The sequence below is a fragment of the Parasteatoda tepidariorum genome, chromosome 4 (assembly GCF_982258835.1).
Source record: "Parasteatoda tepidariorum strain Cologne lab strain chromosome 4, Ptep-v5.0, whole genome shotgun sequence".
NCBI lineage: Eukaryota > Metazoa > Arthropoda > Arachnida > Araneae > Theridiidae > Parasteatoda > Parasteatoda tepidariorum.
Window position 1 is genome coordinate 68,450,214 of NC_141758.1, and position 71,770 is coordinate 68,521,983.

The 71,770-nt window shown below is 29.1% G+C and overlaps 3 protein-coding genes across 6 annotated transcripts; 1 reads left to right on the forward strand and 2 right to left on the reverse strand.

Annotated features, from left to right (window-relative positions):
- Window positions 1-8,365: 8,365 nt before the first annotated feature.
- On the reverse strand, window positions 8,366-24,376 carry LOC107438575 (cysteine-rich protein 1). Of its 4 annotated transcripts, none has more exons than XM_016050889.3 (4): window positions 19,785-19,901; window positions 15,907-16,001; window positions 12,330-12,384; window positions 8,366-8,537 (listed from the first exon to the last, which is right to left on the reverse strand). In XM_016050889.3, the coding sequence occupies exons 1-4, from the start codon at window positions 19,834-19,836 to the stop codon at window positions 8,512-8,514; spliced, it is 228 nt and encodes a 75-aa protein (XP_015906375.1). In that variant the 5' UTR covers window positions 19,837-19,901; the 3' UTR covers window positions 8,366-8,511. The 4 variants fall into 4 exon arrangements, 2 of the variants coding, with proteins under 2 accessions (XP_015906375.1, XP_015906374.1); XM_016050888.3 differs by having other exon boundaries at window positions 8,382-8,537; window positions 12,330-12,387; XR_006226125.3 differs by lacking the exon at window positions 19,785-19,901 and adding an exon at window positions 23,637-24,049 and having other exon boundaries at window positions 8,383-8,537; window positions 12,330-12,387.
- Window positions 24,377-24,509: 133 nt separating this feature from the next.
- LOC107438574 (DDB1- and CUL4-associated factor 17) lies at window positions 24,510-35,553 on the forward strand. Its single transcript, XM_016050887.4, has 2 exons — window positions 24,510-25,449; window positions 28,430-35,553. The coding sequence occupies exons 1-2, from the start codon at window positions 24,705-24,707 to the stop codon at window positions 29,224-29,226; spliced, it is 1,542 nt and encodes a 513-aa protein (XP_015906373.1). The 5' UTR covers window positions 24,510-24,704; the 3' UTR covers window positions 29,227-35,553.
- Window positions 35,554-36,691: 1,138 nt separating this feature from the next.
- Window positions 36,692-57,829, reverse strand: LOC107438573 (sequestosome-1). The gene is made up of 8 exons (XM_016050886.5): window positions 57,408-57,829; window positions 55,931-56,139; window positions 52,140-52,453; window positions 43,381-43,630; window positions 42,344-42,555; window positions 41,169-41,324; window positions 39,601-39,916; window positions 36,692-37,677 (listed from the first exon to the last, which is right to left on the reverse strand). The coding sequence occupies exons 2-8, from the start codon at window positions 56,094-56,096 to the stop codon at window positions 37,532-37,534; spliced, it is 1,560 nt and encodes a 519-aa protein (XP_015906372.1). The 5' UTR covers window positions 56,097-56,139; window positions 57,408-57,829; the 3' UTR covers window positions 36,692-37,531.
- Between the last annotated feature and the right edge of the window lie 13,941 nt (window positions 57,830-71,770).

Consider the following 71,770-nt stretch of genomic DNA (forward strand, 5'->3'; position numbering starts at 1 on the left):
GCCTTGTGCTCCATAATGTCGATGGCCATTCCGTGTTGATTGATTTAGCGGAAACTGAAAGCCAAATAATCCCTTTGGCTTTTTTTCTTGTCTCTTCTGATTCTCATTCTGCCAACTTGGCGACTGAGAATTAAAGCTGAGATTCCTACTCTCTGAGTCAATTATCGAACTACAATTAGAAAAGGAACAAAACTAATTTATCTTAAGAAATCAAAAAACAAAAGTTATTCTTTTTATCTTGACCTTTTAGTGGATTAAATCAACAGTTTTTATTATGCTCATCAAACGATTCAGAATCAAAATATCACTGAGATGTAGCTTTTTCACGTGATCGTGAATGTTTTTTTTTCAATGCCCACCAGTGTTAACATTTCGTCAGGCATTTACAGAGCAGATTTGTGGGCCACTGTTTCAGGGACACCATATTAGGTGGGCCAACGTTGCTTCCGCAGTAAAGACAGATAGTTCAGAGAATGAAAGAACACCCATACCTTGCCCGGGATTCGAACCTAGAACCTTTTTTGTGCAAGGCTAGTTCTCTGGCCCCTACACAGTCTGATCAGATTTATCGTGAATGTTATAAACTCTAATTTGAAATGCATTGCTCTAATATATCTCGTGTACATTAGAATAATGTGTAATCCAGTAACGAAAAAAATCGAGAATTGAACATTTTTAATATTTTCTCAGTTATCAAATATTACAATTTATGTATTCTTAAACAGAAAATTTTGAATTGATTAAAAGAGATTTATACAAGATGTACCACAATCCCTGCTATTAAAGTGCATGTATTTTGAACTCCTCTCCAAGCTAAAGAATAAAATGCTCATCAGAAGTCGCAAATTTTTATTTAAGCGAAGAAAAAAAGAAAAACGTTTCATGGAATTAAATATAAGAAAGATCGAAATTTGTTTGATTGTCGAGAACAAGAGTGAGTAACAAAATGCAATTATTAGAAATATTAGCCTTACGGTTTCGCTCTAACGCTATTTGAAAAACATTTCTCTGCAAATTGCTGTTTTACTAATGGGTAATAAATAAAGATATCGGTGCTATTAATGTTAAACAAACACTGGGCGAAACCTCCCTATTATTGGTTCTTAATCTTGCCAATCCTGATTGAAGGTCATACGATTTGAATAATTGTTTTTTTGTTATTACTTGCTTAAAAATTAATTTGAGGTTCCTAATATACAGACTTTATTTAATTTTTGGCAACAATTCTAAAACTTAAGGATGATGGTTTTCTTGCGCACTGCATTTATTAATTCTTTTTTTTCTTTATTTTCTGATACAAATTTAAATTTGTTCACATCTTTTTTATATTTATTTTCTGATACAAATTTAAATTTGTTTACATCTTATATAATTCCTATAATTCAGTATAAATCGAATTTAAAACAGATATATAAATAAATTCACTGACTCTGTCTTCTTTATCACTCAATCTATTAATTCCTTTAACGGTAAGCAATTACTTTCGCAAATAGTAATTTAGGAGGTCAATAAAGTATTAATGTGTGAATAGTCATTTCTGCAGTGTTGTAGAAATAAATGATTAAAATGCTCATACATTAGAAACAAAAATAATCATTCTGTATCAACACATGTTTGATGACTAATTTAAACCTATCCTTATTTCATAAAGCGTCAATGAAAAATAAACACTTCAATCAAAACTTTTATTTCATATTGTTAAAATATATTATTTTTAAATTATAGTAAAGGCCTTATAAATAGTTCATTAACGTGGAAAAGTACATAATCAATTATAATTCTACTTAATATCAGTATATTTTTTTAGTTTTGGGGCAAAATTCCGCAATTTACAATGTAAACTAGTTCTGACGGTGCTTTTTTTCTTTCTTTTTTTTTGTTCTACACAATTGCAATTTCTTTTGCAATTCTAAGAATCTTTTTAGCAACTTACCCTAGATTATTCCTCCTTCATTTCAATGGTTTGGGACATTTTCTAAAATCCTTCAAATCCTTCTCGAAGTCTTGAGGACCTCTTCTGACTGCATAGCATTGACGTGACTATTTCTTTCTTTATGTAAACTCGGAATACTCAATCACTCTAAAATTTAATTTTCGTGTCGTGTTTTCGCAAAAAAAAATTTGTTCTTCATATTTTAAAGTACCAGATTAAAATATGAAATGAAAGTACTTTGAAAATTATCCTATATTGACATACCATTACCTGATCGCTGAGAGGCGGTATTGCGCAATTTAGTTTGAAACTAGCAGAAATTCTTCTACCTGAGTTTTCTACCGGAAGTTGAAACAACCTATACAAATACTGTCCCCTATCGTGGAGAACATGAAACTCAGTTGGGAATAAGGTGTATAGTTAAATTTGAAACAATGGCTAACGCTTCACCAATTGGAAAATTTCATTTCGTTTAAGGATTGAGACAGATGTTTCCCCACCAACTTTAGACAAGTTACTTAGGTGCTGGATTGCACAGCGACTATCTAATAAAATGCAGATATCTGAGGATGGAGTTAAAGATTTAATAGTGTAATTGTTAGTTCTAAACCGAAGGAAAAACTCCATTTTTCAAACGACCCTCTTGAACGATCTAATTTAAATTTTGAACGAGTCTTTGAATTGGGGGCTAAAGTTTCCCCTTTCGCCCACTGTGCAAATTTCAGTACGTCAGCAAACCCGGTGCTGGAGTTATACAAGAGACACACGAAGACAATTTCTTTTTTATTATTGTTATAATAATGATAAAAAAAATGCAAGGGGGCTCTGGAAATTTTTTGACTCAAAGTGAGCGGTGATCCAAGAAAGTCTGGGAACCTATGAGTTAGATCATCCATCACCCGAATGTATAAATTAAAAATATTGTCTCATTCCTGTTACATAATTTTAAAAATTTTCCCACATAATTTATAAGTTACTAATCATAAGTGTAACATTACATAAAGTGTAACTGTGATACTTATAGTCCAAAAGTTACACTTTATATAATGTTACCATTACTCCTTTATTTAAATCTTTTCTTTTGATTTCTTAAACCTTTATTTAATCTTAATTTCGTAACAGTTTGAGTCTACTTTATGTCAAAATTTCGAACGATTTTTCTTAAATTAATCAATTTTCTTTATCGTTTTAAACGTGATTTAAATAAGAATATAAGTTGATTATTAAATAAAATGTTGTTCGACGAAAGGTTTCTTAATTTTACTTGAATTTTTCTCATCAGTATCTCTTGTATGCGGTGAGTACATGTCGTTGGTTTGAGGGTATATATTTGTTATTTAATTGAAAATATTATGCAAGGTGTTAAATGCTGCGATTGTGTTTGGATATGGCAGTTTATTGCCTTAATATCATAAATCTTTAATTTTTGATTATTTTTAGAATTCAACTTATTCCAAATTTGGTGATACTAATCTGTTTAATGTTAACCTCACATAGTGTAGCCATTGAGTCTATTTGTTTACAGCATTCCACTTATATTTTGCACTACCACTTTTCGTTGTCGATCATGTTTCACTTAATTTATTGTTTCCTTTTGAATATATTTTCGGCCTAAGAGAGAGTCGGCTGGTCATATGCCAGTGATGCTTAAACTGACCGTTTTATATGTACCTTTCCTCAGCATCTAAGTAAGATATTACTTCAGCTTCGCAGAATATTTACATATACATGTTTTACACTGTGATGACTGTTAATACATATCTTTGGCAGAAATCTTCTTAAAAAATTATAATCCTAGAATTTTTAATTTCTTAAAAAGTTTCATCCCTTTTGAGCTGAAATCTTTCATAACTCAAAAAGTATTCCTGTTGTTTAAGAGTAACAGTAAACAGTACGCATGCGTCGTCATTGCATGTGTTGGTATGGCAACCGCTGCTTTTAGAATTCTTTTTAAAATTCTCTTTTACTTTTTATTATGCATTGAGTTGGTGAGTTTCTTTTTTTCTTTTTTTGAGCTATGGGACCTGAGAGATCCTATAAAATACTTCTCGAGTACTAAGTAAAAGAGAATTTCACCATTTGAACGATGTTTTTGCCTTTCTTGCTCTAATTAAGAATCAAAAATTCTTAAATACAGTTCACCTGTCAGCACTAAAACATTATCACAACATACAACTGATATAATCTCAAATATCCCCGGAATATTTCAAAGTAATATTATAAGTAATTTCTTAGAAAAGGTACATCAAAAAACGCCAGCTTTAGCACTATTGATATATGCCCTACGGACTCGCCTGAATTTGTTTGTCTGTTATTTACATTGAAATGCATCCTTAAATAATTCCTTAACTCGAGACATTTTGGATTGCCGCCTCCAACTTGAATACCTAGCATCCCTTAAGAAAACCATAGTTCTCCAGTGGGTTCCTGCCCATTGCGGGGTTACGGGTAATGAAAATGCAGACTACTTAGTAAAAAAAGGGGGCCTTAATTATTCAGACTTCTGTGCACATTATACCCTTCTGTTCCATCAAGCAGCTTATTAAGAGGACCTTTAAGACCCGTGCTCATGAAGAACTAATCGACCGTACTTCTACTAAGTCTTGGAGGACCACCATCCTAAATTTGCGAAATGGCCCAAGACGAAGAGGGGTGGCTGAATTCCGCTTGACCACCGGCCATGACTGTTCGCGGAAACATCTGTCTAGATTTGGTATCGTTCCTTCCCCGGTATGCATTCTTTGCAGTTCTGGTGAGGACATGGACTCCACGCACCTTCTCCGCTGCTCTGCACTTTGCGGGAATTCTATTACTGAACGCTATTGGGAAGCTAGAGACATGTTGTGATTAATAGACTCTGTTGCAGCATCTTTTGTTTCTGTTCTTATTTTTAAATGTTTATGTATGCTGTTACTGTCTATAATCTGCCATTGGAAGTAAAATTAAAAAAAAAAAAAAAAACATTCAAATTGATAATTCTTTATGCTCTATTCTATGAATTACTATATCCAATGTCAAAATACAATCTAGTTCTATTTCAATATATTATTATTATTATTGTGAAGTGCCATTTACTACAATTCCGAAATCATCATTAAATCAATCATTCCATCCATTATTATACATAAAAATATTTAATTTGCAACAATACCTCATTATAATATTTTTTTTATTTATAATTTGTAACAATAAAGAAACTCTTCTTTGATATATTTGAGAGAAATAAGTTAAAATAAGCTTTCAAATTTTGCATAACTTGTAAACTATTCTTGAAAGAGTTAAGAGTCTGAAAATTATTTTACCATGCTTCATTTTTTTCTCAATAAAAGTTTTATACAAAGTGCTTTGTAAAAAAACCTCTTTGTAATGAGTTTTAGAATCCATGTCAAAAAGCAATTAATTATAATCTACTAAATGAATATTTGAACCAGAATTTAGGGTCAGGCTTATAAAAACTAATTATGAAAATTTAAACTTAATAAATTGAAAATAGTTTCTTTTTGTGTGTGTGTGTCTTTTTAATTATCCAACCCGATAAAAACTAGGGGGAATTCTTTTAAGTTTAGTCTAAAGAAAACTAGTTTTTATGACTTAATGCCCCCTTTTTCATAGCTTTTGACAAATATTTATCAATCTTTGGTACCGAATTTCTTTTTTACGTTAATATTTTTTGACACATTTTTTGTATAAATTCTAATGTTTTTATTTTTGATAAGCATTTAATATAAAAATATATATTAAAGAAAGTGATTATAATGCATATTAAAACAAAATCATTATAAAAATGCATTTTTGATCATTAACAAAATTTATAAAATATTATATAACCAATAATTTATTTATCATTTGCTATCAATTTATCTTACAACTAAAGTATTATTTATAAATTTATTTCTTCCGCAAAATATTTATTGTTATTTATACGTCTTCCCCTATGAATGTTTTTATCAAAGGAAATATTTGTCTTCTTACTGAAATGCTGAATTTCTAAAGCCATACAAAAGTTTTTGAAATAATAATAATATGTTGAATAAAACTGGAATCAAGACTAATACAGCAAATTCTTTCGAGAGCGGAAAAAAACGACAACAATAAAAAAAGTTTCGTGAAGTACCAACTGTTCTGTTGTTCGCTTTACAACAAAAACTCTTGAAATTTCAAAAATGCAGAATTATTATTTCGAAATAAGACCACCTGAGCCATTTGAAAAAATACCCTATTTTTAAAAGTTGAATGCATGACAAAAAAAAAACAGTTTGTCTGAGCATTGAGTTACTAATCAAAAAATTTAGAAATTGGAAGCCATTCAATAGTTAAAAAAAGATTAAATTACATCATTAGTATTTTATCTTTCAAAATTTTTCTATTCAAAATGCGCTTTGAAGAATTTTATTTAGAAAAAGTTCCATTCATTTGTATTTGACATCCTTAAACTATCATATAATATAAATATTCTAGACAAGCTCTGGGAAAAATAAAAATTATTGAGTAGTAATTTTACTGACAAGGGAAACTAAGGAAGTGTGACTCGCCAATTTTGAAATATACTAGTGGGATGTATGCCTTATGAGGAATAATTTTAGGGGGAAACATTCGTTTCGGCCCATAGAAGGTTCTGTGAGAGATAAAAAATAATTCAATATATAGAAAAATAGGTATTTTATTACTTTAATGCAGACTAATAGTTATTGTAATTGTCTCACACTCCAATTAATTTTGTGGTACATTCACGTACTATATAATGCATATTTATTGTCAAAATTGATTTCGAAAATTTTATATATCTGTAGTTTTTCAGAAAAACCTGCTAGGTTAATTTTAAAAAAAAAAAATTACTAATTTTTTTAATTTTTTTTCCAAAAAACTTTCCAAATTAATTGGAGTATGTAATTGCAAAACAACTAATTAATTAACAATTTATTAATAATTAATTAACGATTAATTAATTTTCTGATTAATTTATCAATTAGCAAATTAATTACAAATTAATTGGATTATGAGATAATTACAATAACTAATAGTCTGCATTGAAGTGATAAAATACCGATTTTTCTATATATTCAATTATTTTTTATCTCTCACAGGACCTTCTACGGGCCGAAACGAATGTTGCCCCCAAAAATTATTCCTCATAAGGCATACATCCCACTAATTTATTTAAAAATTGGCGAGTCACACTTCCCTAGTTTCCCTTGTGAGAGGAACATACAAACTAGTAAGTGCAAAATCTCGCTACTAATGATAAGTAGAATCTCCACATTCGCTCGTTTACACGTGCATTTTCTGTGTAAACTCTGTGGGAAACTGTGATAGTTCTGTTTCAGTCAGTTTCATCACATAGCATCTGCATGTTCAGAAACATGCGAATGGTATGTGAAAGTGTAAAATATTCCACATGCTATTGTGGCACAACGAAGTTTTACGTGCGTTGTAGCTAACTTATGCAGTCGTTAAAGAATTTTTTTGTGTGGAAGCAACATTTCTATGGTGATCATTTTGTTCTGAACATTGCTCAAAATGTGAATTGAAAAAAAAAATTAAATACCTCAAAGTGCGTGTTAAAAAATAAACATAACTCCAAATGCTTGCTGAAAAAAATGGACATATCTCAAAATGCATGTTGAAAACAAATGAACATGGCTCAAAATTTGTATTAAAAAATGAATATAACTCAAAATGATTGCTGGAAAAAAAACTGATCTCAAAATGTGTGTTGAAAAAAATGCGGGATGAAAAAAAAATGGGCATAGCAAAATGCGTGTTAAAAATGATAGTCACAGCTCAAAATGTGTGTTTAAATATATGGACACACTAATTGCGCTTTGCATCCAAATTTTAACCACTATATCAGGAATTTTGTTTACTTTTTAAACACTAATCATAATACCAACAATTTTTTTTCAACACTCTTTGGTTGTCAGATACTGTAGAAGATCCACACCCTCATGTTGATCTAAGTCAACAATATAGACTTAAATCAGTATTTGTTTGAGAAAAAAAACTTCATATTATGAAAAGAATGTGAATAAAATATAGTAAAAAACTAACTAATACAAACCTAAAACAAATATTTTTGTTAACGTCTTGAAAACTTATCTCAAAATAGAAAACTTAGAAACAAAATTTGCAAATCCAAAAGCCATTTAAAACTTTCATAATTATACAAAACAATATTTTTTAGCTTTTATATATATATTAGCATGTTTCAAAGGTTGGAAACGACATGTATAACTTTGTATTCGCCAGAGAGAGGCGCTTTCTCCAAAAAGGTTTTACCTCTACCGCTCTAAACTCCACTTAATCGCATGAACTGCAATAAGAACTCAAAACCTCCTAATTTTTATGCATAAATAAAAAATCTTAAAATCAACAACAAATTTATCAAAATTACGATTTTAATAATTTTTGCTGAAAATAATTGTCTTCGTACTTTCCACTAAAATATTTTTTAACAAAATATTTCGAAGCTGTGATTTTCTGGGGAAAAAATGTCTTATTAAATTTTTTGTGTAGAAATATATTTCAACATTTTTTAGAAAGCTTTTTAACTTTTTCATTCACATTCAAAGTCCCTCTTTTCAGTAGTATCTGACGCGTCTGTAACCTAAAAGAGAACCTTTATTTTAAAATTAAAATGCATTGGAAATTTCTTGTATTAAAATGTAATCTAGCACATCTTAAACATAAACAAACTTTAATGATTTCATTTCTTGATGAAAATTTATTTGTTCAATCTCTATATTACTGTTAAAGTGTAGAAATCAATTATTCCGCAGATTATTTAGACTGTAAAAGAAAAATTATTATCTCGATGCCGAAAATGGTGGCAACTATTTTACGCATAAGTGGTATTCTGAAATACCATACTTTACTCTTGGATCTACATGTTTTAATACACCAAAATCGATCTTGTATACTGCTCGGTGTAGAGTAGCCTCCACCATTTTTGTTATCTAGTGACATTGAAATTTATAATTACAGTAAGATATGAAATATATAAGAGTCAGTAAAGTTATTTTTACGATACAACATCGAATAGCAATCATTAATTTAAAATGTGTACCTATACAATGCTTCTTAAAATAAAAATGGTTTGTAATCAAACAGTATGCAACACAAAGCGAATATAAATATGAATTCTAACTAGGCTTAATAAAACCGAAACGGATAGAAAATAAGCATTATAAAGTTATTTAATACAATTAACAAATTTATGTAAGAATTCAGAATATGAATCTTAATGGTGGATTTCCTTTGTTTTTATTCAATATTTGCTCTATATACATTTTTTTTACTTTTATATAACGCATTAAACAATAAAATATTTCCTTTTTTTCAAAACAAAATCAAAATTCTTATTTCAAGCGATAATCTTCTAAAAGAAAAAGATGCATGCACGATAAGAAATATTATTTCATTAAGAAATATCTGTAAAAATACTCAAACAATTTCATAAATTTATTAAAAAAAGCAAAAATAGTTTTCAAAAATAGCTTAACTTCCATTGGTTTAAAGCTATTAATATCGCATAAATTAGGCGTAGCAACGCATACATATGGTTAATATATAGCTGTTTCGATGTTATTCTCATGGCTAAATATAGTTAATCTTCCTGTTGATTAAACAATCAACAGGAGTGTCTGCTGTCAACAACTGCAAAATGATGGAGACAGCCCAATGAAATGATTAACCCAATAATAACAATCTTTCTGATTTGGTTACATTCTTCATATTCATAAAAACTTAATCTGAATATTTAGACGAAAAACTATAGAATAAGTATAAGGCAATGAACATTGAAAAAGTTTTTGATTGTTTATTAAAAAAAAGGAAGTTTCTTAGATAAATGCAACATGTATTTAATTCTAATCATCTTTAAAAGAATATTAATTTACAACAAAAGATTATATGCATACGCCTCAATAAAAATATGATTAACTATATATTCGACTATTAAGAATATTAAAATTCTTAGGAATAATTTAACGCTTGGCACCCGCGATTCAAAATTCAATTATAAGAATTTTTTTTTTCATTTCTTTCATAATGTTTTTGACGCCTGCTTAACTCCTAAGCAAATTCAATTATAGATCAGATTCCACAATTAATTTAATGAATACCTGAAATAATTCGAATGAAATTGTAATACAGCAGTGACTAACTGATCGGCAATTTTACCATATAATCATCTGTTTAGGTAAAACTGCTGCTATTTATTGATGTATAAAAAATAATCTGCAATAGGCTACCCCCATGAAAATATCTAGAGCTTTAATTTAACTAAATTATAGTATTTATTTGAATAATGTATAAAATCTAACTTTCTATTCGCGATGAGTTTTAATTATTTTCTAAAATTGAAAGTAGATTCTCGTTGTTCTGTAATAAACCCCTAAATTTATTTACTTTTAAAATAATTCTCAAAAATGAAGTTAAAAAGTACACATATTTAGAATATTATTTCGATAACAAAAGATTTATCGAAATCTGACGGATCACTAGCGAGGAAGTCAGGACTGATAGCCCCTAATGGAGAAATCTATTTCAACAGAATAAGTATTTCATCTCTCTTATATATTTATTTTATTCTCTTAATGTTCATACTATTTTAACTTATTTTTTTATAAGAATTTTAAAAATATATCTTAAAGGCATTAATAATGAAACACCCTGTTTATGGAAACTGTTTGTTTCAATTTGGCTGTGAAAAAATAAGCCCTCAAACTTATGGTGGTTCGTGTGATTTAATGGCTGCCGGACAGTTTTTCAAAATATTATAATAGTCAAAAGATAAAGAACATGTGCAATAAAGCGGACATCTCTTGAAAATAGTTAAAATAAAAATAAAAATACTTCCGTGACGGTAAAGCAGGCAAGCAACAGCTCAAAGGGGAAAACATGTGATTAATATGTTGCTTAAAACTAATCAAGGTATTGGAATATGGGTTGAAGAATTAGAATATTTAAATAAAGTAGTGCTATGCATTCTACTTAGTTACCAGTAAAATTTGTATGTTGTACTCGATAATTTTAAAAAGTGGTTGCCAAAATCGCCCAGTTGTCCATTAAATTTTAAGCCTACAAAAGTGCTTTCGTTGGTTGCGAAAATATATTAGTGATATATTTTTAATGCAAAAACATAATTTTCTAACAAATATTATCATAACCCAGTCGAAATAAGCAAAACTTTAATTATACACCATAATTTTATATTGACAGTACTAAACAGATTTGGCTACTGACATTGGGTCGATTTCTTTCCTAATTATATGTAAATTTTCAGTTTTGTTATTATTGCCCACTTGCAAAATGGGTCTTGTTTTGGGTTTGATGGCATGCGCACCTTATTTGGACGTCATCACACTTTTCAACTGTGTTCAAGAGTATTAGTAAACAGTGCGCATGCGTCATCATTGAATGCGTTGGTATCGCGACAGCTGCTGTTTGATAATTTCTTTAGAATTTTTTTTTCTTTTTACCAGCAATTTTATGTCTTATTTATGATTAACTTATTCCTAATTACTGTCTTGGTAAAGATTTTAATATGAATATGAATACTGAAGAAGGAAACGAATTTTGTGACGTCTTAAGAGATATATATTTTACTGGAATTGAAAACTAATCCAGCATTTCGGACGGCAAGAGGACAAATTAAGCAGTTTTTTTGAACCCTTGACTTGAAATGTCGTCTGTCCAGGGGAAAAAAATTTGACAAATGGGTAACCTTGTGATTGCAATAATGCGATCACAATTTTTTTTAGCTATTGTTCTTAAAACAGGTTTTACATTACCTTTAAAATATGTCTTGTCTTAATATTTTTATAACATATTTTCATCTTGTTTAATTTTCCCATTAGAATTTTATAAGTTAAATAAACTAAGTCCCATTATCTCTATTGTTGATAATGATAATTGATGAATTTACTTATTACATAGCTCCCAATGAATTACGTAGCACAACATTTTTTGCATGAGATTTTTTTAATGAATCTTAGGTATTTCTAAATCTGCTATCTTTTTTTCTCTGTAAGCTACAGTTTTTATGCTATTCAATTCAGTGTCAAATAGCCACTTCAAAGCTCAGATGGCTGTGAAGTTGTTGAATTAGTTTGCTTACTTAAAAAAATAATAAAAAGAGAAGTCCAAAGATGTTAAATCATATGATCTAGATGTGTTGTTCCATAAATTATTGCATCATGACTTTATGATTAAATAAAATGTTCGATTTCAAATTATGAAGAACAACCATATTACATATATAAATTAAATTTTCTCCACCTGTTCGGATATCCTGTACTTTTAATATTACAGTAATACTGGCTCAAAAATTTGACTACGAAATATTTTTGTACTAATACCTTATAAAAAAATATAACACTAGAATCTAATACTTTACCTTTGGTAAAAAACAAGTTGTTATAGCATGGCACAGGACAATACACTTTCCCTTCCTTCTGAAAAAAGATAAACATAACCATCAAAAAAGCATTGTGGGTTAATATTTTATTGCAAAATAAACTGCAGATTATTATCGATTTAAATAAATTTGAGTGTGTTCGAAAAATCTTTAAGAAAAATGTTAGATGTAGACTCAGTTAAGCACATAGATGAACAATACTTCATGTAGAGGTTGATTTATCTGTCTATCAGAACTACGAAGCAGTTTTTCTGGCCCTGTCCAGTTACTAAACAATATCAAAGATGCTGATTTTGATTTTTTTCGAAAAATAACGGTTGTCATAACAACGGAAAATATTAAATGACACTTCTGCTGTTATCAGACACTTACAGAAGTTTTAGAGAAGGGAGTAAATGATTCGAGGTGGTTTAATCTCGATCGGTAGGCGGAGCTATTAAAATTTAAGGGAAAAGCCTAATAAGTCCAGATAATAGTCCAGATCCAGAATAAAGCCTAATAAGTCCTTATTTAAAACGTTTAAAGTATATTATTTATGAAAATTTTATTTTTCATACCTGTTTTATTACTGAGGTAAAACAGAAAAACATACTTTTTCAAGTTTTTTTTTTTTTCGATTTATAGACTTATCCAAGGCAAAGGCTAAATTGCTTCACTGAGTGAAATAAATCAATCATTAGTCATTTGCACCATTCATATTGGGAGATTCATATTCTTATCCCAATAAAAACGTATTCCTATAGCTTCCTGTCTATAACTGATTCATCATTGATGACCAGTGGACGAGTAAGTGAAGTGACATAAGTTTAGACATCTATATAAATAGATTTCAGAAAACTGTTACAAGGCATTAACCTTCCGTTAGACGCGCGCACCTCACAGGTGCATCTTTACTGCACTTCCACCTCCTTTGCCGTCAATAGATTTTTCCGGGGGACGAGCCTAATGTTATCTTCCTATCTTTGGATTACTCAAAGGTCCGTGTACTCCCGACCTTCAAACATGTCGATGGAGAGTTGCAGCGGCTCAAATCACCCCACAGGTGCAACGCGACCATTATTGACCCAAGTATTATGGATATAATATTTTTATGAATTAAATATCTATATTTTATCTTATTTTCTGCCCTACTCAACGTAGCAGGTATAAATGGTCAAGTTATATACGCAAAAAATGGTTACGAAGTGAAAAACCGCAGAACCTTCTTGCGTCAATTGGGTATACAACTTGTTATGGATGAAATGATCCGACGCAGGAGCAAGAAAAAGTTATCTTCAGTACTTCGCTTTCGATTAGCAGAAGCAAACTTCTCAAGCCTCAGAAAATTCACTGTCAGAAAATCAAGCCAAGAAAAGAAAATTGCGCGTGCCATGTCAAAAAAATAAACAACGAAAAAATACAAAGTATACTTGTGCTACTTGCGGAAAACACTTATATTTGAGTAATGTAACAACAATTTGTGAAGACCTCTTGCAAAAATTCTTGTTCACATGAAGGTAGTTCTGCATCAGACAGCCTCTAAGATAATATTTTTATACTAACATGTGATATTGAAATAAGTTGTTCCAATATGCAAGACTCTCAATGTTTTTTTACAATTTTACTTTTCTTTGTTTTTCTTTATGTTGTGCAATTATTTGTGATACAGTTTTTTCATATATTTTAGTAATTAAATAAGTTTTTTCATACTTTATCTATCTAAAGAATCTTAGATAGGTAACAATGAACTATTTAAACTAGAATAAATTTCACTTGACTTTAAAAAATCAAAAACACCTTATAGGTGCAACGCGACTAACCATGTCGGAAACAAGTGCGCGTCTAACGGAAAGTTAAAATTAAACCACCTCAAATACCCTCATTTATGAATAATATTTACTAACAGAAATCGCTTATTTCTAAGAGTATCAGAGTTATGCGTTTTCAATGTATAAATTGTAACAAAGCTGTAACATCTAAAATTTTCACAACTATAACTGGGAAAGGACTTAGCAAATTAAGCATTGGTCACAATATAATAAAAACGAATAGTAAAATACAAATAATCTTCATCAGTGAAAACTCAACATATGTTCAAATGAGCAACCACTATCATCAATATGGGAATCATGTGGGCGATAGATTAAATGTTGACACTTTTATGGAATTTAACTGACGTTTGCCGCTACAACGCTAATTATTCAGGTGACAATGCTCTCTGGGCATCTCATTGGCGATGTCTTCAGGGAAAAAATCTGACAGTATAGATAGTGCAGTTTTGGGTTAGAAGGTCAAGAGATAGAACTCCCACAACCATCAATCCCCCTTTTTTTTTCGAAAAAGCAATGTTCAGGTAGCTTCTTCAAGAAGCCACCCTTTCACGGCGTGTCCTTAACTTTCCGATCCCACAATGTGTAAAGAAAGTTTGGCAAGTTCTCTTACCCCTTTACAGTTTAAACCGTTAGTTTAGCTACACTCTGTATAAAATGTTTTTTAAGTTACAGTCATGGTAACATTTCTTAGCAAAATCTTTGTTTGTAACTTGTTTTTAGGTAAACTTTTCACCTACTAAGAAGATGCGTTCCAACAATTAAACAATAGTGATAGCAATAAATAAATTTTTATGACTCGGTCAAATTCTTACACAATAACCATCATGTAACGAACTAGTGGTTTGAATGTTAGATTTTAAACAAAATGTATGCTAAGAGAAGATAGGGTATACTTTGTGCAATGCAGAAAAAATCAAAAAGTATCCCTCCGTTTCCATTCCAATTTCCATTTCAATTTAATATGTTGCACTCTGGGGTTTCAAAAATTCTCCTTACACTCGTTTCTTATCTCCCCCTCGTTATTTCCTTGTTGAAACTTGTTCCTCGGCCCCTATCGGTTAACAATTTTTATGTTTGTCGCTTTACTTCTCTATCTTTTTTTTGACGTTTAAACACTGAGGAAGGTCCTAGTTTATAGAACTGAAACTATAGTATGCCCATTTATGTATGTTCATTTGTATTTTATTCCAGCTGTTTTTTATTTTAAAATGTATGCTGCTCAATAGTGCCTAAAACAAACGTTCACAGAGCTGCAAGTAGAGAAAATATTCATTTAAATATCACAAAATCCTTTTCAAGATATATAAATTTTTTATTTTATTTCTTTCTTTATTTATTTATGTATTGTAATCTGAAAAATATCTCTATGCGAATCTGACATTTTAAGGCAGAGGGGTGCGCTTCTTCTTGTTTTTAGTGACTCCATCTATGGCCAGGAATTCGTCTTCTCCCACACACATACCTCACAGCCCGTTTTACTGGGAGGACATATTCATACAACATCCATCCATCCTCAGATCGTAATTTTAACCTGAACCAGAGCCCGATTAATCCCCGATCCAGTACCCAAGAGGTATTGATTTGTTATGGGAACTTGGAGGACTTTGTGACTCAAACAGATTTAGAGTTCATCAATCACCGTTTTGTACTAGGGGAGTCTTCCGTTGGCGGGGATCGAACTTGGGACCTCTTGGACATGAGCCCAACGGCTTGAAAATCATAATAATACATTTTTGATTACTCACACAAATCAAGCGAGTAGGCTCCAATACCTTGTTACATTTTGTGCACCGCAAACAACTTCTATGCCACCAACGACCCATACAAAGTATTCGTTCAGCTGTAAACAAAACAAATCGATTTTATTAATTAACAAAGATTTCGGGGTGAAGAATTGCTTTCTAAATACTCTGGGTAGTTACAATTAAAATCACTCTATTTCGACCCACACAGAGTGAGGAGATAATAAAACTTGATATACACGTTATACTTACTGTCAGGAAACGTAATCTTTAACACTAATAATAAAACAAAATAGTTCTAATTTCGACCCCCAGGGGTAAATATGGTGCTCCTAAAGAATAAAACACAATTTGGGGGTGCATTATTTTATTGAACTAAACTCGTCGAAAAAAATTTGTAAAATCACCGAACATTATAGCAATAGCATGCATGGTAAAAATAAATAAATAAATAAAAAACGTAATTCTGGTAATAAGAATCAAAATATACGGTATCGAACATTACCACGCATGCATTTGGGTATTTTTTCGGTAACGGTTCATCGGAAATTCTAGATTATAGTTCTTATTATGACACATAGCGAAAAAAGAAATACGAAACTGAAAAGTAAATTTTACCGAAAAGATAGCTTTTGTACCATGCTCTAAGGTATTATTATAAAATGACGAAATTTTATCACACATTATAAAACCATATTTTATTGTTTATTTCACCAAAATCATTACCAAAGCTGTTTAGAAAAAAACTACAGAGCTTTTTGGTGTTCCCATTGAGCCAGAAACGCTGAAAATTTTACCATATTCCGATAGTTTTGATCATACCTTTTTTTCTCAGTGTATCATCTACACAATTTGCTGTAAGTTTTCCTCAAGTACGTGGAAATGGTATGGAGGGATAATATTATTACTGCACTCACAAGTGATCTTAAAAATTCGCTCCGAAACTGCATAAATCATTTCTTGCGTATGAAAAACGTTATTGATTGATTGATTTGAACTAATCTTTTATTGCGGATTTCATTGATTAAAGGTCTAATATATTTAGCGAATTAACTAAGTTTCATCGATCGTCGACCGTCAACCAGAACGGATTATTTATAGAACTAGACAGAGTAATTTTAACTACGTATATACAAAATTAATTAAAAATTTTAATTAAGTATACACCTAAGTACTAAAATAAAAAAACATATTGGAGAAGATATTAAACTTTAAAGAAGATATTAAAGTAAATCTCACTAACTAATCAGAAAGTTTTAGTTTATTTTTTTATTCTTTGTTTTTTTTTTTTTTTTTTTTTTTTTTTTTTTTTTTTTTGCCCGTTGTCAAAATGGTTTCCTTGATAACCAGTACATGGTAACCAGTACATGGTAACCAGTGATCATAATAAGGCGATCATAACTTTTTTTTCTTTTTTCAAACCTGTAGTGAATGACACTTGATGATAATACAGTTTTTTTGGATTTATTTATTTTTATTCATTACAGGTTTTGTTGATTGCGTAATTATTTGTTTTGTTTCTTCGTTTTGTTTAATTGTTTGTTTATTTTTACTCTTTCATTGTTTACCTCTAGGATATCTTCTATATCAACCATAGATTATATCTATAGACTTCTTCACTCAAACCGAAATGGCGAAAAAAAAATACTATCTTTTTTCTGAATAAAACTAAACACTGCGCAAAGCGCGCAAACTGCTCTTTTACTTTATTCAACTTTATTCGTATGCAGTACAAAGTTAAACATTTCCTGTTAAAAATTAATATAAATACGTATAAATGATTTGCATTAAAAATAACTTGAGAAACTAAAATGTTAACTAAACTAACTATAAATGTTAATTTTGCCTAAGATAAGTTTAAACAAAAATGATCAGATAAAGTTTATAATCTAATCCAAAAGATGTATAGTTAATACAAGTTTCTCCGAAATCACCATCCTAAATGTATATTTTAAGAATTCTCTCAAAAAAATTAAAAAAAAAAAAAGAAGAAGAATACATGTTAGGGAGCACATATTATAAGAAAAGAGAAGAAAAACAAAAATTCTATCAAAATCTTATAAACTACTGTTGAGGGTAGTGAGGCGAAAAGGCATCGAACCCTCGTACGATTGCCTGATTAAAATTGGGATGCTTTTAATAATAGCCTTTTCATTCCTCTCTATTTAATCTGGCAATTCTGTCCCGCCTTCTTCGATAGCAATTCGTTAGATTTTGATAACGTTTATTGTTTTTCTTCGCTTAAGTACTGAGTACATTTTTCGACCCCTGATGTGCATACTTTTTTACTTCCTTTTTAACAAATATTCTAATTTTCTTTTCTTTTTTTTTTTTTTTTGGATGGAGGGGGGGGGGATATGTCACTGTCGTACCATATCCGACGACTACCTATAAAGTGATGGTTTGCTGCTACCCGCTGGCATAAACAAATTTACAATCATTCAAAACTTTTTAAGTTTTTGTGGTATACATTTGCATATAACAGAGACTATTAGATGAAGTATTCAAATAAAAAATAATAATAATAACAAATAAAATAGCATTTACATTAATTTATTTAGCCTCAAACATTGAATCAACTAAAAAATGAACAACTCTTAATTTGTATGGTGAATAGAAATTAATAAAATTACCTTCTGATTTCTTCTAACTCAAAAAGTAGCATTTCATATTTTGGTTCAATGACAATAACCCACCGAGTTTTGCTATGAATTTCCTTTATCGTTTGCTCTATAGTGTGTTACCAGCGTTATGCAAGTCCCAGAGAATTTGTTTTAGAACACAATATTCCAAAAAAGTAGATTTAATTCGATGTACTGCTGAATGATTTATTTTAAATTAATTTCATTTGGCTTATAAAATGCTTATCTAAGCACGTTAACATTCGATGCAGTAAGCAACTGAGTATGATGAACAATGATAGATAACAAAATTTCCAACGAAAAAAGCTATTCGATTTTAAAGCAATGTTATTTGCATTGGCGAAATCTTTATTAATTCCAATAATAATTTCTCATTTTTTTTATTATGATTTTTAATTAATTTGGAATGTTAAAGTATGAAACGTTAAAAATTCAAAAATAAAGGTATTATTACAGTATAATATTTTTGGCAAATTCAACAGTATTCATGTAAATGTTTTGGCTCAGTTTCAAATGATACACCTATAATCGCATATAAATATGGAAATCCCATATAAATATCGTAACATACAGCAGTACAGTTATAAATTTCAAAATAAGATCATTGTAGGGGTGTTTAATACTTTCTTTAGCAAATTCAGACATTCAGTAGAAATTTTAATATAATTTTAAATATTACACCTAAATGAAAAGGAAAAACTGGGGGCAATTTTAACATTCACAATTACACTGCTACTATACAATATCTTTGGCGATTCAGACTCATTTCGATTATTTGAACTTAAGGTTATAACAATTAGGTATGTGATAAAAATTCCGGTTCCATAAAACCACAGCTTACGGTTATTTTACCGTTAGACAAGTTTTTATTATTTTATTATATTTATTTATTTATTTTATTTTTTATTGATCTATTTTTTTATTTGATCCTTTTTCCTTATATCACTTAAAATAATTTTTTTTTTACTTAATGAATTACGAAATAATAATAAAGCTATAAAAGTAAACATGTAAACATGCTTAATGAAAAGCAATTTTCTTAAAAACATTAATCTTTGCGAGTCAAGAAAAGCATTAATTATCATCAGCTTAAATTTGATTGACAGAGTTTTCATGTTATGTTTTTAATCATCAGAAAGTTAATTTTGATCGCTTCTTATTATGATTTTAATTTAATAGAATTTATTCAAACTTGTTATTAACGAAAATTACTGGCAGAAAATACCAAAAAAAATTCACCAAAATAGACAGGATTTTCACAATTTGGACAGTTTGTTTGTACAAAACTCATTTTCAATTAACAGATTAAAATTTTGAACAATAATTATTTTTCGAGATATTAAAATAAAGAATTTCATCATCTGCATATTTATTTCAAATGCTAACGAGAGATTAATTTCAACTTAGAGCTCACTTTATTCTTTATTTTAAAAAATGAATTCATTATATTTTGAAAAAGTTAAAAGGGTGACTACAGCGTGCCGCAAAAATAACCCGGACAAACAATTTTTAATACAACTTCATTAATAATAAATCAATAAACAAAATATAACAAACTGTAATAAAAGTATACTTTCACTAATAAATAAATTTAATTGGGTATAATATAGCCTACGTCACAGGTTGTGTTGTTCCTACTAAATTTAACCCATGAACGGCATTTTCTGCGAGCCTAACTTCAAGCCACAAATAAACAAACGAAGTGTTCGATCGTTTAAATAGCTGCTCGCCAGATTTCATTGCATTATAAAGAAAAGTTATTGAAACTAAATACAACTAAATAAACAACAACAACTAAAACAAATAACATCAACTACTAATAACAATAACTAAATAAACAACAACTAAATTCCATTCGTTTAGCATTGCGTCATATGTTGTTCCTACTAAATCGAAGTAGTTGTGTTTTTTTCATATTATACCCAATTGCTTTAAAAAATTATCTTTTTTTTACAGCGTTACAGAGACTCAAACGCTTTTTGATATTTTAAGCTATGGGGCGTAAGTCTTTTTATCCATCTCGTTCCCACATAAGTGATTTCTCAGAGAAGAGATAGCGAACCTCTTCCAATAGCGATGTCTTAGCTGATGTCACTTAACTTTCTTGTCTACTGGCAATCCGACAATAATCAATCAATCAATCAGATAACAACCAATAGAAATACATTTCTATAGGCAAGTATCGTCCAAAAGGAATAATGCAAACAGCTAGTTGTCATTCACAACCACAAAATTACAGTGATCGATGTATAGTTTGTATGTGTAAAGAACTTCCCTAGCCATTCGTCTGGAGCAGTGGCGGTGACTATGGTTACGAGGCTTAACTAGTTCAAGTATGGATGTTGAGTCACTATTTAAGACATGTTTTGGCTCAAGTCGGTGACAGAAAGGGAATCAGGGGAAAAAGAAAATCCCCTCTTTGAAATGCGCTATTTCTTGTTTCCTTAGCAGAAGACAGCTTTATTAGACTTTGTGGCGATGGAAGTTCTTTCTTTAGACAAACTCTATCTCACTCAATGATATAGTTTAGCCTCTGCCTAAGACATTTCTACTGGTATGCATGGTTTATTATTAACATATGGTTTGTTATTAAGTGTCCAGTGTGCTACTTGTCACATTTTCTTAAAATGTAAATCACCGCATTAAAAATTATAAAATCGCATTGTGTAACTATATTTGCTATTTAGTTTTTAACTTGCTTCGAATGGAAATCGAAAATATAGGAGTTTTTCAAATATTTCAGATTAATCTAAGGTTGGGTAAAGCAAACTAAAGTAGAAGCCTTAACTGTGAGAAGAAAAAAAAGTAGCTAATATTGGATGTTTTGGATCAACATTTTTGATCTGATCTCCTTCAGAGTAGACTCCCATAGGCACTATATAGTCATCCTCACAAAATGTAATAATGGTGCAAAAAATTGTACTCTAGGCTTCTGGAAGATATTTCGGGGAGATATGTTGTAACCTTACAGAGCATCTATTTTGATTATTTTTTATTTTATTTTATTAAAAATATTTTAATAAAAATATTTTAATAAATCTGTAATAATTTAATTTTTTTTTTTTAATAATATAACAACAACGTTGATTCGAGTAATAATCGCCAACTTTACGAGATTTCAAAAAGTCGCCAAGTGATGGCTATTCCAGGATTTTACCTTTTTTATTTAATTTTATACTCGATGTAAGTATATAAAAGTAGTTTAGTATGTATTTCTCAAGTGCCACCTACTGGCAAGCGTGCCATAATTTCCTACCTCGCCTTTAGAGTGTTTAAACTTCTGTCAGACCAAACGAGCGATTTCACACAATCGTTTTCTTTGATGAAACAACTCTAAAATAGCTGATGTTTCGCTTGACTTTGCAATAAGGCAAAAAACCATACCTAAACTAAGAGCTATATTATTAAATATTTTATAATTAAAGTGGTAGAGAATTGGACGCACAAATTAAAAAGAAATTATTTAACTTCAATTCAACAAGGCAATAACTTTATTCATTTTTTTTTCTTTTTTTCTTTTTTTTGCAGCTCCCAGTAAAATTAATTTGCGGGAACAACTTCTCGCAATAATCATTCGCATATTGAAAGAAAAATGACAAAACTGAATTTAAAAAAACTACAGATTGTCCAGAGAAGCTTTAATTACATACTTTAATATTTTAATTTAGTTATGATAAAAAAAGCATTTAAATTAGACAAATCTAATTTTCATTTAAAGTATTTGAAGTACTAAACTAAATCGTAATCGTCGACTACCACACGGATATTGTATTAAGAATTGTACGGTATTGCATTATTAAATTAAAATATAAATTGTTCTTTTTTTTTCATTTTATTTTGTTAAAGACTGCAACCTTTTTAATTACAAATGTCAGAAAGAATTTTAATGTTATTTTTCTTAGAGAAGTCTTTTTTCTTTCTTTCTTTTCATATCCTCTTGATTCGAGTTAATGTCAGCTGATTTTAAATAGAAAACGCCGTTTTTATTATAAAAATTGCGGTTATCATTGAATTGCGCTATTCACAGCAATTTCCTATATTTTACTAAATGTTTTCTACGGGCATTTCATTGATCCTACAAGCGCAATTGAGTTTATATATTATGAATTATTGGCATTAAAGTTGGTCATCGTAAACCCCAATAGGACAGAAAAAATGAGAAAGATGCGGACCCAGATCTACATACTCCGAGATTATACTGAAGAGTACCGATAAGTACTAATACAAGTGGAGATCACGCCTGCGTGATCTTAGACTGTTAGATTCAGAAAGGCTCATTTTATATATGGTCCCGCAGTGGACTGATAGTTAAGACACGGTTCCCAGCAGATCACCGAAGTCAAGCATTACTGGCTGCAGTCAGTGTGCGGGTGGATGGCCACTTGGATCAGTCTGCGTTGGGACCGAGGGTGTGCGGTATTGGTCCTCGTTAAACTGTTCTATCGTAAAGTGTTCGATTTCGTGTGCAGGTCGTCGGGCTACCGAAGCTGGAGTGCCATTCTCTCTACAGAGGATCAAAATTGTGATGGCATGTTTTCGGATCATCTTCAGCGATGTTTCCCAGACTGTCGCCAAATAGTCCATTGTGCAGCTCTAGAGCGACGTAAATGAGCTACAACAATAACATTTTATATATGATACCGTGGGCTGTAGAACTGTAATAAAACTCACGCTTATGACGATTTAGCAATCCTTGATCAGTATTTCGTTAATTTTGGGAATCAATTCGTCACGAAATAACGTGATTTGAAATGAAACGCGAACTCTTAAATGCATGGCGAAATTATTTTTTCAACTCGAAACCTCATCGCAGTGCATTGTGGGAGATTGTTAACTAGAATGACGAAACTAAAATGAAGACTGAACAATCGAAAATAAAGTCCCGACTAAAGCTGACCGCATGTATGATGGTCAAGAAGTTGATCTCGTATAAGGAAGATCCATAGTTCGAATACCGTGTAAGGTCTGGGTGTAATTTGTCTCTCTGTTTTATCTGTTCTTGAAATGTTGTGCAATAACAATGTTGTCTAAATAAAAAGTCAAATTGTCTAGCTGTCTAAATTAGGGAAATAATAGTGCTTTATTACATACTCGAATTTCTTTTAGTAGTTTCAGAAAATCATGAACACTCCCCTTGAAAAAATTCTGCGTACGCCACTGGAATGAACTTATAAATGCCGTTAATGCCTTGCAATTGAGAAAACAATGTGTTTCATTATGCTTTTCTTGAAAAATGGCTTCACAATTATTATTTTTTTTTTCTATACGTAGTTTATCATGCATAGATGCCAAATATATTAAACTTCGAATTTTTTCTTACTTACGTTGATTCTTCAATTGCACGGCAACATAAAAAATAGAATTATTTTCTCCTTATATATCTATTCGAAGAAAGTTTTTCTAGCTATTATAAAAGGAAAAAACAATTCTATATTTTTCACACCTAACACAAGAAGCTATAAAGAGGGAACGTTTTAACGTAATTATTCAAAAAGTGTTACGAACAACTTTTTTAATTTTATCTGTGAAAAAATAGAACTTTTTTTTAACACTTTTGAGAAACAGTGATCAATATAGATATATTTCGTTTGCGAAATTGATGGAAGCTTGAATTATCATCTGACACAAAACTTCGATGGTAATAAGATTATCTAGTCAGGGAATAGCCAAATTTTGATTAATTTAATGACAATTTACCTCGAATTTTTCAAAATTTTGAAAAACGATAATTTCCTAGAGGATAGGTGTTGTGTTAGGTGACTTGTGTTGTCACTAGAACAGAGAAAAATTCGATAGGGATAGTGAGGAATTAGGAAAGTACTAGAACTTCTACGGAGAGCACAAAAGTTTCTTGCTTGCACTTCTGATTTCGTATACGCAAATTTTTTTGCAGAGAATGGGTCCATGAATCTTCGTTTACTTGTTAAATATATCGTGTTATCGAAAATCTAGTAATTGTCTAGTCATTGACTGTTCTTGCAATTGCACAAAAATAGAAAGCTCAAAGCAAGTCATCAATCAAACAATATGATCAATGTAAATAAACAAAGAGTTTATTTCTTGTTGTCCGACGCTGTAGCGGTGATTAGCTATCCTCCGAAGCAATATGATTTCTAATTACGTCGATACTTAAGAAATTGGCTTATTTTTATTAACATAATGTCTAATAATCGCGGAGAAAAAAATGTTTTACTTTTATTGTTAAACCGGGAACGATATCCGAAGTCTAGTCCGTATCGAGCGAATAAAATCCTACGGAATCTTATTTTAGCAGAAAATAGGACTTATTATAATATGTGGTGGGAAAAATCATTGAAGCCAATAATATATGAAGGAGGGCATTTTTATTTCAACAATTATAATGTGTGTACTACACTTTACGGTAAAAATTGTAGGCCTTGTTTTTCTCATTCTTTCAAACAAACATCCGCTATGAGAAAAATTATTGATGCAATTACATACACTTCACCAGTTTATAAAACTATTAAACAATCTGTTGATAATCCTCTAGAAAATATACCTTTGTCAAGATATATTATATACATAACTAAAGATGATTGGCTTTGTCAGCACAAATGGGAGAATGGATCTTTAATGAATGAAATATATATTAAGCCGTATAACGAAAATATATCATTCTTGCATTGTGACTGGAATAGTTATTCTGAGCAATTTGTTCTCAACTCGGTGCTAAATCCTAAAGGGACAAAGAAATCAAATAATGTTGTAACTATTCTTGCAGTTTTTACAGTTTACCCTCTCGAATTTCATGCAATGTTTGAAATTAAGCGTAGTGCATTTGGAAGAAACTGCCAACACGTCAATGTATCTGATCAGATGATGATTTTAGGAATGGGACAGCATGGTGTACACATGTACAATTTCAAAGATGTGTTAAATGAAGGTATTCTTTAATGTACTAGATATATGTGAATTATATTCAAAATTAGGATTCATTTGTGCATGAATTATATTCAAAATTAGGCATAAATCATTACGTTTAAAATTATTGGTGATTCAGGGCAGTATTAACACGTTTTTAATCATGATTTAAATTACAATTTTAAAAATAATTTACTATTTAATCAATGTATTTCAATTATATAATTTAGTATGATATTTATTTAAATGCAAATATTTTTAAAACTTTTTAAATGTGTAGTTTGTGTACATAAATAATGAAAAAAGACTTGTTCTACCGTGAGTAATTTAGAATAACAGATTTTTTTTCTTTTGTTCCTTGATTTGACATCTAACTGACAAATAGGGTCTTTGTTTTTACATATTCGTGAAAGTATTGAACTTAAATAAAAACAACTGTCGTTTTTTTTTTAAAAGTATCTAATTTTTTGCCAACCTTAATACTCTTATTCTTGACCATTAAAGCATAACTTGAATCAAATAATAATTGACAAATAATTGTAAATAAATGTTAGTAGCCTATAGGCTCAGTGTTACCGGTTGAATGATCAAGCTTATGCATGTAGTAAAATGCTTATACTTTTTCTTAGCTACTTACATTTATAAGTATCTAAAACATCATATTCAGTAATTAAATCAGCAATAATTAATATTGTGGAATTATTTCTTTTTTAGTACCCGTTTGCATCTACTGCAATCATCAGTGCCATTGCCTAATACTTTTAATCAGTGCTCGAAAAACCGCCCGTCATCGGCGGTCAAAAATTCACCACGGAATGCGGATTTCTCGAATCTGACGTCCACGCGGAGGGTCATTTGCCCGTTAATGTTCGTGATACATTTTTAATTTTTGTTATCTTACAAGTGTCTAGCTCCTCACTTCTAAAATGATCCTCTAATCTAGAAATATAGCAGCATACTGCGTATGGTGGAATTGATGTTTTCTCTGTTTGGGAGTACTGGGACTGTTGAAAGGGTCTTTTCAGCAATGAACTTACAAAAAAACACATTACATTCTGATCTTAAACGAGAAGCGTTAAACGCAATGATGAACATCTACCTAAATGGAAAACCCCTTTCAGATTTCTGTGCAGAAACCTCTGTAAATCATTGGCCTGGTTGTGGAACTGGCAAACGTCATATTTGATTCATTTAAAAATCGCAGTACCATCAGATAAATTGTCATTCCGGATAACTTGACCTTTGTCATTTAAATGACTTCATAAAAGAAATACTAGGTTACTATTAGTAACCTAGTATTTCCTATATTACTGTATAATGTAATCCTAGTTACTACTAATTCATTGTGCAATTTATATAAATGTTTGTAATAAATAAGAGAAAATGATATTTTTATTTATTTAGAAGCTACGGGTTAGTTTCAAAGGAGGACTGGTACATTGTTGGACAAGCCGTCCTTGGGGACGGGTAAAATTTCTGAGTTATTTCGAGCCCTGCTTTTAATAAATTACTTATAATTTTATATGTTAAAATGGAAAGGGCATAACTGCTTTTTCACTGTTTACTTCCGTCTGTATATAATTATTTTTTAACATTTTTTTGTATCAGGTTATTAGAAAACTTGCTAAATATTTTGGCAGAGATGCAGTGAAACCTCCAAGATAGACCACCTCTGTGTAGCTACCTTCTCTATTTACAACCACTTTTAGGAGGCATAGAATTTTTTCCGTAGGCTTTGTTTTGAAGAAAAACTTCAAGAGAGACCATGAAAACCTCTCCCGGGTAAACCTCCGCACCAAATGAGGAAAAGTTCAAATAAGGAAACAAGAAAAAATATCAAAATAAGAAATATTAACAAAACAAATAAATAGATTCATGTGTATTATTTTTGTGAGTGGCTCTTATTTAGAGCTTTTTGACAATTGCTAAAAGAGATTGACAACCTCATGTTACAGTACCCTAAAGACGATATCGTCAATGATTTAGTTTTAGAGTTAAAAGTTAAATTAGAAAAAGTTATTTTGGAAAAAACTAAGTATCTCAAACAAACAAACCTCTTATTTTATAAAGTAAACTAATTTTTCTGATATGAAATAAAATACAAATTTAAACAAAAACATAATTGTTTGTTTATTTAAAATAGTTCTATCATTCATAATTGGTAAATTTGGTTTTACACTTAATTTTATCAGTAGGAATCATTTTAATTTATGCAAAATTTAATTCGTCAATACAGTTTTCATGAGACCAATGCAAGTGGCATTTCCGCGCCAATAAAATGACACTGAGTAAAATTGAAATCTCTTGCAAAAAATCATGTAACCTTGAATAAAATTTTGAAGTCGATAGAAGTAACCCCTAAGAGCGACCAACCTCCTTTAACCCTTTCGTGCCGACTGTCACATGTACATGCCAGTAAGAAACACACTCACTTCCAGGCCGACACGCCAGTGTGACAGCGTTTCCTCGTTCACCCCGGGCCTCGTTCACGGGCCATTTGTGCCAGTGTCCTGGAACGTTTTAAAAGATAAAATTACTGCCGGAAGATAGCATTGTATGTCCATATGTTTTCAGATACATGTAGATTTGACCTTCTACTCAAAATTAGGGTGGTATGACTCACATACACATGGTTTTTTTAAATTTTATCTTTTAAAATATTCTACTTAAAGATTTGAAAGAATGATTCAAAAAATAAATAATGCTTCTCTTTACCAAATTGAATTATTGAAAGAGTATGAAGCAATTGATAGCTTAACCAACCACAAGTGCTTCATACTCTATCAGTTTCATGAATAAAAACGTGATTTATTTTTTGAAAAATATTATTATTTTTTACACATTGAATTTGATAGCTGTGTTGGGTATCCAGAAGAAGAAAAAAAAGTTATGTGAATGTTGAATTTTCTTGTATTTTAATATATTTTCTGCAATTATCTTTCAGATATAATAAAATAATTATTTGTGTGCAATTAATATTTAATTGTTTTGTATTTTTGCAGGAAATTTACAACCGTACAGAATTGGTGAACAGTATGGTTCAGAAGGCAAAGTTGGTGTCTTTCCTACAGGACTCCCCTTTAATTTGATTGTTAATTCTGCACCACCTCTTTTATTTAATGTTCAATGTCATGACCAAATTGTTCATTTTGGTGGCTACCCTTTGCATTATATTTATCTGAAAAAAACTCGTGATGAAGCATTATTTACTGTTAAAAATGTTTCTCAAAGCAGAGAAGCAAAAAATGGTAGCATAATGAGTAGTGTATGGCTGTGTGACAATGGACATACAGTGACTTTTCACCCTGATGGTTCTGGTAGAATTTTACACACTACTACTCATAACATTCATTGCTATAAACTTTTCAATACATCTGGAGCATCAGAGTTGAAAGAACTCTATACAATGGGGTTTTCTGCTTTATCAACAAAAACAGACATTTTCAGTTCCTTTGGTAGGAAATATAGTAAAATCTATCCTGTTGCTTCAGTATCTGATCAATACATTCTAGCTGCAGATTATGAAGATGAATTAGAATTGTTTGCTATATTAGGAATTTCGCCTAAAAATTCTAAATCAGTCGGATTTGTCAAATTGTATGACAATTTAACGGGAGCAGAAGTGAAGTGTATTAATCTTAAAAAATATCTTTGTGATACAAACCACTATAGTCTTGATATTGATCTTGATTCAATAATTATCATTGAGAAAGATTTACAGAGAAATTTTTCTGTATTTTTGTATCAGTTGTATCCACTTAGTCCAATTGTATATCGGAGTATCACTGATTCAGATTAATTTGTATTAATTGATACTGAAAATATGTTTTACCCTTTTTATTAGTTTACATCAATGTAGATTCCAATTTAACGGATTTCTTTGAAAAAGAAAAAAAAAACAGCTTTGCAATTTCATTAAAAAAAGTGAAGAGTATAAATCTTTAAAAAAAAATTTGATACAAGCCATTAGTCTTCATATTGATCTTGATTCAATAATTATCACTGACAATAACATGAAATCATATTTTTTTATTAGCTCTGCTGTATTTTTATGATATTTTTTATAATTTGTATATCAATAGAAATAATTTGTCTTCATATTGATCTTGATTCAATTATTATCATTGACAATGGCATCAAAATTATCTGGTATGTTTTTATTAATTGCTGTATTTTTATTGTGTATATATATTTTAATTTTGTGTAAAACAAACAGTATATCTTTTATAGATGTTATTAGGTTTTCTCAAACCTAGATCTAAACTCTTGTTATTTTACTACAAAAATGTGAAGAATATAAATTTTTCACAAATATTTTTATTACAAACCATAAAGTCTACATATTGATATTAATTTAATGATTATCATTAGGAAAGAAGTCAATGAAATTATTATTATTATTTTTTATATTTGTTGTGTTATATCAAGTAATATGAAAAATAAATTTCATACTTATTATTAGATTCATTAAAATATAAATTCAGTATCATTTAGGTTTGTTTAATTTTAAAGAAGTTTCACAGGAATAAATAATGAAATGTTTAAGTTTGGAGAAAAATCTTTATGATACTGAAACTGAGAAAATCAATGTAATCTCAATATTAATCTTCATTCAATAATTAATATTGAGAAAGACTTAAGGAAAGTTCTTCTGTATTTTTTAAATCAGCTGCAGACCTGATACTTTATGAAACTATTGGTATCAATAAAGAAGAACTATTTTTTATCAATTGTTTTTCCAATGCATTCAATATATAAAACAAGAAATATTTATACATTGAAAAAATTCCCATACTGGTGATATTAGTATTAGTATAAGTGATCGCAACGCTCGAATACCCCATTCGAGGAGAAGACCGGTTCCACGTCTTTGGCCCTTCCCTCTCCTCTTTTAAGTAGTATAGGAATGTACTACAATATTTTTCCTTTTCTTAATATTTTTCGTTTTTAATTAATTAAAATAGTTTTTAAAATTTCCATGATGCTTTCTTTTAGAACTATGTTTAATGTAGCTTTCAGTTCCATATAGTTTCCCAGCTTGAAAGATTTTAATCTATATGAAAATCAATACAGAATCTAACGTACTTCCTTCTTCTATGACTCTCCATACGCTAATGGTGAAAGCATGCGAAATGTTTCCATAGAGAGTTCCGCTAATGATAGAGAGTTCCGCTCAGCTCCACCTGTAGCCCATTTCGATCGCCAATACACGTATCACTTCCACACATTTCAGTACAAAAATTCGCCTCCTGTGTGCCTCTGGCACGGTGCATAGCTTTTTAAAAAGTGCTTAAAGGTGCTTATTTTCGTTTTTTAAAAGCCTTTAAAGGTGCTTTTTTTATTGAGTATTTTTAAAAAGTGCTTAAATTTCCCTTTTCGCAAATGAGAGTTTTTCTTTACCATGTCAATTTTCGCCATGTATTATGCATAAGTGTGGTATTCACATTGTTCTATTCAACGTTTTCATAATCCATTTCGACATACTGCCGTTTCGTAGGGTATGACAGCGGCAATCATTTTACATGTTTGATGAAATACTTGGGGTCCACATGTGCGTATACTGAGCTGGGTTCAGTGAGATTCTTGCACTCTCATGTGCAACTCTGCTGCATTTTACAAGATATTCAAAAATTCAGGCTTCATTTTCCACCTTCTGAAATCGAACCAAAAAATCTCTCGATCTTTTTATGGTGGCTAATATAATCAAGAAAAATGTTCTTCGTCAGAAACTAGTTATTTTATCATGATCATGTTAAGTCTCTGAAATTTTTTTCATTTTCTTAATGTATACAGTGCTTAAAAATATTTTTTAAGTGCTTAAAAAGAACTTAAAAGGTGCTTATTTTTTGCTGAAAGATTTGGCTGCGCCCCCTGTCTGGCTTCCTATTGTTAACCTAAAAGAGTACTGTGATACTCTGGAGCAGTGTTCCACGGCCCGCTGGGAGGGGGGACGTTGATTTTTTAATTTAATTGTATTTAAAAATGCTTTCAAAATAAAATTCAGTTACACCAAAAAATAAATATAAAGTGATTTAACATTTTAACTTACTAGAACGCTAAATCAGTGAGTCATGATCGAGTTCTGATGAAGTTCTTCAGATCCGAGAAGACGAAGTTCTTCATTAGTTCCAATGTAAATTTCGCTCCTCGCTTTCGTGTTTTATTTATGATATTTACAGTTATGATGGATAGATTTTTTTTTTATTACGACTAATTGAAAGAGAAAATATTTGCATTGGTTTTCTTTTTTTTTTTTTTTTTTAAACATTTTGAAACATTCAAAAAATTTATGTGACTACCTTCGGGGGCCCCTTTTTTTTAAATAAATAAAATTTCAGTGGAACACAAATATTTTTAATTTGGGGTATAAACCCAGGAATTTAAATTTAGCTTCAATGAAATGGGCGTCCCGATACCATTTGATCCACCAACCGGGGGTTGGGGAACACTGCTCTAGAGTACCTCCTAGAGCAGGGGTGGCGAACCTTTATGCACCAACGTGCCATTTTTTCAAAATATTGTTTAATGAGGTCATAGACGTGCCGTCAAATAATTTTGACTTCGGATTATTGGGAAAATAATAATAATAAATACTATAAACTCAAAACTCTTTATTTACTGTGAAAAAAAAAAACATTTTGCAATGTGTCACTTATCAGAGTAATTCAACTTAAAGTAACATCAGTGTGACTTCTGTTGTTGCAGATTAGATGACAAATAACTTATATTAGGTTGTAAGATGTTAGTTTAAGCAGGACTGCTATTTTTTTTTTTTTCTGCCGGTTATTGTTAGTTTGGTTTTTATGGTCATAAATGTTTTTTGGCACTAATTGTTAATTTTTTTGTTAGCAATTTTTTATTTATTTTGTTTGTTTTTTGTGATTTTATATTAGTTGTTAATACGCTTCATAGTGAAGTCTGTGATCGGTGGCGTGCCTAGAATGGTGTGTCGGGTGCCATAAATGGCACGCGTGCCATTGGTTCGCCATCCCTCTCCTAGAGGAAACAAAGACTATTTTTTACAAAGTTTTTGATAGTCTTTTAAAAAATAAAATCTGAGACACTCGCTGTATATGAACTTGGGGTCAAGTACCTGTTTCTGATTTATGTTAAAAAAAGGTATATAACACAAATAGAAAACGATTCTGATAAAGAAAAAAACAGTGTGGTTAATTAGGAAAAGTTTTGCTCCAATACTGATTCAGCAATAATTCATTCTGCTGAGGAAAAGGGGAAGATAAAGATATGGTTCCGTTTTTAAAGCTAATTCCTTTTCATCTGGAAAATGTTTTGAATTACTAGTTTTGACATTGCAAAGTCTAATTTTTATTAATTCTTGTCCAGTGAAAGTAAGTTTTAAAAAATTCAAATGATTCTTTTAAAACCCTGTATTCATCCAAATTGTAAGTTCTGAGCAAACAAAAAAAAAATTTTGAATATCAAGACTAATAAACGCATAATTATTTTTACAAGGATTATCAGAACAACTATGGACTTGACAGTTGTTATGAGAAATATACATAGTACAAAATTTAATTTTGATGTATAAATGCTAGTGGCTGTATTAAGCCTTAATATTCTATTTGTGTCAATATATCATGAGTAGCTGGCTCCTTACATATATATCTCCAATAGAAAATAATTTTTTTGAACTTTCCATTTTTTAATTTTCCTATTGATTACAATAGTATTTGTAAAATGTACTATACTGAATAGGATTATTCAGAATTTAGGTGGAAAAGAAGTAAAATAAGAAAATCTAGTCTTAAAAGAGACTATTTCATAAAATAAAAAGAATATAATTTTGTTCTATTAATATATATCGTTTCTAAATCATTTACGTTGAATTCAAAATTGTAGTTTGTACTAACATTATACAACACCAAAAAAATTATAATTTTTATTCAAGTCAATTATTATAAAAATTGCTATATTTTATTAATTTATAAGTATTAAAATAGCATGATCTAAAAATAGATCATCTCTAATAATATATCTTATCCTTTATCTGGTATATTAAATCTTGAGCTCAAAAATTCTGTTGTCTCTAGTTCAGATTAAGTCTTGGATGGCGTTGGACAGTCGACCCAATTCTGAGTATACGGCCATCACTGTTTATCTTCGTAGCCTTGTAATTTTGATCACAATCTAGATGATAATAAAACTCCTGCAGATCACGCATTGGAACAAATATTTTGAGCTCAATAATTCTGTTATCTCTAGTTCAGATTAAATCTTGGATTATAGATCTTGCTGGCTTAATGCCCTAAAGTTATCTTGAGCTCTTCCCCAATGTATTTTATTTTATAACCGGTGTTGGACAGCCGACCCAATTCTGCGTTTACGGCCATCAATGTTTATCTTCATAGCCTTATAATTTTGATCTCAATCTTGAAGATAGGGAACTTATGAATCAAGCATTTGAACAAGCTAGCTTCTGTGGAGAACTTTTTTGGTGGAACTAAGCAGCATTTGCGTTACATGAAGAGAAAAACCTTCCACAGTTAGCCTGATGGCAAAGGCAGGGAGCGTAACCAAATTTTCAACAAAAATTAGCCACCTTTAAAGTACTCAAATATTTTTAAGCACTTTAAAAAACTTTTAGAATTAGGATGTGAGCCCTAATAAAAACATTTCCTTCGTACTGTTGAAAGCTCCTTATATATACATTAACAAAATGCAAAATAATTTTCAAACACTTTACATGATCATGATAAAACAACTAGTTTCTGAAACAGAACTCTTTTCTTGATTATATTAGCCGCCATAAAAACAATTTATACACAATTTCAAATTTATTCAATATTAAGTGGCTCGTTCTATTTTATTTAATTAATAATTACTTATGTAAGTGTGTTACTTACATATTTTTTAAACTAATATTTAATTTAGTTGAAAAATTTAATTCTAAATTATAATAAATTTTACTATTATTTAAAAAGGTTATTGAGTATTTTTTTAAATTTAAATAAAAGTTATTTATAAAAGCATATTCAACAAAACATTTAACAATATTATGTTTATATAATTTGTAATGTATAATTCGATCACACTGAATTTATAAAGATTTGTAAAGAATTAAGTAATCTAAGACTTGTATAAATTCATATTATAAATGTATAGCAGGGTGCGTAGCCAAATCTTTGAATCAAAAATAAGCACTTTTTAAAAACTTTTCAAGCACTTCACAAAAATTTTCAAGCACTCAAAAAATTCATATTCAATCAATGATATTATTGAAAAACAAAAACTTTTTATAAACAGTTTTAGCGTTAAAAAAAAAAAACCAAAAAGAAACGGGTGTAAATCGAAACAATCAGTACTTTCCCACATCACTGAGTGAATTCAACTTGACCCTGAACTCAGAACAAAAGTACCCTTACCCCCTACTTCAAAAAAAGTGTTAGAAGTAAAATAAAATAAACAAGAAAAAAATTAAAAAGAAAAACATTTCATAAGGATCTGATATTCTCTATCCGAATTGGAGCACTCGGGTTTCGGTTTCAAGTGTGCATGCGCAAGTCATAACGTGGGTACGACATGAAGTCCGCGTAAATGATTACGTAGCAAACTTCCCTTTTTTCGTGAAATGCATGGGATCCACCAGATATCACTGAAGGGAAAAACAATTACTCGAAAAAAAGCACTTTTTAAAAACGCCAGCTGAAAAAAGCACCTTTAAAAGCTTTTAAAAACGAAATCCCCAAAAAAGCACCTTTAAGCACTTTTTAAAAACGCTACGCACCCTATATAGTTAATGGCCCCTAATAATTTTTTATTTAAATATGTTACATGGATCAGTATGTCTTTAATGAAATGATTGTAAAAAAAAATTTTTAAATGTAAATAAATGAGTATTGAAGCTGAAAATTTTTATCAGAAGTAAATTATTATATGGTCCCTACACTTATAATATTTAACAAATCTGAGATAATGAAATTTTTTATTTCAATTTTTTTTAAAAATCATTAGATTTTTTAAAATGACAAATCTGAATAATATAAGATTTTGTGCTGCATTTAATCCTCTATGTCAATTATGCCCATTGCCACCGCAGATCCACCTCTAATGTATGTCACTGTTCTAGAGTACTTCTGAATAAAGAGTTGGAAAAAGTGTCAGAAAACTGCGTTATTTTTAATCCTATGCTGGTCCTCAATTATGATAGCTATCAGTCTATGACAGGCAACCTAATTCAGTTCATAAACACAATAAAGATACAATGAGTAAATAGCATTAAGCAGCTACAATGTTGCCATGTCCAACATGTCATTAGTCTCACAAAAAGGGTTATTTGTAGAATTTGCTAATCCAAATATGTTCAATTTTTGTTCTAAAGCTAGCAATACTGACAGATTGCAAAGAATGAGACTTTCCTTTAAGAAACACTAAATTCTCTTTAATGAGTCTTTTTTTTTCTTCTTGTATCAAAGATGAGATTGTGTGAGACCTGGACAATGACCCGTGGAGATGAAAATACGATAGCTAGATTCGAGAGAAAAATACTGCACGGCATTTTTGGTGACCTGGTAAAAACGGTACATGGTTTAGAAGATCAAACACGGAACTTTACAAAGCATATAAAGAACCTGATGTCATCAAAATTCAAAGGATTAAATGGGCAGGCCACATTGTGAGAATGGAGGATAGCAGGACAACCAAAAAAGTCTTCAGTGCCAGGCCAACAGGTACAAGAAAAAGAGAACAACCAAGCCTAAGATTTTTAGACTGCCTTGAAAAGGACCTTCAAGTTTTAAAGATACTAAACTGGAGAACCTTGGCTAAGGGAAGAATGTCTTGGCATAGGCTTGTTGAGAAGGCCAGGGCCCATCCTGGGATGTCGTGCCAATGAAAAGAAGAAAGATGAGATTGAAATCTTGCACCAATGATCCATTTAGCGTTGTGGTAATAAATACAGATACACATGATGAATTACTCATAAATGAAAATAAAGTTGCAACTATAAAAAATGCCAATATTAAAAAATAAACTTCTAAATATTTTTTTTTTTTTTAATGTTTCCTTCCATTATAATTTAAGTGATTTATTTTAAGGAAAGTGATACGTAAAAATAGATAATTGTCAGATTAGTTAAGAAAAATTGCAACTTTTTATTTTCTTACTTTTAAAAAAAATATGCAAAATTGTCTTGAAAAATTTTCCCATTTTATTATTTACAACCAAAGGTCAACATCTTCGAAGAACGGTAAAGACGGAGAGAGAGAAAAAGTATGAATGAAAATAAATGAATTCTAAACAGAAAGTTGTTTAAAGAGTATGTTTTATTAAAACTTAACTTACAACAAATATTTTTGATAATAATATCACATTTACAAAATTTTGCGTGAGTAAAATGTTCCAATTTTTTTCACAAGAATTTATTTTAAACACCCAAGAAAACAACATTTTGCACAAATGACAAAATATGTTACATATTTCTGTTTAACACAAATAAAAATGGCCCAGAAAGTAAAACTTGACAATAAAAAAAATAATATGTCTACTAAATCACAAGTAAAATAATCGTGATGCATTAGAATGGATATTTGATAAAGTGTATTTAAATGTGAGAATAGTAGTTTAATAAGGAAAAAAAAACAATTAGCCAATATTCATCTCTAATTTAACAAGTAGTTAGTTATATTCCATACGTATAAAACTAGTTGAATCCACACAGGAAAAAAAACATTAAAACAGTCTTTTACATGATTAAGAGTCAAATCTGTTATTTTCGAAGCAGCTTTACTTTGGTCATTGATAAAAAATGTCACTATATTTTACCCACCTTGCAATCTTTGATAAAAATAATAATTATTTTTTAAAAATATTATTTAGGGTTATCATGTATGAGAATAAAAATTAAATTTATATTTTTCTTCACATGATTTACATCTGTAAATTAAAAATAATTCATAAATGAGCCTAAAAAAATCTTTTTCCTAAACAATATTGAATATGTAGTATGAAAGACACAAAATATAAAGATCATAACATATGTGCATATATATTTACTGAAAAATAAACAGTTCTCACTACAAAATAAAACAGTACATGGAATACAAGAAGTAAAGATTAAAATAATAGCGAGTCTATCAAAGAAATATCTAACGGCGACGGGTATTGGGATATAAAGCATCAAGAGTTGCATTGATGTTTCCATCTTTTGTAATCAAAAGTCGCTCAAGCCACCCTCCTTCATTTGTAAATCCCATGGCTTGCATTTTGACCAAAGCATTCATTATTTCAGGATCTGTGAAAGGAATACAAAAATATTCTAACAATGAATTTATATAAACATAATAAATGTAGCTGTAGAATTATTACAAATTAATTAAATATAATAATGCATGGCAGAAACTTAATTCATATTTAATAATTATAACTACCACCATGGCCTACATTGCAATACATATTTAAAACAAAAATATTCTGTTCAATCAATTTCAATTGTAAACTGAAAGAAAAAGCCTAAGAAATGTTGTTCATTTTAATCTGTTTAAGGTAGAGTTTTGTTTTCAACAGCCACCACTTTTTATAGTTTAAGGCACACATGGGGGGACCTCTGAGTTATTCATTAAATTCAAAACTGAAAGTGAAGAATGGTAAATTGTTCATTTAATTTTAGTTAAAGAAAATAGTTCTAAAAATTAGTTTAATATAAATTTTTAAAAAATAATGTAAATTATGACTATAACGCATTTTTTAAAAAAAAAACTTAATTCTAAGATATTTTTAACAAATAAAGTTATTATAGAAACATACAGTTTTTTTTTTCTTAAAAACTTAGTCAACAAATTCCAAATGTTCATTTCTTCATTTTTAATTTCATCTTCGAGTCAATACAAACATAGTCCGGTAAAGTGAAGAAATGAGTAAATGCTCAGAGAGGCAAATAAACTTATTTAAATAAGCAACAAGCTGCAAATATATTAATAAAATTTTAATTCTTTCTTTACGTAAGTAATAATACTATAGTGAAAGCTTATTTTTTATTGAAATTTTTTTCTTCAGCATTTTAATGCCCTAAAACTTCATTAGTTAATTTGTTCAAACATTCTATTATATTCTGCACAAAATATTTTACATGCGATAAACATTTCTCAGCCAGTTAAAAGGTGCATTCTCAAGTGAACATAAAAATTGTAGATTTAGAGCTTAAGTAAATAAATGATAGTATCTTACTTTAATATATGAGAAAACTTTTTATTTTCATACTTTGTTCTAGTTATAATACATAAATACGCCTTGTCCCCATAATTAGAGAAGATAGGAAAAATATGCTTATAAGTCTCCAAATTTCATTCACTGTTGAACAACTATCATATAATTCATTTCTGTTTCTAACTCAATGAGTTGAAGTATATTCCATATTATTTTTATTTACATTTTTGCTGTTTGCAACAAAATAACTAACCATTACAATTTTTATTATAGTAAAATTTTAATATTGTTAAAATGTAATTTTAACTTAGTCACTGATAGGATCTCTTTTTCCGCTAGATGGTGTTGCCTCCCCTCTCTGATGCAAATAATTGAACATATATCACTTTCCCCCTCTGTTAAATATTCTATTCCTAACTATAGAAACTAATTTTTAGAAATATAGCCACATAGACACCGTACACAGTGTACATTACTATTCAAATGAGTTTCTTTCCGGCTTTTACATTTGCAGAACATTTTAAGACAATGTTTAAAAAAAAATTAAACTTTATGAATAAATGTTCTAAAACATTGATAAAAATAATAGCTAGAAAACTGTAACTGAATTACTACTTTGCTTAATAGGCTAAAAAAAACTTAAACTTTATGAATAAATATTCTAAAACATCTACCTTAATAATGACTAGAAAACTGTAACCAAATTGCTATTTAACTTAATATATTAAAAGACTTTGATTTTAGATAGTAGAACCAGATTGCAATTCAATAATTAAAGTTTTAAAATAATAAAAAGAAGAAAAAAAATCGAAGTACAGTATTATCTTTAGATGTTATAAATATAGTGTACAATTTAATAAAATTAAATTTGCCAAGTTTTAAAATAATAAAAAGAAAATTAAATTAAACCTCAACTAAACAAATCATAATTCCCTCAAAATAATTAATGCTTCAAGAAATGCATAAAAATTGTATGTTATATTTTATCACACTATCACTCAAAAATACTTACCGTAATTTATAGCCACATTTTCATTTTGATTCAGTTTGGCAAACTTGTCACTTTCATTTACTGCAGCAACAGCAGGCTTTGGTAAGATTTGAGCATCGGTCAGACTTGAGCCTGTCTGTACAGGGGGAATTTCTTTGACTTTTGTCTCAGCACAGACTTCACCAGCAGATTCAGAGCCTTCTGAGGATGGTACTTTTTCGAATATTGAAGGGTAGATACCGGAGTATTTTGGTTTGGCTCCATTGTCATTTGCAGATGCTGTGTCCTTTTTCTCCTCTTCTTGTTTATTCAAGATTGTCCAGCCATCAGAAGCTTCCTTTAAGAAGAGTATAAAATACAAATCAATAAAGTAAAAAATAATATAATTTTAACAAATAATTAGTTGTTTCTTTTAATGAAGATAAATTACAACAATAAAATTTTGTATATAGTTATAATAAATTAAGCAAATTTGATTTTAGTATGCAATCCTCAGATAAATGAAGTTAAAACAACATTAAAACCCAAATAATGTCAGATAAAATCATATATAATACCAGATTTTTTTTTTCTGCAGAATTATATTCTAAAGATACTTTACTTGTTCATCGGAAAGGGAAGAAATACTCCTAATTGGACAATGACTTGCTTGCTTCAGCAAGAATTTTAAATTAATAAAATTTAAAAAATGAATAATAAATAAACAAAAAAAAATTCTAAAATCACAGAAGTTTAAAAGATAACTCGCTCTAGAAATGATGTTCTTTCGTTTTTGAAAGAACACCATAATACTTAAAAAAAGATAAAAGCATTTTATACTTTAATAAAATATAACTGCGAAAGAGGATTTTGTTACAAATTGAGATCGGAATATCAGAACTCCATGAAATTGGGGAGTGTGGCGTAAATTCCATTTTAAAAATTAGATTTTTTAGCAACCTAAATCCATGACTTTCCATGATTTTTTTAAAAACATAGTTAAAATCATGACATTTTATGACAAATTTTGTTCAATACCAAAATCCATGATTTTTCATGACTTTCCAGATGCGTGGATACCCTTAAAATTAAATATTCCTCTCTTGAATTAGTATATAGGTCTTAAAATAGTCATTGACAGCAGCGACTTTGCTTGGCTGTTCTTTGGTACTAGCGCCAAATATATATAACTTATTACCCCCCCCCCTAATTTATAATCCAATCTTTTCAAAATTTTACTTGCCCTCCTACTCTGAGGGTCAAACATCCAAGTATGTAAAAAAAAAAAAAAAAAGATGTTTATTCAGAGAAGATGCATTTTTGTGTCTGATTTTGTAACTTAATTAATAGTTAGCACTAACAAATTAACATAATTGAAGTCACCCCCCAAAAACCATTAAGATTGACACTTAGTACATAAAGATCTGATCATTATAACAAAAGTTATTCAGGGTGATATCTCTTCTTTTTTTTCTTTTTTTTTTTTTTTGTAGACTGTACAAGGAACAATAAGTTTCCTGACAGTAGAATTACAAAATTAGTTTGGAAGCAGTAATAAAAAGATATCAGTTTTAAAAATTAAATTTCCAAATATGCACAATAATACTTACATTATCACCAAAAAGACCACAAGGTTTAGAAGAGTTTTCTCCCTGTCTTTTTTCTACTGAATCTCCAACAGCAGATGAGTCATTTTTCTCCAATGACTGCTTTTTTTCATCTAAATTTCTTTCCTCTGCAAGCTTATCAGATTTTCTTACAATGTCCTTAAAATTAACAAAAACTTAAGTATTACTCTTAAAACTTTTAAAAATAAGTAATCTATGATTCTCAACAATCTGTTATGATAATTATGTCATACATCACCATTTTAAAGCAATCTTATAAGAGCATATAGTTACAATATAGTATGGTCTCAAAAAAACTAGATTACTTTTCAAAAAATATTCTTATATAAACCAAAAAGTTATAAATATGCATAGTTTATAACCAGAAGCTTAAGAAAATAAAACTTTATTTATAAAAGTTTTAAAAAATAGTTCTATATTTGAACACTTAAGATTATTAATTATTTTAAACAATCCAGTTACTTTTGAGAAGTTTTATTACAGACTTCTGCTACAGAAACTATAAGATTTTTCAACTTATTTCTAGCATTATTGAACATGCACTGTGTTAGATTAATTCTAGTTGCTTTGAAAATGCTTTCTCTTTTCTATGATGCAGAAAAACACCAAATGAAATAATTTCAAAATGGGGCAGAAGTAACAAAAGCTGTTTCTTTAATTAGATTTTATTCCCCCCATCCCAAAAAAAACCATTGTTGTTATTTTCTGTATGTTTTAAATAGATATAATAATCACAGTTGGTCATTAAAATAATTGCATAATATTCCTAAAGTTTACTTTCCCAAAAAAAAGAAGAAAACACATTTCCTTTAAACTGCTAATATAGTTACAAATGCTTAGAAATATTTTTATTCTATTTAATAATGTTATTCAGATATCTCATGGACTTAGTAGCATTGTTCAAGCAAAATTGACCCTCGTACTACAAGAATAAGTTCAGAAAACGTATCTAAACAATGAGAAAGTAAATCTTAGAACGTTTTTAACATATAGCAGGGATCTCCAGAACTATCGATCTATTCCAATAACCAATTTTAAGAGGACTAGGCATTGTGTTCAAGAGACAAAATTTGAGTCGAACAGAATTTTGATTATTAGAAGACATTCTGGTATTTTTTTTTTAAAGTGCAATTTTTGTCTATCCAATAAATGCTTACTTCAGTAGGAAAGAGATTAGAAAAGCCTAAATCTTCTACTGCTTTAGTTATCTTTTGAAAATATTCTTCAGCTGGAAGAGCTGTAGAAGCAGTGGGTGTAGGTTCTACCTTAGAAGAGTCATTATTATTCTTCTCATCATTTTTATTATCTTGTTTTTCACTAGAGTTGCTAGGTTTAGGTGGATCCCTTTCAAGTTTTACATCCATATTTCCTAAAAGAATATAGTTTTAACAAAGAAAACAATACAGATTAATTTCTATGTTTTGTATAGAAATTATATTAGCTCAATCATATTCATTTAATAATGAAAAATATATCTAGTAGAAGAACAATTTATATATGAGCCTGTATTAGGGAATCTGACCTTTATTTTTGAATCTGGCCTTTATTTATTCTGAAAGTGGAATGAGTTCATTTGGAGTTAAAAAGTCGTTAATTTATTTATTTTTTTACAATTTTGATAATCTTTGCTGCAATTTGATGTTTCATCAAATTATACTGTTAAAAACATCACCTAAATTAATTAAACTTTGCCAATATTTTTAATTCCATTCAAATACTAATCCTTAAAAGGCTTTAAAAATAGAACAAATAAAAAATAGACTTATTTTACTTTCAAAAATATGGCATGTGGTTGAAAGAAAGTGAGAAAATTAGATAACTCTTAAGAGAAAATGTATCTTTGTTTGCACCAACCATTTACTGGTGATAAAATCAGAGTAACTTGAACATGAATTCGATGGATTTTAAAATGAGACCACAATGACACAACAAGGTTTTTTTATCTTGGCCAAATCACTTTAAATTTTGAAATTAAACTGTTGCTATGAAAAGAAGACCTTAGGAATGGCAGCATGTTGATATAATTGAGTTCAATCCACCTCAAAATTTGCTTCATTAATTGGATCCATTGATGGTACAAAGTTTCTAACATACAGTGATTGATTGATTGAATGTAGGGTTTAGTGACACAAAGGCCAAATGTGGACATGCTAACATACAGTGATACATGCCTGATAAATAAAGTATTACATACCTGAAACTGATTCCATGAAATTTAGAAAACCTCCTAGATTCTCTTTCATAAGTTTTTCTGCAGAAACACAGCCGCCTTTTAGAAGTTCATCAAGTATTCCATGCCAATGGTCTTTTCCAGAATCAGATTGTTTTGCACTTTTCTCATTTTGATTGGTGGAAGCAGAAGCTGTAAAATATGCAGCAGGGCAACGACCAAACATGGATCTCCAAAATTTACGAGCGCCATAGAAAACCCACTCCCGTGGAATCTAAAATCAGACAAAAACATAAACTACATTATTTATGAAAAAAATGGCAAGTAATAAACTATCTGCCTTACAATAACAATATTGTTATTATAACAAGCTTAATTAAAAAGTAAAGCATTCCCACGGAAGCCCACATTGGTCAGGGGTCAGCAACCCGCAATAGAGCCAGGGAGAAATTTAAGTTAAGGGTTCTTAATTTCATGATCAATGATAATGTGGTCAGACGCACATAGTCCATCCTAATTTCTCAGAAGGCTGCTACTTGTTTTATCTGAAGCTACGTGAGCTCCAAGCATCCATCAGGGTAAGAAGACCATCTCTTCCAATAAATGCTCAATGCCACAATGTTGTCACTCATATACACATACAGTCAAATCCCGTTTTTGCGAAATTCGAAATAGCGAAAATTTCAAAGTAACGAATATTTTCCGAATCCCCAAATGTATTTCCATGTGAACAATGTATAAAAAATACCGATATTACGAAATCAATTATCCACACGGGTAGCAGCAAAGTTTTTTAAAATTTTAGGGTAATTTTAGGAACTTTTTTCAAAAAATTTTAGGTAAATTTTAGGGGTAATATATGATTTTGCTAGGATAAAAACAGATCACACGGTAGTTTATTACATAACAGAAGATTATTCTTATTCATCCATACATATCATAAATAATTGCAAGTCATAAAATAAAGCTCTGAAATTTAATAAGTCAAGAATGAAATCTCTAAAGTGTAAAAATGAAATTTCAACTTTACATATTACTTAATAAAAATTAAGTGCATAATTCAGGAACAGGCAAAAGTGAGAATAAATCAAGAGTAAAAATAAATTAACACCAACTTGGAAAAATTAAATATACTTTATTAAATCCAAAACAATTCGTAAATTAAAATGCAACGCAAAACTTTACGAACTTAAAATTATTATAAGTGATATATATATTCAGACGTGCCAACCTAGCAAAATTAACATTCAGGAGTTTCCCTAACAAGAATTCAGGAGATTTCAGGAGGGGTAAAAAAAGGTGCATGGTATGCAACATTTGGCACTTCTAAGGAATTTTAAGTAAAAAATTTATTAAATATAAGAATGCAAGAAATTTTACACACTAATAGAGCAATAATTGTTTAAAAATATTAAATGGAAATAAAATAATTAAACACAGATTTAGCAACACAAAACTATATTAGGTAGATACTCTTTAAATAAATACCATTTCCTTAATAAAACATTATTCAAAAACCCGACACTGTAATAAAAATACACAAAAACTTTTAAAAAATAAACAAATTGAATAAGTATTTTATTTTAAAAAACCAATTCAATATTAATGTCTGTACAATAAAGAACCAATTATCCGGGATGCTCGTGACCATCGCTATCCCGGATGTCTTAATTTCCCGGTTTCCTGGATCGACAAAAAAGTGTCGTTAATCGATGTTTTATCAAACCCAAATTACAAGGAAAAAATGTAAACACATTTTAAAGTAAGAGAAAAAAGAAAAGCACTCCTAAATCTAAAAAGGAAAAAAATTGTAGAAAAATAAAATTTAAAAGAATAAAAAAATTTGCAAGTTTAGACAAGAAAAACAAGTTTAAAAAATAATTACGATTCCTAAATCAACTAATAAACAAAACCAATGATTAAATAACGCAATATATTTCATGAGGGGGGCGAAAATAAAAGGAAAACCTATTAATCTAAATAAAAACAACACTTGAAAATTATCGAACCGAAACGATAGTTAAAAAACGGCACTAGCATAAATATTAAAACCTAGAACAAGGCAAGATCAACGGACTTTAAAAAAAAAAAAAAAAAAAAAAAAACTAATGAAAAAATTTGGTAACACAAATAATTTTATTGAGTGCAAAATTTATCATGAAGAAAAAAAAAAAACGTAGTGGAATCAGAAAAACGAAACTGCAATCTGCTTCATAAAATAATTGTATGCTTAAATTAATAAACAATTCTTTTTTTTTATATAAAAACGCGATTTTTAATTAAAGCAGGTGTGATTCCACATCAAGAAAAACTTGCGAATGATACCGCACTTCCAAAGAATCAGAATTTATTCAAAAGAAAAACATTTTATTTTTATTAATCGATGTCAAATAGATAAATATATTTTTCTCTTTCATCTTCTGTTCACTGATATGCATGTGCAATGCATTTTCCCCACCCCCTCGTAAATCAAACTAGCAAACGAAATCATCATGCCACTCCTTTGAGTTTAACGACCTAAAAGAGAATAAAGATCTAAAATCTTCAAGGTCGCGGAAGAAATGACGTTTCTCTGGGTAAACGGGGAAAAAAATTCTTCCCTTCCTCACATTTTCCTCTACTCAACTTCAAGGATTAGTCCAGTTTCCGCTTTTTTTTTCATATCGTTTTAGTTCAAAATGGCGGGAGAACCGAGCAAATTTTTTTTCCGGATTATCTGGATACCAGATAAATGGTTCTCTACTGTATGCATGAAAAAAAAGAGTTGCAAACTTAGCTCTCCGCAATTAAGTCTTGCTAAAGTCATTGGTACATGATTTGTTGAAATTGATCCATACTTCCGTTTCGACTTAAGACATCCTTGAATTTTTTTTTTTTTAAATATACGAAGACTAAACGAATAATTGATATCACGTTGCTAGTTTACGAGCTTGTTGCCAACCGTGGAAAAATACGCATTAAAAACTATAAAAACAGCAAGATACAATATCAATTCCAACTATCGAGAGTACGAGTTTCCCCACTCCTGAACGGACGTCACTCGATAACGACATGTGACGTCATTGCATTCAACTCCACACGAAAGAAGAGGAAGATTTCACCCGCCCCCAGTGTAAGGGGGCGGGTGAAATAGGAATGTTTTTAGAGGTAACGTTGAAGAGGGGGGGAAATAAAGCATGTTCAGCTACGCTTCAGGCAGATGGTAGTTTGATAAGAGGGGATGGAATTCAAGCTGAAAGAAAAACTTACCTTCGCACTCGCGGAAAAATTAGGTAATTTTGAGTTTGGCCGTCGATCACAGTAAAATTCGGGAGTTTTTCAAATCAATTCCGGAGGGCGGGAGAATAACTCAAAATTCGGGAGACTCCCGCAAAATGCGGGAGAGTTGGCACGTCTGTATATTAAAAAAATTCACAATTTCATTTCTTTCCTATCCTCATCAGATTAAGTATACAGAAAATGATTTAATCATTTATGAAGTAAAAATTAACCATATAAAAACTGTATCAACTTAAATATTAACAAAAATAATACTGTCTTAAATTGTATATACTTTAAACAATTTAAATTATCACATCTCTGATACTTATATGTACTATTAAAGTACACATAAAAGTTTCCGAAATTTAATATCAGATAAAATTGAAGGAAATTATGACAAAAATATTACTAACTAAAGTTATATATACTGTAAATAATTCCCTTTCTCATCCTCTGTGATGTTTATATAAACAATAAAAGTATTAAAAAAAATAGTTCGAAAAATCAGAACAAATGATCTGCATACTTTTAATTAAAATTATTAGTACAGTAGAGAACCGATTATCCGGAACGATCGGGACCATCGCTATTCCGGATAACTGATTTTTCCGGTTTTCTGAATCGCTACAAAAAGCCGTTTTTTTTATTGTTAAACCCAACTTAAAAAAATTATATTTGGAAATAATCTTAAAAAGAAGAAAAAACGAAGTAATACACTAATGATTATTTCCAAAATGATAGTAAGGTAAACACATCTTTTCAAAAAGAAAGAAAAATCCTAAAATCTTATGAAGAAAAAAAAAAAAAATTTTAAAAAAATGGCGGAAAATTTATCGAATTTCGTTCCGGTTTTTTGGTTTTCCGGTTTTCTGATTTCCGGATAACGGGTTCTGTACTGTAAATTAAAATTTTTTTTCGATTCTATAGTAATTTTTAAAAAAAAGAACCTTCCTCTCTAAAATAGAATACGTTTTTATTTGATTTTTGTTTAATTTTTACCTTCTTAATCAAAACTTTATTATTACCCTTTAAATTACCTTATTAAGAAAAACTATTGTGTGATTTTATTAGATTTCAAATCAGCAATTTATATTAAAAGTTAGAGAAAAACAAATTAATTATGATCATTTTGCTAATATATTCTTGATATGATTTGTAAGATTCTTTTACTGCCCTCAATAGTGTTGTGGTGATCTTCACCACTCCTTCATAATTTCGAATGGTATCCTTGAAGAGACATAATAGTATTCTCATGGTGACTCACATTAAGCATTGCTTTATTTATCGAAAAACCTCTCTCAGGATCAGAATTCCCATGTGGCAAAATTAAAACAGTTTTAATTAATGTAGTTAAATTCTTATATTTTAGATTATTGCTGTTTTATTTATATTTAGCCTATAACTCTAATTTTTTAGGAACACCAACAAAATTTTATCAGATTTTTAGGAATTTTAGGGTTTGCACATAGTTTTAAGAATTTTATGAATTTTCGGGGGAATGCGACCCCTGTATCCGATTTAGCGAAGGCGAAAATGAACACCAGGTCTTATTTTCTTTGATGAACAAGACACATTTCTTCAAAAATGTTCTCAAAAATGAAATGTTTTATCACCCTTAAAATACTAATAAGTTTCAAATGTGAAAAACCTGTCAAAAAAAGAAGACTCACTGGAAAGAGACCACCCTGAGTTGACCCTTGCATTGATTCATTCATGTTTTAAAAAGTCAAAATACACATGCTTTTAAAACAGGGAATTCTATTCAATAGAAAGGGCTTGTCAAGAATGATAGATTAGAAGTGACCACCCTTAGCAGAACAATTCCTTCCCTGAATTACAACAGACTAAATAGGGAGGTAGAGCTGTTCTAAGAACTCAAGGTGTAAAAAAGGTGTAAACAAGTTTCAGAAAATTACCAGAGTGGTGTGCAACTTCAATAGAAGAAGGTTAGTTAAATCAGTTTCCCTGCTTTCAACGTTTGCAAGCATTTTGTTTTCCTTCTTAAGCATAATGAGTGGTCAAAAGCGTAAACAATTTTCCATTAAGGAAAAACTGGAAATTATTTCAGAAGTTGATCATGGGATACAAAAAGCTGACATTGCGACAAAGTATGGACTATCCCCATCTACTTTTTTAAAAAATCGAACAAAGTTGGAACAGCAAGTGCAATCAGCATTGATCGGATCACATAGAAAAAATATACGACTTTCAAAATTTCAAGATGTAGATGCAGCTGTTTTTACATGGTTCCAGGATATTCGGTCCCGAAACATTCCAATTTCCGGGCCGCTCATTCGTGAAAAGGATTTAGAATTTGCAAGAACTTTTGGAAACGAAAATTTTCAAGCAAGTGTTGGTTGGTTGAATCGATTCAAGGAACGTTATGGTATTGTTGCAAAGCAAATTTGTGGTGAAGCTAACTCTGTTGATTTAAAAGCTGTGAATGACTGGAAATCAGAAAAAATATCGGATGCAATTAGGTCTTATGATCCTTCTGATGTTTTCAATGCAGACGAAGCGGGAATTTTTTTCCAGTTGTTACCAAACAAAACCTTGGCGTTTAAAAAGGATAAATGCATTGGAGGCAAAAATTCAAAACTGCGTTTAGCTGCTTTGTTTTGCTGCAATATGTCAGGCACTGAAAAGAGAAAAGTTATGGTTATCGGCAAATCTGCCAAACCTAGGTGCCTAAAAAATGTAAATCAGGGTTCCCACTCAATTTCAGAAAAAAATTCCCTGACTTTTCCAGGTATATTTCAATGAAAATCCATACCATATTTTATCGATACTACAAAATTTTTCATCAGAAAATGCGGATTCCTTTATTTGTTATGCCAAGTATAAGATTTTTTGTGTAAAATAAATATCATTATATAAATTATATAAGAAAAGAAGCATTTCAGTTTGACTAAAATGTAAAATTTTTACAATAAATAATTGTAACAGGTTTCCCACTCAATTTCAGAAAAAAAAATTCCCTGACTTTTCCAGGTAAATTTCAATGAAAATCTATACCATATTTTATCTATACTACGAAATTTTTCATCAGAAAATTTGGATTCTTTTATTTGCTATGCCAAGTATTAGATTTTTTTGTGTAAAATAAATATCATAATATGAGGAAGGAAGCATTTCAGTATGTCTAAAATGTAAAATTTTTTCAACAAATAACTGTACTAGATGTTATAATTATTTAACTCGAATCTCAATAACTGAGTATTTTAAGACTGGTTTTTTCCAGGTATAATGAAGGAATTTTCCAGGTTTTTGTAAGAAAATTGCAACTTTCCCTGACTATTCCCTGATTTTTGGAGTTGAAATAAAATTCCCTGACAATTCCAGGTTTTCCCTGACCAGTGGGAACCCTGGTAAATTCACTACCTTGTGATTATAGATCTAGCCGCAAAGCGTGGATGACGACTGGAATATTTAATGAGTGGTTGGTTAAGTTTGATGAAGATATGAAACGTAAGAAAAGAAAAATTCTGCTTCTTATTGATAATTGTTCACCCCACAATGAGCCACCAAAATTGGAATGTATTCACATTGAATACTTTCCTCCTAATTGTACGTCAATTTTACAACCTCTTGACCAGTGTATAATTAAAGTGGTAAAGGGAAAGTATCGAACACAACTTCTGAGGCGTAAGCTTGTGCAAATCGGAAACAAAGAAGCAATTACGAAACCAGATGTAAAGCAAGCAATGGATATGAGTGCTGGTGGATGGAAAGACATTAGCCAAAAAGTCATCTGTAATGGATGGAAGAAAGCAAATTTAATTTCGGCAATTGACAATGAAACAGTCGATGAAATTAATGATGTTATCATCGATTTGCAGCCTTTATGGGAACATGTGACAAAAGAAACATCAGTGCCAAACGAAGTCAGTCTTGACGATTTTCTGACTGCAGATGATGATGCTAGAACATGCGAAGCATTGACAGACAATGATATTGTACGTATGATTCAAGAAAACAAACAAAAATCACTTTCGGACAGCAGCGATGATGAAGAATGTCCAGAAGAAAACAATTTAGCTACAGCTTCACAAGCCTTGGCCAATTTGGAAGCTGTAAAGAGATATTTATTGGCACAAAAAAACTTTTCAGATACTTTGTTTGAACATGTGCATAATTTGGAAAATTTTTTAATTTCTACTGGTTCTAAATCATTTGTTCAGAAAAAAATTACTGATTATGTATCTGCCTAATTAGTAAGTGTTAATAAATTCATTGTTTACATTAGTTTTGTGCGCTCTTTTAATATTACATTGATATTTTCCCAAATCTAGATTAAAAATATAATATCAAAACTGTAAATTGATTTTTCATACGAATAGTAATCCCAATGTAACGAAATAATATTTGTTAATGTAGAAAATTCGCAATATCGGTATAACGAATTTTCATTATAGCGTAGAAATAGCTTCGGTCCCATGGAATTCGCTAAAACGGGATCCGACTGTATTAGGTATAAATGTAATTACGAGCTGTAAAATCAAAAAATCCTAACTCTTTCCTCCTTTTTTGGTCTATATTGTTCTTACATTAACAGTGTTTTCACTACAGCGCGAGAACGCGAGAATCTCGCATATTTTTTTCTTTTCTCGCATTAAAAAATGATTACCGTGAGAAATTCGCGCATTCTATAAATCAATTTCAAAATTCGCGAATTTCTCGCATTTTGGAAAAAGCTTCGAATTACGCCAATTAGAATAAAATCCATTTCACTTTTCTTCCTGGATCTTTCATTATTTTCAACATTTGCCCCGTTATCTAGATTCCCTATTTACCAGTATTGTTCAGAACTTTTTCGAGCAACAGAACACAACCTCTCCGAACCACGGAACCCCTTTCAGAACACATTTCTCTGCAACCACGTGTTTACCGCAGGTAAGGTTTTTTCATGTAAGACGTTCAAATTTTTTATGCACTAATGTAAGATGGACAAATACCTAGTAAAGGCAAAATCTTCTATGATGATGCAGCAAGAATATTCAATGCTTTAAAAAAATAGAAGACGTTAAAAATGTATTATAATGAAAGAAATTTTTTTTTCAAGTCTATTTGTATTTTTTCAGTTTTTAGAAATCTCACTTAACTTTCTGAAATCTCACCCTGTTTTTGAGAAAGGGTGAGAAATTCTCACCCATTTTTATTCTATGATGAAAACACTGATTAAAAATATTACATTTTTTACATATTTAGCATTTCTTGATATTTATTTTTTAGTCCTTTATCTTTAATTTTGTTTACAATAAAAGCTGCTTAAAGTTTTTTTTTCCTTCTTTCTTTTTCAAAAATTACAAACTAGTCTGTTTTTGTTTTATTATAATTATTGTACGATAGGTTTTAAGTTTTGACATTGATCTTTATCTTCTTCTTAAATGTTTATTGAGAGGATAAAATAACTACATTAATAAAATAAACTGCAAACATAAACATTTTCCATTTATATTTTAAAATATTAATTTCATTTTACACTGTCTTCAAAATAAATATGCTATCTTAAATAAACTTACGTGAATAGGTTTTGAAAGTTTAATCATATCATGATGTTCATGCTTGTTTTCTGCATTGCATGAAGAGCAAAGATCAAAATTTTGACACTGAAGGCATTTATAACGATAGCCATAAACTGTCTTATCACATCCATCACAAATTATATTTGGGTGCATCTCATTATGATCGCTCTTTAAATTATGATTTGCTCTCTCTTCAGCCTGTTTATTACCAATAGAGTAAGCATAAATTCTCAATATATCATCATCAGCGCTAGCCAAAGCTTGGGCTAATTCTTCATCACTAGACATATGGATGACATCATTTTCTGAATCTGAAAAACACACAGATTACAAATAATCTTTGTTAAATATAAATTATGCTTAATGAAATTTAACTTAGAAATTGACACTGAAATACAAATTAAATGCTCTCAGCAAATGTTTCTTATAAAGTAACTTAAACTGCTATACTTAGTGCAATGCTAACTTTTAAGCATTCCAATGCTACATCAGCCAGTTTACATAAATTCTTATAGTTTTGCCAAATAACACTTTTTAAATACATAAATGGGTAACTTCAAATTAAAAATAATTTTTATTGCGCACATTTAATAAGAACATAACACTTTTACTGAATAATTGCTGAATATAAATAAATTATTTGCATTGTTCTAATAAACTACAGCAGCTCTATTTATATGTTTTATCGATAGATAATGAACATATTAATAAATAGCTTCAGAAAATAATCAATAATTAGAATCCACATTATAAACATTAATTATAAAATTAATTAGAATGTACTAATATAATTTAAAAGTTATCAGAAAAAACTTAAATAAAATAGACAACAAATAACTTTGAATAAAGTTTTAATATATAAGAAAGAAAATTATTCCTCAAGAACACAGTAATTCCACTAGACTTAAGAAAGTATGGGTCTTTGGAACCTAAGACTGTCCAACTTCTAGGTATTATTTTTAACAAAAAATAATATAAATATCTAGATTATACAAGTTATTCACAGGTCAAGAAATTTAAAAAAGAGCCAATGACATTAGACAGCTTTAGTTTGCTTTTAGATAAACAACAAATATAAATTCATTATGTTTCCATGAAAGAAAATATAAAATAATAAAAGTTTTAAGTAAGTCACAAACCATTAAGATATGCAAACTTATACACAAAAATTACATTAGTCATTTTCAAAACATTTCAGTTGCGATATTTAGGAAAAATTAAAGCCCTTTATTGACTTAATTTTTTTCCAGTGACAGCACTCCAAAGGGAAAACTTCTTTTTTTTAATTTGACCTTACATAAGGGGTGCATGCATTAGGATGTTCATACATTAGGGGTCCTGCAGTCAGAAAACCACATGCGGCCGGCCAGCCAACTGTTGATGTACGGCCTAAGGGAGCCTCTAATAGGAATAAATAAATGTCTAAAATTTTGAATTGCAGATTTGAGTCATATATTTTAAATGCACTAAATTTGCGCTGATTCTATTGTAAATCTATGTTGTTTTTCGATCACTTTTCCATTGGTTATTGCTACGAAATTCCATATTGCTTTAAAAGACCCAATATTTTAAATTCGATAATGCAAATTTCGAAATTGAGTAATTTTTGCAGATTTCATCATGCATCCAAGTAGTATTTCGATCGCTTATTGGCATTTATAATTACCAATTTCCACATGGCTTTTAAGATTACCCTTCTTCATGATTTGTGAGTTATAAATCACGCATCTAATTTATCACTTATGACGTTCTTTATTTGTACCGATTTCATCACAAATCTAAAGGATTTCTTTAAAGGCAGTTATTGCTACGCTTCACCACGCGATTTTGAAAATCCAGTATTTTACTATGATATTTTATTATGTTGTGACTTTCAATTCGCACATTTATATAATCACTTTTGGACTTGCTTCGCTCATATTATTATAAATCCAAGTGACGCTTAGATTGTTTTTCGGCATTTAAAACAACTAATTACCATGTGGTTTATAAATTCCAGATACATTTATTACGACTTGTGAGTTATAAATCGTGCATCTAATTTATCACTTTTTGATGTGCTCCATTCGTGCTAATTTCCTCTTTTTTCAAAGGATTAATTAGTACGATTTTCCACATGATTTCGAAAATCCCACAATTTTATTTTTTATTACAATATTATTATGACACACAAATTTCAAATTGCCCATTTAAACAATAAATTTTTGACTTGCTCTTTTTTTTTCTTCCAATTTTAGCATAAATCTAAGTGACAGTCAGATTGTATTTTAGCATTTATAACTACTACTAATTTCCACATGGTTTATAAATTTCGAATACATTTATTATAATATTACACCTCATGAATTATAACTTGCGCATCTAATTTATCACTTCTTGATGTGCTTTATTTGAGCTAATTTCATCTTTTTTCAAAGGATTAGTTTGTATGATTTTCCCCGTGATTTTGAAAATCCCACATTTTTTTACAATGTTATTACAACATGCAAATTTCAAGTTGCTTAATCTAAATAATAACCTTTTGACATGCTCTGTTTTTTCCAATTTCATCATAAATCCAAGTGATGTTGATGTTTTAATCGTTTTTTGATTGTCTACTAATTTCCAAGAGGTTTATAAATTCCCGATATATTTATTACGATATTATGACTTGTGAGTTAATCATCAAGCATTTATCATCTGCCATACTTAATTTATGCCAATTGCATTGTAAATCTAAGTTGTTTTTCAATGATTTTTTCAGCAGTTTCTGTGATGTTTTCTCACAGTTTTTAAAATTCTGATTTTTATTTCAACAAGCAAATTTTAAACCACACATTTAAATTATTACTTATTGGTGCACTTAATTCATGCTAATTTCGTGAGAAATTTAATCTTTTTTTTTTTTTTTGCAATTATTACGATGCTTTCATTGTGATTTTGATGATCCTGATACAATGTTACTAGACACACTAATTTTTAATTGGGAATTAAAATAATCACTATTTCATAAAATTTATTTCTGCATATTTCATCGTAAGTATAAGTTGTTTGTTCATTTCGGCAGTTAGCACCATGCATTTCTATGTTGTATTCAAAATCCAGATATTTTAATACAATGTTATTGCACCATGAAATATTTGAGAACCTGACGAAAACAAGAGTTTTTATACCGTAATTTCTTTTGTTCTATACAGAATAAACTGTAGTTTATTTTGTTAAAAAAAAATTTTTTAGCTAACGTGATTTTTTTTTTTAGGAAAAAACTAAAAAGAAAATGTTTTTTATTTAAAATTCTGAAACCTCAAATAATTCAAGAAATAGAAATAGCATCTGAAAAAATAATACTAAATAAATATTGAATTTTATTTTGTACTATAATGGATTTGTTTTAATTTCAAGTTTTTGCTTAAACATTGAAAATTTTCTTTAATTAAAATATTTAATTCAAATTTATATTGCTCTATAAAATGTGCATATTTTTTTTTTTTTTGCACTTTCCTTTTGTAAGCTCTACAACAGTCTTTGTTTTTTGGTCAGAATTTATATCCCCCCCCCAAAAAAAAAAAAATTTTTATATATAGATATTAAAATAGTAAATTGGAGAAACACCATTAGAGAAATTCGAAGAGTTAGAAAATTTAAATTTTATTTTAATCAGTCTACAATAAAACTGAAAATAACAAAAAAAATCTACATCAAATTAATAATTACTATCTTATTTAATATGGTAAAATTGACATAATTTGACACTACATAACTTTCAAAATGAGAAAAAATTTATTTAAAAAAGTTCATAAAGCAAATACCTTTCCAAGTCACTTGAACATAGCCTGTCGCCAAAACAGGGAACATTTCTCGGATCTTCCTAACTAAAAGATCAAATCTTGAGACAATTTCACTGTTGACAGTCAGTCTCCTTATTTCAACATTCTGGTTTGGACCAGTAAAGTATACTTTTATAATATGAACCATTTTTCCAATCAATTAGCAGCAACAACTACTTTTTTATATTGTCCTGTAAATAATTAGAAAAAAAATCACAAAATTATAAATAGAAAAAAAAAAGCCTCTATAAAAATCAGTAATATAAAATTAATGTATAAAAAAAAAGTAAAAGCAGAAAAAGAATAAACAATGATTTTATCTATACATGAAACATGTTTGTTTTACATACTTAGAGTTCCTTCATCATTGTTGACATACGGCTTAAATATATACATAGAAATTTTCAAATCACTAACAGGGTTGCCATTCTAACCAGGAAAAAAAATTCCCTGCATTTTCCCTGTAGATACTATTCACTATCTATTAAAAGGAAACACGCTATCACTGCGCTTTTGTGTGTGCTATGTTGTATTAAGTATATTAAATTTATTTACCTGAGAAACTTAAGAGAAAAAAGATACAGCTGAAAATATTTAAAACAAATAATGCTAGGGTAAATTAAATAGTTCAGAATAGCTGAAATATCCTTAAATATGCTATAGATTGGGTGGTCACCGTTTTTTCAAGGACGAAATAAGAAACCAAATTCCCTGTATTTTCTCAGTTGTTAAAGGAAAACTAAAAATTTTCTGTATTTTTCCAGTTTGTAAAGAAAACCTAAAAATTCCCTGCATTTTTCCTATTATTTTAGGTGATATTTAAATTCCCTGTATTTTCCATGTTCCCCCTGTGGAGTGGCAACCCTGACTAAACATATTTAAATTATTCATTATAAAAGGACTGAAGCGTATGATATAAATAATTTTCAATTTAATCCAAAAATTTCCTGCACTGAGAAGAAAAAAAACACTTTTATCAGTTTAAGTTAACATTAAATATTTAATTCTGCAATATAATCATTTAACTCAAGGAGAAATTAGTCTTTAATAATTTTCTCAATCATATAACCTAAAGCTGAACGAAAATTATTAAACAATAGTATTAAATTTCCTCAGTGTCTTCTCTCAAGCATTGAAACAATCAATTCGAACTGAAAAATGAAAACAAATGCGATTTATTTCACAGTTTAAAGATAGATATAAGAACAGTAAACTGATCAAAAAAAGTTAGAATCTTTCTTAATAGTTATTTTCATGAGATTCACAAAGAAATAGTTAAAAACCAATGATTTTTAATAGCATAAAATTTAACCGTCAAAAGTAGCTTTCCAAATCATTCATCTAATAATTACTGATTTCTTTATTTAATATACTGCATAGTATATAAAACTCAATCATATTTTAAGCAAAAAAATTATTTTAACTCTCGGATAAAATGAAATAATCAAATTATAATTACCGTAGATCTTCTATATAATATAGTTCTAGCTTGGGATCACAACTGAATATTGAAATTGTGTTTCTTTCAGTGAAGTTTATATATATATAACAGGAAATATTGCAAGCTATTACATCAATATTTACTACAATATTCAAGAACTTTCCTTAAGTCAATGACAGCTGACAGAGAAAATATGACGCAGCTAATTTGAAAATTTGAAGATCACGATCTGTCTATTCCTGTTTTCTGATGCGTTTGTTCTCTTTTCTGAATGTTTTCGTTACATCATCGCTTAAGTTAAAGTTGCAGTGTTTAATTTATATGCAAAAATCGATTCAAAAAGTTTTCGCGCTGTCTTGAAAGCCGGACTTTTAATAACCCTATACTTTGAGCGTATAAGCAAACTATACCGCGGAATGGATACTTGGCGACTGCAGTTAGAATTAGCGATGATAACGCGTAAATGTGGTGGAAGATAGAATTTACATTAACCTAAAAAGCAATTCGATATTCTTTTTCTCCTCCTCGACTAGCCATGATGAATAAAATATATGCATAAATTAATAAACGCTTCTGCAGGTGTTTTTCGCTAAAATTTCATTTTCTCAAAATAAGTCATTCGTCCTATTTCTCTTAGAAATTAATTGGAATTACAGTTTTATATATATATATATATATATATAGGGGAGAGTCGGGTAGCCCCGACCACCTAAGGAGTTTTGCTTATATTTCTGTATAATATTGAGTAATAATCAATATTTTTGCATGGTTCTATTGTTTTACCATCTAGTTAAATAATGCAAAAAGAATAAACCAAAAAAAGAATAGTTTAACTTAAAAAAATAGAAATTTTAAAAAAAAAACATGTTTTTTAGCTCCTTTCAAGATGTGTCGGGTAGCCCCGCCCAGTTACAAAAATTGGGTTTTTTGGCTATTTTTTCAGGTGTAAATGAGAATGACCAATGTATCGACAATAGATAAACCTCATTTATCATTTTTATCACAAAATTATTTCATTTATTACATATTTATATACTTTTAGTGAATTCTATCATTTAATAACAACAAATGTCATACTTTTTATCATTATTAATGTATATTAATATATATTTATATTAAATATTTAACGAAAATAATTTAATTTAAGTAACAATAATTAATAACAATAGTTGTTTTTCTATATAAACTTATTTGGTTGATCTCTTCTTATAAACTTAATATAAAATACTTTTTATAAAATTACAAATTCACTTTGTATTTTAATTGCATTCAAATGCTTCTGTAGATTGATTCGTTCACAAATAAGTAAGCAAATAGCTTATCATAATATTTATGATTTCTTGCTATTAAATTTAATTAGGATATATCAATTACATTTTAAAAATATTTATTTTGCATTTTTAAATATATAAATTTTTGCATTTTTAAATAGATAAATTTATGTTTCATATAATATTAAAACATATTGATAATTGATATATCCAAATTAAATTTAATATCAAGAAATCATAAATATTATGATAAGCTATTTGCTTACTTATTTATTTTCACTCATTTGTTAACGAATCAATCTACAGAAGCATTTGAATGCAATCAAAATACAAAGTGAATTTGTAATTTTATAAGAAGTATTTTATATTATGTTTATAAGAAGAGATCAACCAAATAAGTTTATATTGAAAAACAACTATTGTTATTAATTATTGTTACTTAAATTAAATTATTTTCATTAAATATTTAATATAAATATATATTAATATTATAATATATTAATATACATTAATAATGATAAAAGGTATGACATTTGTTGTTATTAAATGATAGAATTCACTAAAAGTATATAAATATGTAATAAATAAGATAATTTTGTGATACAAATGATAAATAAGGTTTATCTATTGTCAATACATTGGTCATTCTCATTTACACCTGAAAAAATAGCCAAAAAACACAATTTTTGTAACTGGGCGGGGCTACCCGAAATCCAATTTTTTTTGTAAATTTGTAATTACTAGAACAATTTTTTACATACAAACTTCTTTCTTTGTGCAAATTAAACTTAAGACTACATACTTTAATGCTGTATGTATAAAAAAAATTATTTTTTTAGTATTAAAATGAAGTTTAATCGAAACATTCAATCAATTTTTCTTAATTTCATGACTTCTGTATTCAACATATTTTCAAAACTATTGCTTACCATGTTACCAGCTGCATAAATACTTGAAACTTTGAAAATAATCTTTTTTTAATATAACAATTAATGTCCGATGGCCCATTGACTTGAAAAAATATTCTATACACATGAAATTGACTGTGGGCGGAGGTACCCGCTGGGCGGTGCTACCCAACTCTCCCCTATATATATATATATATTTTTTTTTTCTTAACCTGAATGAAGGAAAACTTTTTTCATGCAACTTGCGTTATTCTGTAAGCTCGTGTTAACACGAGCTTACAGAATAACGCTAAAAATTAATTTGCAAGTGTGTGATGAATAAATTGCTGTAAAAAAAACTCATTATTTCGTTGATAATTAAAAAAGAAAACAAACACTTTTATTGCTAGGATCACTTTACAAATACACTGTATTTATAATTTATTAAAAGCAATAATTTATATTTTATAAAACGATCTTATATTTTTTGACATAACAGATTTAATTTTCAAATTTTTTTTTTTACAAGAATTGTGTTTACGAAGAAATAAAAATATTTTATTAATGAACCAATCACAGAAAATAACGTATTATTTTAATGCCATGTTTTATTGGAAATCTATTTCGAAGAATTAATTCGATTTAACTTTTATTGTAAGAAAACGTAACCTGTTTTATTTTAGTGATATTCTCTATTAAATCAATCTTGATAGAAGAATAATGTAAACTTTTTATGAAGAATTTTTTCTAGAAATTAGCAAAGATATATTATTAACTAGAAAAAAAAATTACAGTATTCAAAAATTTTATCAAGCTTTAAAGTAATAATTTCTTGCAAATGAAACATCGATATTTTTAAAATTTTAAAGTATCCGGAAATTTGCTAGTGAAAAAACAAATATGAGCAGTAATTTCAAGAGGGAAAAAATGTACAAATGAAGGGATTTTTCTTCAATGACCTATGTCACTAGTTTTAAACTTTGAATAATATTCATTCATCTTAAACTTAATCTGAATCTATCAAAATATCTGATTTCATATAAATGATATCTAATTGTATCTGATTTAATGGGAATTGATTAAAAGTAAATTAAGAAAACAATTGTAAGTCATTATGTGAGTTTTGACTGTGTTTTTTATTCTATCAGTTCGGACTGAAAATCTGGAGTTTACCTGCAGACTCATGAGTCTTAAAACAAGTTTGAGTGAAATTATATAAAAAATTAAGTTTGAAAGCGTTTGTTTCATTACTAGAAGCATTTATTGCAAAAAAAATATTTATTAAATTACTTTTTTTGCAATGAGATACGATCTTAAACTTCGTGAAAAATTTATTCAATTCCTTAATATATATATAAAAGTCCGTAAATACTTCATTAATTATAGAGGTCATAGATACCTTGATACTCTTTCAGTATTAGAATAATAAATGCAATCAATAGATAATGCGCAATTTTAAAAATATATTTTATTTACATATGGATGGTGTTTTCTACACTAGGGAGCGCTGCAAGCTCGGGAATGCCTAAATTTCCGGGTTACTGTTTCAGTTGTATTTTAAAGCCATTTGGCATCATTGTGTTTTGAGATTCTTGCAAACAATGCATTTGATTACTTATTACTTATGTTTACAATGCTAACAATACTGTTTACAATACTAAAAGTGTTAACACTAACGTAAGATGGTGCACAGCTTGCAACACGAACAAACAGTAATAAACAAATGGAAAGAGGCCAAATCAAGACTGCCAAAAAAGCGAGTTATTCAAAATCTAGCAACCATGTCACCTTTTTTAATAATAAATAACAAAATAACTAAAACAAATTTATACTCCAAACTCCCCAGAATTACATAATAACATTCATATCTTATGAAATACGGCAGATTTGAGCTCAGAAATTATCCAGTTTATTTCTTTTATTGAAAACAAAATTATCCTTTTGAAAACATCGCTTATCAGAATAACATGTAGTAAGCAGCTGCAAACTTTTTAACCGGAACTAGAGTAGGTCCCAAGCTCGAGATTGTTATTGTTTACATTTCTATTGAAAACACCATCCATATTTCGTACAAGTTATTCTGCAACAATCATATGTAACATATATTTGTAGATTCCTTAATACTGTTAAATGAATTAAGTAATTAAAAACATAATTAAAAATTTTTTTAAGTAATTTTAAGTAATAAGTAATTTTTTTAAAAGTAATTTTTTTTCGGAGAAAAATGCATTTTTATTTAAAAGGGAGCAATATTGATTTAATAGTAAAAAACTGTCTAATCGCTAACACCGATGTCAGGAAAAAATTTCATTTTCTTTTGTTTTCCGCAAGAAGCATGAAACTTAAATTGGTTTTCTTTCATTATAAAGCAATCGTATAATTTTCTCGTATCATGTAAAACTTTATGACGAAGTTACTTATCTATCCTTTTACAATTATAAAATGAAATAATTGTTAAATTCTACTTGCATTTTAAAATGTAATACTTAATTGTTCAATGAATTTTACGATTACTAGGAATCTTCGCACACTGCTCGCTGGCGCTCGCCAACCCCCAGAACTGCTTTCGCAGTTTATTTTGGATTGCTTCGCAATCCAATGCTCGCTTTGCTCGCGCATTGGATACGTTCTTAACATCTAGCTTTTGTATACTTTTTTGAATACTGAAGCTCCGAAAACTTTTCACTGTAGAAAATTCTAAACCTCTTCATTTCAATATTATCTGGGCATTTGGTGATACAACACTTATAGAATTGAAGGATTTGTTGCGTCAAGCACTCAGGTATCATAATTTTGATCTGGTTGCGCTTCTATGTCATCTTAATTTATGTAGCTAAGTTAACTTTCAAAAAATTCTATGGCTGGCAACAGCATTTTTATTTTTTAAGTTGTTTGTTTTTATTTCTTTTAGAATTCGTTATTTTTTCAGCGAAATGTTTTTTAACCTAACAGAATTCTTCGCCGACTGCTCTCTGTATATATGAAGAAAATAAAGAAAATATTTAAGTGTTGTAAAAAGAATCTTATTTAGTTGTACAAAGTACTTCTTTAAGAATGAAAACTGTTGCCACCGGTGGAAAAGAAATACAGCCAAAATTTGGGAGCCACGTAAGAGAATTATATATATTAGATTATTATAAAACTGTGTATAATTAACATTTCAACTGAAATAATTAGTACAAATAGCTGCAAAAAATTCTCTTAAACATTTATAAATATTATACATTTATAAATTAATAACTATGAAATGTCGCACCCGTATCTAACTTGGACCCCAAACCTCGCAGACTTCGAACACGAACGGTGACGTCACTATTCCCCGAAGTCTATTCTATACCACCGTCCGATAGTAAAACAAAATCCAAACCTCGCAACTCCCGAAGAGAGCGGTGAAGGGAATCCCAGCCCTCGAACAAAGGTTCGGACCCTCCCCCTAGGAAGTGACGTTTTGTATCGATAGTTATAAGAAAGTGACCAATGGCTTTTGTTTATCCTTTAATCGTTCTCCCTTCGCTTGGGGGTCGTGACCTCTATCCCAGAGTTTACAGTGTTCTTTCAGAAAGAGAATGTATTCTTCTTTCATTTTGACAATTACATACATAGTCTAAAATAAATATCTGCATATTTTAATCTTTGATCTTTCTTCAAGAATTTAATATGTAGTATTCGTTTTAAACTTGTTTGCATTATTGTATTTAATATTAGAGAATCGATTCACTTATAACTATATTTACTAACAGTTTGCTAAAAAAAGAGAAATATTCTTAAAATAAAAATTAATACATCAAATAATAAAAATTAATAATACAAATACAATACATCTTTATTTATTACCTTTTCTAAAAATCATACTTTGAATGTTGTTTTATTTAAATAAATGTAATTGAGTCATTCAGAAATTTTATCACTAGATTATAAAACTTTAGAAATTATATGTATATTATCTAGAGCTTTTAGATTTAAAGAACTTATGATTAATAAAGGTTATTTAATTTCACAAAATTTTGCATTTTTCTATTTTTACTTATTTTATTATTTATAAAATTTTTATTATATTTATGATTACTTTATTACTTTCTATTACTTATAATTATTATTTTTTTTAATATTTGCAATTGATAAAATGTGTAGCTTTATACTTTATACCACTAAAATCTTTTAGTTTTAAAGCTACAATAAGTATCAAAATAACGCGCAATAAATAAGCTTTAATAAATAGGTAGAATGCATGAAATAAACTTTGAACTAGCATTTTTTAAGTAATTGTTAGGTTAAATAATCTGAAAAAAAATTTGCATTACAATTTTTAAAAAAACCGCTTTTTAATTTTTCACTTTCTTTTTTGTTATGATTCCTCTTTTTTTTTTTTTTTTTTTTTTTTTTTCGCAATTGCAAACTTATACATTTTAATAATTGTAAGTTATTTTTTCAAGAAAAACATTATTTTCTTCTTTTTTATAATATTTTTTATAATAAATTACAATTCGCAACTCAAGCAATGCAATATTTATTTTTCAAATTTAATAATTTATCTCATTTTTGGAAATGGTATTTTCAATCGTTGTGTTATATTGAACTAGATTTGGAAAAAAATTCTCTGTAATGAATTTTTTGCCTTACATTTCCCTCTTACATTAAACCCAACTCAGAAGACAAGGATGCCAAGTAGTTGTACTCTATTTAAGAATTTCATGCTAGAGTTATTAGTTACACAATTTCACTAGTGTCGTTCTAACCATAAGGGCAGTTCGTGATTTTTTTTATATCACAAATTCGTTTTTAAAGTTTAATTCGTTACAAGTATTTTTAATACTTTCAATTAAACACATTTTCAATTTCAAAATATCCTCAATTGTTTTTATATTTGATGCTGGATTTTATTTTTTTGTGCCTTATCATTTACCATTGTGTATGTAAATAAATTATGAAAAAGTAATTCGGAAAAATATTTGTTTTAAGTGCCACATAAATTTGCAAGAGACTTTTTGAATTAGAATTATTTGCATCAATGAAGATAACTTAACATATTATTCAAATAATACCAAAAAAAGACTAGTATAATAATTACCAATGAATACAGGTAAAGCAGAATATATTAGTTAATATTTAAAAATTAATAATACTTAGCAAATTATTAATACTTAGCTAATATTTAAAAAAAAAATTAACAGAGAAAACAATTATGCTTGGTTTTTTCTCTCCCTAAAATTTGTAATACTAGAAATTCAAGTGTTAAACAACAGTTTAAGAAATAACTAAAGAGTTTTCTTTAGTCTAGAATTTTTTTAGTACAATTTTTAAACAAAATATTCAAAACAACGTGATTTTTTTAAAAAAAAATTTTTAATGTTTATTTTAACAATTTTTTTTCTTAAAATATTACATAATTTTTAGAAAACAAATTTTCGAACAAATTACTAGAAATATAAATAATTTTTTCTTGGAATATTGAGAACAGGAAAATTAAGGAAATAAATAATAACAAAAGGTTTCTTAATTATGCATCTAAATTTATCAGCAACTTTAAAACAATTATTTCAAAAACAATTTTATTAAAAAAGTTTTCTTTCTTTATATTCCGGTCTTTTTATTACGCTCTTATACGGAATCCAACTCAAAAGACAAGGGTGCCAAGTCGTGAGAACTTTGTTAGAACTTTTGGGAGTTATTACTTATAGTTATACATTTCCATTGTACAGCAATGGAAAATGGTCTAGCCATAAGGATTATTCGTGATTTTATTTTATTACAGATTCGTGTCAGTAGTTTAGCTCGATGCAAATATCAACTAGTTTTCATTGCACACATTTTTAATAACAAAATTCTCTCAATTGTTTTTCTGATTGACGCAGGATATTTTTTTTTATGATTTACCATTCTGTATATAAATGAATTATGCTAAAGCAATTCAAAAGAAATTCTCTATTTTTACACGTCGCATAAATTCGAAAAAAACTTTTTGAAGTGGAATTAATCGCATGCATTAAGATAATTTAAAGTATTATTTCAATAAAAACATAATAACGCTAGTTTAATAATAGCAAATAAATATAAGTGAATATCTTTAGACTAACTTAGCTGATACCTAATGGAGAATCTCAAAACAGAAGAGAAAATAATGCTTAAGTTTTTTTTTCCACCCTAAAATTTGTTATTTACCATTTTATTAAAGGAGTAATTATTTTAAAAAGATCAAATGTCAAACAGAAGATTAAGAAATAACTCTAAAACGCTTTTCTTATTCAATTGCTTTTTTAATGCTATTTCTAACAAAAAAAATTTTTTAAAAGGTGATTATAGAATTTTTTTTATCTTAATCTTAACAAATTTTATTTCTAAAAATAATACATAATTTTTCAAAAATAAAAATTGTCGAATATATTTTGGCATTATAGATATAAGACTAAAAATATCTTTCTGTCTTAGAAAATAAAAGATGAAATTTTCGCATTTTAAAGTATGAACAGAAAAATAAAAAAAATAATAAAAATGTTTCTTAATTATGCATTTAAATTTAACTGAAACTTAATAATAATTCAAAAACGATTATATCGAAAAAATTTCCGTTCTTCATTTTCCATGCTTTTTATTACCCACTTGTATTCTACCCAACTCAAAAGACATGTGAAAATAAATGAAATTATGCTTCTTAATTATGCATCTAAACTAATCAACTAATTTATAAAAATTACAAAACCGATCATATTCTAAAAGCTTCAGTTCTTTCAAATCTCTGATAGAAAATTGCATAGCGGATTAAAAATAAGTATACAATTTATAGTAATTCTTATTTATATTATATACAATTTAGTTATAGTAATCTTTTTTATTTATTATGCACTAATCTCAGTCATAACTCACCAATTTTTTAAAGAAAAAAATTCCATTTTTTTCTGCAAATATTTTGAAAATATTACGAGGTAATTAAAATAAAATTTAATAAAAACACGGCAATAATTATACTAAATGGCTGAGAATACACAAAAATTTGGAATAGAAAAAATGTTCACGTTTTATTTAAAGTCGTTATTATAGATTTTATAAGTTCTGCAAGAAACTAATTACACTAAACTTATTATGGCTAAGAATACACAAAAATTTGGAGCAAAAATTTTTTTTTCTCGTTTTATTTAAAGTTGTGCAAGATTATTATAAATTTTATTATAAGTTCTGCTAGAAACCGAAACTAATTATTTAATCCATTTATTATATGAAATAATAAATTTATTATATGAAATAATAAATTTGTGAGAGAAAAATTTATGTCTGAAATACATTCATAAAATATCTAGGTAAATGATTATAAAAAATCATAAAATATCTGGGTAAAAAATATCTTTGAAATAGGAAATCTAATTTAATCTCAGCGTTAAACGCATCCTTATTCGAACGTTCGAATCGCTTTCACCAGCAAATTGTTAGGTGAAAGTTTTCCGATAGATGGGAGGAAAAATGAAGATCGCAGTTCGAAAATCCGTTCGAAAGCGCGAGGTTTCAGGTTTTCCCTAGGAGTAGAAACGTGACGTCAAAATGACTTCATTTTTCTCTTCCTAGCTCGTTCGAAGGCTGCGAGGTTTGAGCTCTTGGTGAATGATAGATACGTGATTCCGAAAACAAAACAAAACATAAACGCGCAGTGCGATTGTCAAGAACGCTCTTTTATCGCCAATAGAAATTTTCGCCAACTGTTTCCAATCCGCGGTACGGTCTGCTAATACGCATACTTTGGTGATCTACTGAAATGGATGATTGCCACAAAAAATCTACCGCCAAGTGCTTGATTAATGGAATTGTGAGCGAAAATGGAGGAAAAGTTTAAGCGGGAGAGGTGAAACGAAATCACAAAGTAATATATTTTTTCTTGAACACTTTCTTGAATATTATATTCAAGAAAGTGTTCCCATCTAGGGAGAAGATCGGTTCCATGCTTTTGCCTTTTCTCCTTCCCTCTCCTCCTCCATTCGCGGGTGGGTGACCCACTTGGAACAGTCTGCGTAGGGACCGAGGGTGTGCGGTATTGGTCCTCGTTAAACTGTGCTACCGTAAAGTGCTCGACTTCGCGTGCAGGTCGTTGGGCTACCGAAGCGGGGGTGCCATCCCCTCTGCAGAGGATCAAAATTGTGATGGCATGTCTTCGGATCATCCTCAGGGATGTTTCCCAGACCGTCGCCAATGGGTCTCTATCTTTTAAGGAATTGGTAACTAATTTTAAACCATAGTTTCTACTACAGAATGGCAACAAGAAGATGATAACGTCGGATCAATGGGCTTTTCGCACTGTGATTGGCTGTTGAGTATCACTCATGGTTGCAAGAATTTGGGAAGTTATCGCGTTTATTGTGAATTAAAATAAAAATTTCAATAATTTTGTGCACGCCTGTCTGTGTTCTCGCGTAATCTCGTACTTGGTGTGATGAAACAATTGGTTCATTGATGGATTGTGTTTACATTTATTTCGTAAACAGCCACTGGAAAAGAGGAGATTTGTGCTTAAAAAAGAAATTAGGCGAAAATGTTTTCGAATTTTTCGATATTTATAAATGTAACAATAAAAATGAATGGGATGATTTCCGTATCGTGATCTACGCCAAAATTGGCGCCAAAATTTGGCGAGATCCCTACGAGTGCCTGCGGGGAGTTTTTTGAGGGGGCGTGGCCAAGTACGGCAAAAATGACGTTTTCGCAAATCGTCTGGAGTGGGATGGGCTTCATGATGTAGGAGTTTGAATTACGAAAGAAACAAACCTGATCCTTTCTCCCTTTGTTTGAACTGGAAACTAAACAAATATAAAAACAAAGAGACTTAGTTTTAATTCAGGAAAAGAACAATCTTTTAAATGAGTATATTTAAAGAAAAAGTTTTTTAGTATTTCTTTTAAAGTTAATAATTATTGATTAGCAAAATACGTTTAAAACAAAACCTTTATTCTAACTCATGCAACACTGTTCTGACAAAAAATTATTGTAATTAAACATTAAAGAAGTAATTATAATTTTTTAAATAAATTCTTGTTACATATTACTCTAAATTGGTGAAGTTTTTCTAAAAAAGGAAATAGATTTAAAAAACAAATCTCGAGTTAATTGAACTAATTAAGCACTTAATATTATTAATAAAAACGTAAACTAAGTATTTTCTTTTATAAAAATAAAGTTCAAACTTATTGTAAAATTACTTACCAGCTCTTTCAATGAAATTATCCTTAGATATATAAATAACTCACAGCTGTTTTGAAGGAAAAGGAAAGACATAAATAAAAATGTCCGGGGGGGAGGAAGTAGGCATATTCTTGATTTTCAATTATCGGATTACAAATTTATTAAGTTGATTATAAATAATTTATAAAATACTTGGTGAATACAGTTTTTAAAAGCTTAATCTTTTGCTCGGCATTGACTTCATATTAAAAAATAATAACTATGCTTTAATTAAAATGCAGAAGGGTAATTTCTAAAAAATGAAATTAAAATTATTAGTACTGTCGAAGTTATAATTCGAAAATTGAAATAATAAAATTTATTTAAAAATGCCAAACGTTATAGCATAGGGAAAAATTACACGTGAACATGCCTATTCAACATTATAGCAAAACTGAATGACCGCTCTAAATTACCCGCCAATTGTCGAACAAGATGACGGTCGTTCACGTGTCTCCATATGCGTCGCATGAGGGGGGGGGGACATGCTTTTTTTTCATAGAAAACTGTTTCTTTATTTTAATTTTTTTGTATATATGCATATTAATTCCTTATATTAACGTATGTTTATTAATAAATGTATATATATACTATATATATTACTAAAATAAAAGAGCAGTTCTCAAAAAAACAAAAAGCGTGTTCCCCCCTCACGCTACACCTTTGTTTCGAGAAAAGAAAGTACCGTGTGCAAAAAATGCCGCGAATTGAATTTAAACATGGCTGACAAGTATTTTTTTTTTTTGTAACAATTATTTTTTAACTGTTCCAGTGAGTTTTTTTTTTTTCTTCTTTTCTTTGAAAACTTACTGGGAAAAATAAGAGTTAGCTTTCAAAAATTAAGAATTCTCAATAACAGTCGGTAGTGTCAATTGTGTTTTGATCTGAAATTCCTGTGAGAAAATAAAAATACTTCTTAAAACAATTTATTGTTGTTTAAAGCTGTTTTTGTTGCAAATTAATAAATGGACTATGACGAACGCATTTAATTTTTTACGCTAAATCCTTTAAATTGATCGGCAAAATAGTTTTGAAATTATAGGGGTTTTATGCACAAAAAGTACTATTTTGCACATGTACATATTTAAGCTTCTGACATTGCTATCTAAAAAAATAAGATATTGCTCCCCATTGCTATTTAAACAAATAAGATATTGTTCCGTATAATTCTGATGCTTCCAAAATGTTTAAATAGTTTTTTGTTAGCTAAAACAGGACACTCGAGGTCAGGCAATTTCTTACCACTTACTATGAAGAGGGTACTTGAAGGTTTGCTGATGTTTTAATTATTTTTTTTAAGATTTTCATTTCAAATTCTATTTTTTCTATATAAGTAACACTGATACAGGAGTTGATAATTTTTATTCCAGCATATTATTCACATCTAGTTTAAAAAGTTAAAATAAATTTAATTAATATTTTTTAGCATTTTTGTAATGATAATGGTATCTGTAAATTAATTCCGAATATTTTCCTGTTAATTAATTAAGTTAATTTAAACATTTTTATATTATATATATATATATATATATATATATATATATATATATATATATATATATATATATATATATATATATATATATATATATATATATATATATATGTAGAGAAATTAGAGAGTTCAAAATGTAGAGAAAGCATGGAGAAATTACAGAACAATGACAAAAGAGAAAAGAAAAATCATAAATATCCCTAGGGAAAAAAGATATGATCTTTTCATTAGCCCACACGATTATATCCGCAAAAAGAAGTGCTTTCTAATACTGTATCGATATAGCCGAAGCAAAATATATCAATACAATAGTGTGATGAGCACTCAAAAAATAGATAGGAGTAGGTATATGTATGTATATATATATATACATACATATACCTACTCCCCTCTGTAGAGGATCAAAATTGTGATGGTATGTCGTCGGATCATCCTCAGGGATGTTTCCCAGACCGTCGCCAATAGCCCATTGTGCAGCTCTAGTGCGACGTAAATGAACTACAACAACATATACCTACACATATATACATACCAGAGTTGGCCGTCGATTACAGTAATCGATTACAACTGTAATTGATAACAAATAATTACAGCTATGTGATCAATTACTTGTAATCACGATTACAAGTAATCGCGATTTCAAGTAATCAAAATTTTCGATTATATCAGAGTAGAGCGAAAATGTAATCGATTTCATTTTTCAACTATAGTAATCAATTACTTGTAATCATGATTACAAAGTTTGATTACAGCTGTAATCATGATTACATAGTCGATTACAGTAATCAATTACTTGTAACCGTAATTACAACTTTCAAAAAATTTTGATTACAGCTGTAATCATGATTACAATTTTGATTACAGTAATCAATTACTTGTAATCATGATTCCAAGTAACTGCGATTACAAGTAATCACAACGAAAACGATTACGGGTAATAAAATGCATACATTTACGTGTGCATCAATATATGTAAGCGCAAAGTATGTACTTATGTACAACGTACGTATGTACTTGTATAACTACACACTTTGTTAATACTTAAGCGCATGTAGTGCATGGATACACAAAAAAATAGTTATATGCACAATGTACGTATGTACATACAACGTATAAATATACATAATTACAAGTAATGTATAAATACATGCGTACATTTAAATATATGTAATTACAATATACACATACATTGCGCATATATTAAAAAAAATTTATATAAGTAAAGATATTAAAGTTTGTTTTAAAATTTATTCTAAGGCTTATAAAACTCGACCTCATATTTTTTGAAAGCAAGCGATAATTTTATTTTAATTTTCTAAATATTATTCTCACACATAAAATTTACCGTTTTTTTTTGCCATTTAAAAAATTTCTATAAAACATGCATTATGTTACTAAAAAAAAAAAAAAAATCTGTATTGTCAAACAATTCATGAAAATACCTGAAAATAATTCTTTATTCAAAGAATTTCAAAATGACTTAGAATAATTAAAGCTGATAACTAAATTTAAATGTCGTTTGATTTTGTC

What these genes read in the sequence shown, in the direction of transcription:
- LOC107438575 (XM_016050888.3), bottom strand. Translation starts at nt 19,836, where the DNA reads ATGAGTTTTGTACAAACAAACTGTCCAAATTGTGAAAATCCTGTCTAT. An exon ending in AGCCTACTCGCTTGATTTGT is followed by an intron (nt 12,388 to 15,906) that starts GTGAGTAATCAA and finishes ATCTTTTTTCAG; the next exon opens with AAGGAAGGGAAAGTGTATTG. An exon ending in CAACTTGTTTTTTACCAAAG is followed by an intron (nt 8,538 to 12,329) that starts GTAAAGTATTAG and finishes GTTCTCTTTTAG; the next exon opens with GTTACAGACGCGTCAGATAC.
- LOC107438574 (XM_016050887.4), top strand. Translation starts at nt 24,705, where the DNA reads ATGTCTAATAATCGCGGAGAAAAAAATGTTTTACTTTTATTGTTAAAC. An exon ending in CAAAGATGTGTTAAATGAAG is followed by an intron (nt 25,450 to 28,429) that starts GTATTCTTTAAT and finishes GTATTTTTGCAG; the next exon opens with GAAATTTACAACCGTACAGA.
- LOC107438573 (XM_016050886.5), bottom strand. Translation starts at nt 56,096, where the DNA reads ATGGTTCATATTATAAAAGTATACTTTACTGGTCCAAACCAGAATGTT. An exon ending in AACTTTCAAAACCTATTCAC is followed by an intron (nt 43,631 to 52,139) that starts GTAAGTTTATTT and finishes GTCTGATTTTAG; the next exon opens with ATTCCACGGGAGTGGGTTTT. An exon ending in AAATGTGGCTATAAATTACG is followed by an intron (nt 37,678 to 39,600) that starts GTAAGTATTTTT and finishes TTCCTTTCACAG; the next exon opens with ATCCTGAAATAATGAATGCT.